Raw genomic sequence first — 56,154 nt, forward strand, 5'->3', positions numbered from 1 at the left:
GAGTTTCATGGACTTTCTTACTCAGGTTGGCTTTGAACTGTGATCCTCAGATCTCAGCCTCCGGGGTAGCCAGGATGACGGGCGTGCGTCTGGCCCCAAGAGACAGCCTTTGCCCTTTTTCGGGTAGGTGGGCTTTTTCGGTCTGCAGGGGGGAGCCCGAGGCCGGGTGCGGCCCCCGGTGGTCCGGGCAGCCCTGGACTGTCCATCAGGACGGAGGTGGTGCTGGGGCTCCGGCCGGGTCGGTCCCGGGGCGCCCTCTCCGGGTCGCCCCCACCTGCAGCCCCTACGGCGGCCCAGGACCCTCCTTGCGGGAGCTGCCCACCCACTAAATTGCGAGGGGGAGGACCCCCGCGCCCCGGGCTCCGCCCCGCCCCGCCGGGGACGCGGCCCCCTCCCCGCGGCCGGGCGGGGCGGTGGGGACCGGAGGCCGGCGCGAGGCCGAGCCGCAGCGCGGAGCTGGCGGTCCGTCCGTGCGTCCGTGCGTCCCGCCCGCGCCGCGGGAGGAGGACGAGCTTGACCCCCGACGGGCGTCAGCGCGGGGCCGGCGGGGCCGGGCGGCCGGGACGCGCGGGGCGGCATGGACGGCGCGGCCGCCGCCTTCGCGCCCGACCAGCCGGGGCCGGGGCCGGGGCCGCCCGCGCCCGCGCCGGGGCCCGGCGACTGCGCCCAGGCGCGCACCAACTTCTCGGTGAGCCACCTCCTGGACCTGGAGGAGGCGGCGGGGCGGCTGGCGGCGCAGCCCGCGGCCCGGGCCCGCGCGAGGGCGGGCGCCGCGCGGGAGCCGTCCGGGGGCAGCAGCGGCAGCGAGGCGGCGCCGCAGGACGGTGAGTGCGGCGGGCCGGGGCGCGCGGGACCGGAGCCCGGAGCCGGCGCGGGGAGCGCGGCGGGGCCGGCGGGGCCGGGGGCGGCGCGGGGACCACGCGGCCCCGGGCGGGGCACCTACCGGGCGCCGCCCCAGGGCACCGGACGCCGGCAGGCTTCCCGGCTGCGCGGTGATGGGCGGACCGCGCCGTCGGAGCTCTCGGCCCGGCTCCTGGGCAGGCCCACCCCTGTGACCGCGGGGGAAGCGGCCACCCTTGGGCCCAGGGCAGCCCCGGCCTCTCCATTCCCGCATAGCTTGGAAGAAGGTCTAATGCAAGTGTTGGCATGTTACAGCCGGGGAAACTGAGGCTTTCGGAGGGACAAAGGGACTGAACCACACAGTCGACTTCAAACTCGGTCCTCCTCCCTCCCCATGCACCCCCCCCCCCCCCCGCAGCCACTACCGGGCTGGGCTCTTGGAGGGAGGCTGCTGGGGGGGGCACCCCTCGTCTGCCCAGGGAGCCCTCCTAGGTGCCTCCCCCAGGCCTCTCGTCCCTGCAGAGGTTAAAGGTCATCAGGAAGGGGCTTTTAAAACAAACAATCCACCCAAGTGGCTGTTTAAAAAAAAAAACCTCACAGGATCACAGAGTCCTGAGGCCTGGGTAGGAAGGCGTGGGGGGTGGGGAGAAGACGCAGCAGCCGGGAGGACCAGGGCCGCTGCTCACCCAAGTCCTGGGAGCTGGTGTGGTCTGAAGCCACCACCCTGTCCCCTGCAGTGGGGACTAGGAAGAAGTGCCACCCGATTATTTTATGCTCCCCAAAACATCTGTGGTGAGAAAGGAAGGGTGGGCAGTTCCCTATCCCCAGGGAACCCACTTTCTGCACCTCAGGGTCCCAGGCTGGCTGGGAGTCTCAGCTTCTCAGGACAGATGGAGGTGATGGCAGCTCAGTCACCTGACTGGTTTTAGTCAGGCGCTGGTGGCCCACGACAGTAATCCTAACTACTCAGGAGGCTGAGATCCGAGGATCAAGGTTTGAAGCCAGCTGGGGCAGGAAAGCTTGTGAAACTCTTATTTCTAACCACACACACACACACACACACACACACACACACACACACACACAGCCAGAAGTGGAGCTATGACTCAAGTGATAGAGCTCTAGGGTTGTGTGGCAAATCTAAGCAAGAGTACAAGGCCCTGAGTTCAAGCCCCAGTATGGACAAAAACTATAATCACAAATCTAGACCCCTAAGACTGGATCCTGTGAGTGCCGGGGACACCTGCCCTCACTGCACCAGCCTGCATCTGCCATGCTCAGGGAAGGCACACTCCCTTACCCCGTACCCACCTTCCCCGAGGCACAGGTGCCAGGCTGCCCTGTCCACCTCTGGTGATAATCGCCTGGCTCATGTACCCTGGGAGGTGTGGGTTGAAGGCCCCAATGGAAAGGTTCAGCGCAGCCAGGGGCTGAGGACCAGGTCCCTCCCGCCTGGGTAAGGGAGGCCCTGGTTTACCTCTGATGAGTGAGATCGAGGTGGGGAGAGAGGAAGATGCTGCAGGGGGAGGGACAGAAAGAAAAAGAGACAAGAGGGGGCTCAGGCTGGTGACCCTGGCCTGGGTTCCATTGCCAATACCACACACACTCACACACACGTGTGCCTGTACACACATGTAGCCAGATCCTGCGGTACCAGAACTCGGGTCACAAGGGTGCTATCTCCCCATCTTGGGTTTCTGACAGTGAGGTCCCACACACACTTGGAAGTGGGTTTTCCGGTGACTTCTGGGCCTTTCCGAGGTACAACAAGAGAGACTGGCAGAGAGATGAGCGGCCTTCTGGTAGAAAAAGAAAAGTTGCTGGAGAAACAAATGAAGTAGCAAAGGGATGCTTTTCCAGTCTGCCAGTGTAGCTAGTTCAGAAAACCAGGGTCACTCCGTGGCTTTTGTTTTACCATCTTGCTCCTCCATCCAGTCCCACCCTCCTGCCAAAGGCTTCCCAGTATCCGCTCCCGCCCCCTCCTCTGGCCCTGGCCGCTGTGGCTTCACCGGTGACTCAAAACAAACTGAGGGTCTCGGGTTCCTCCCAAATCAAACGCCAAGAGCTGTGCCTGGGCGCTGAAATACGCCAACCGCGATAGGAAAATAAACCCTTGTCCGCTGCCTTTTTCAGTGACTTACAACAAAAGAAACCACATTAATAATCCAGAGTTTCTTTAAAGCATTCCCTCCTGTGGGCAGGGCGGAAACCGGAACGTGGACACACTGTGCAAATAAACACAGCCCCTGGAGCCAGGCAGGGGTGAGGCCCCCAGCCAGGGAAGCCCTTGTGCATGGCACAGGGTTGGAACCTGCTTGGGAAAAGCCCAGGATGCACTTCAGGAGGTCATGGTAGTTCCTAAAGAGATTTCCCCCCTTCCTCCTCGCTCCCTCCCTCGCTCCCTCCCTCGCTCCCTCCCTCGCTCCTCCTTCCTTCCTTCCTTCCTTCCTTCCTTCCTTCCTTCCTTCCTTCCTTCCTTCCTTCCTTCCTTCCCCTGCTAAGAGTACAAATCAAATCAGTGGCATTGAACGTGTTCACATTGTTACATAAGCATTACCGCCATCACCCATCTCCTGAAAAGAGGATCACGTCCTCCCAAACCTGTCTCCTGTCTCCCCACCCAGCATTCCCCCTTCTACTTCCTGTCTGTGAACTGACTAATCGTGGTCATTCATAGATGTGAAATTATACTCTGGTTTTTTGGGTCTGGCATATTTTATGTAGCATAATGTCTAAGGTTTGTCGATGGAGCATGCGTCCACATTTCTTTCCTTTTGAAGGTTGTGTAATGTTCCATTGCGTTGATGTAACGTACCTGTGTTCATTTACCTACTTAGTGGTAGGTACTTGAGTTGTTACCAATTATAAACAACATTGCTGTCAGCATGTATGGCTGTCAGCACTGTGTGCAAATAACTGCTTTTAATTCTTTGGAATATGTTTCCAGAAGTGGAATTACTGGATCATATAATAATTCACTTTCTTTCTTTTTCTTCCTTCCTTCCTTTCTTTCTTGCTTTCTTTCTTTTTTTCTTTCTTTCTTCCTTTCTTTTTCTTTCTTCCTTTCTTTCCTTCCTCTCTCTCTCTCTTTCTTTTTTGCAGAAATAGGGATTGAATTAGGGCCTCATGGTTGGCTATGCTAGCAGGCACTCAACCACTTGAGCTATGCTTCAGCCCCCTTTTGACTCTGTGTGTGTGTGTGTGTGTGTGTGTGTGTGTGTGTGTGTGTGTGTGTGTGTGTGTGTGTGTGTGTGTGTACATGATAGTATGTGTGCATGCTTGAACTTGGGATCTCTCAATCTTTCTTAACTTTTCCCAGCACAGCTGGTGCTCTACCACTTAAGAGTTTCTCACATTTATCTGCTTAGGCTGGCTTTGAGCTTTGATTCTCAGATCTCAGGCCCCTGGGTAGCTAAGATGATAGGTGTGAGCCATCAGCGCAGCACCACCTTGATTATTTATTTTGCCAGCACTGGGTCTGGAACTCAGTCCCTTAGCTTTTGCCCTTAAGGCTGGTATTCTGCCACTTGAGTCATGCTCCCGTTTATGGCTTTTTGCTGGTTAAATGGAGTAAGAGTCTCATGGACTTTTCTGCCTGAGTGGCTTTGAACTGCTATCTGCAATCCTCAGATCTCAGCCTCTTGAGTAGCTAGGATTACAGGCATAAGCTACAATCACTTGGCTACTTAATTAATTAACTGAACTCAGGGCCTGGGTGCTGTCCCTTCAGGGCTAGTGCTCTAGACCTTTCAACCACAGCGCCACTCCTGGTTTTCTGGTGGTTAGAGATAAGAGTCTCATACACTCTCCTGCCTGGGCTGGCTTTGAACCTCGATCCTCAGATCTCAGCCCCCTCAGTAGCTAGGACTATAGGTATGAATCACTGACAATGGCCTTGTTTATTTTTGACATAGGGTCTCAGTTTTGCCCAGGCTGTCCTGGACTGAGATCTTCCTGTTTGTGCTTCCCTGTATCCCTAGGGGTAACAGGCACAGAGCCCAGACACGGCACTTCCCCTATAGCTGGGATGCTGGGCAGCCTCAATCTCCTGATCTCCACCTCTCAACTAACTAGGATTATAGGCGTGAGCCTCAGCACTGGACCCTGAGCCTCAGCACTCGGCTCTGGCTGCAGGTTTTAACTGGATTTCTCATAACTGAGTTTGAAACAGGGCATCAACAAAAGCTGGCCTTTAGGACAGGAGCGGGGCTCTGATGGAGATGGTGTAACAAACAAGAGGGTCTCCAGAACCAGGCATTGAAAGGTGCCTGACTCCCTTTCCCTCCACCTTCTGCTCTTCTGTCTTTAGGAGCAGCAGTGCCAACACCTGTGTGTGCTCACCTGGAGACCTAAAAAGAACCTCAGTATGGCCATTCACTGACTTCCCTCCTGGCCAGCTCTGAGTGGGTGTGGCCTGCCGAGACCGCGGGGCATAGAGTAGAAGCTCATAAAGGGTCTCTGCGACTGGGCGTTGTTGGTGGCTCACGCCTGTCATCCTAGCTACTCAGAAGGCTGAGAGCTGAAGACCGAGGTTCAAAGCCAGCCTGGGCAGGAAAGTCCATGAGACTCTTTATCTCCAGTGAACCACCAGAAAACTGGAAGTGGTGCTGTGGCTCAAGTGGTAGAGCACTTGCCTTGAGCTGAAGAGCTCAGGGACAGCGTCCAGCCCAGAGTTCAAACCCCATGACTGACAAAAAAAAAAAAAAAAAAAAGGGTCTCTTGCTTCTAAGGTGCAAGCCGTAACCCCTCAGCCAGGCAGCACTGGATTTCTGCCCTGTTGTTCAGAAGCTTAGAGAGGTAAAGCAACTTGCCTGAGGCCCCACAGCTGGGAGCCAGGACGGCCTTTCTCTCCCGTGCAGCCCAGGGTCCCCACAGCCGAGTTGGGGGAAGTGGGAGCAGGCCTCCCCTCCCTGGTGGTTGGGGAACACCCTGCGGGGCTTGGGAATGAGGGAGGGTAGAGAGGCAGGGCATGGGCCTTCTACATCTCCAGGGTTTCTGAGACAAGAAGGTAGGGGCTTTGGTGGCTTTGTCCTGTGCAGGGCCCTGAGGTCAGGCTGGACAAGACAGAATTTGGCAGAGTTTCACGGAGTCCCAGACCTAGGACAAGGGCAGACTCTGGCTAGAAGCAGACTCAGGCGGGTGAGTTAAGAAGAGTTAGCTTGCTGGGTACCAGTGGCTCACATCTGTAATCCCAGCCACTCAGAAGTCTGAGATCTGAGGACTGTGGTTCAAAGCCAGCCCAAGCAGGAAAGTCTTTTACTTACCTACAGGGAAAAACTGGAAGTGGAACTGTGGTTCAAGTGGTGAGAGCCAGCCTTGAGTGACAAAGCTCAGGGACAGTGCCTAGGCCCTGAGTTTAAACCCTAGTCCTGACACACACACACACACTCATCACGAAGTGCCTAGGCCCTAAGTTTAAACCCTAGTCCCAGCGCGCGCACACACACACACACACACACACACACACACACACACACACACACACACACACACACACACACACACACACACACACACACACACACACACACACACACACACACACACACACACACACACACACACACACACACACACACACACACACACACCCCTATCATGAAGCTCCAGCCTGGCCTAGAAGATCACACCGAGGCTCTTGGAGACCAGGGCGGCCAGGACAGCCAGGGAGTGGCCAAGTGGACACACCCGGCCATGTGCAGGAGATAGCGGGGCCAACTTCCAGGCTGTGCTGAGCCCTGGCTCAGAGACAGGGCATCACCAGCTTTCAGCAGGTAAGGGAGGTGACGGGGGGCGGGGGAGGAGGCACTCATGGGGGGGGGGGGGACAGAACTACTTCCACGTCCCAGGATGTGGCAGACGGTGGCAGGCACAGCAGGGAGAGCCGTCCGGGTCACCCCGGGCGCCGCTTCCATTCAAGCCGACCTAGGAGCTGGGCGGGCACGGGCGCCAGTGTGTGCGCTGCCAGGTCCCACGGTTCCACATCTGGGAAGCTGTTCCTTCCCAGCCGGGCTCCTGGGGCCTCCGCGCTGACAGGACCCGGCCCACACGAGGCCCTTTACGGGTAATGATAGCTTTTATTGTATCCTAAAAATGAGGCAGGCTCTGGAAGACATTATTTTGGGTCTTTCTTTGTGATGGATTTGTGTTTCTGGGGCTGGGAGGGGGGAGATGGCAGCCGGCACCTTCCAGTTTTGGGGGTACGATGGGAGGGTCTTGGAGGGAGGTATGACTTGTTGAGAAGCCAAGAAGCCCAGAAGGCTGGGCTTGGGCAGGGGACTGCCGGGCGAGGGCTGTCATCTTTGGTGGTCCTGGGTGTGAAGCAGGGAGGGCTGGGGCGGTTCCACCCAGGATGGAACCAGAGCTTCCGTGGCTGGGGTTGTGGGAGGGGCCACATCTGTGATGTCACTGCTCAAGAGGAGCAAGCAGGACCCCAGACTAGGAGTCACGAAATCGGGGCTCTCCCCTTGCTTGCCCAGCCCGCCTTGCTAGGCCTGCGTTCCTCGTGTGTAAATGAAGGGTGGACTATTTATTTCTGCTTTGTTTTATTTATTTTGTATTGGTCCTGGGGCTTGAACTCGGGGCATTTTCACTCAAGCCTGGCATTCTACCACTGCACACAGGTCCACTTCCCACTTTTGGCTGGTTCATTGGAGATAAGAGTCTCTCAGATTTGTCTGACCTGCTTGGCTTCAAACCTTGATCCTCAGATCTTTGGGTTACAGGTGTGAACCATGGCGCCCGGCTCTGCCATGGTTTTGAGGCCCTGGGAGTCGCAGTTAGCCCTGTGAAGCTGGCTGAAATGCTGGTTTCTAGGCCCGAGGATTCCATCCCTCAGGGCCCACAGCTGGACAACACGTCTAATGCCCACGGGGTGTTTTCTTTGTTCTGCTGAAGCTTCTCCCAGAGCTGATGCTGCACCTCCTTGCTCTCAGTTTACCCAAGTAGGAAACCATCCTGTGGGGAGGGACCCGGCAGATGCCCCGTGGAAATAAGGCTGGGAAGATCTGGAGAATCCAGAAGGACTGAGCGTACAGGAGAGGCGGGGGCCAAGCCCCAAGGCCCGGGAAGCCTGGCCGGGCTGGAAGCCGCTCTGTGGGGTGCAGGGGAAGGTGTGGGCCTTCGCTGTGTGCGGCACTCAGACTGTGCCCATGGGGTAAGGGGCATCTTGAGGGGCGAGTCTGACTCCAGCATCACAGAGCCAGGGAGGAGCTGGGCCAGCCAGAAGCCTCACTGTGGAGCGAAGGATCTCTGCCACTCTGGAAAGATCTTCTGGCCTCCTGCCCACCCTTCCTGCCTATCCTACCCCCACTTTGCCCATCACACCTCCCAGCTCCCCTGGAGAGGCCACTTTGGGGGTGTGTGTTGGACATCCACTGTCCCCCCCCCACCCCCAGGAGACAGCCATCTCTCCCCAGATTATCCTCAGCACCCCCTCCCCCCACCTCCCTGCCTGGGCTCTCAGCTGCGGTCCCCTCCCCCCTTCCCCCACCTCCCCCGTGGCTAGCCTTCCTTTTTTGCTGTGGGCACAGACATGCACACCCCAGAGATGGCGTTATTAAAAATGACATTTAACCAGAGCTGGAATTACCACGCCGATGGTTGCGAACGTCAGAATCAAAGCGGGCGCCGCCGGGCGGGCGGGCCTGGCAGGGGCCTCGTGGGCTCCCTGCCGCCATATAAAACCCCCACAGCACGCAGACCGCGTCTTGAAAGCCGGCGCACCTCGTCTCATTAGACTAACAAATAACACGTAACACAAAACAGCTGTCCACAGAGGCCCCTAATGCTCTCAAGATGGGCCGTGGGCAGCCCGGCGTGCAGGGCGCAGGTTTGGGGGCCCCTCTGCGCGCCAAGGCCCTGGCCGGCTCCCGTGGGCCCCAGGATCTCCTTCTCCTTTTCTTTCTCTGCCTCAGTGTTTCCTCTGAGGTCTGAATGCAAAGGACGTGTCCCTGGATTGGGGCTCTGCAGCTCTCCACTGTAAGCATGGCACAGGCCTGGCTGGTCCCAGACCAGCCATGTGACATTGGCATGTCCCTCTTCTGTGTTCCCCATGCAGGGAGGAGGATCGGCCCCCGCAGGGAGTTTGCGAGGTGTGGGAAGGAGTGGTCGCAGAATGCTTGGCAGGTAGAAATACTGTGAAAGAGGGTTTTCACAGAGAGGTTTAGTGACTGGCTCCAAGTCTCACAGCCAGTGGAGAAGCCAGGCTTCTTCTTGGACCCAGAGTCCAGGACACACTTATTTGTTTTTGCGTGTGTGTGTGCGCGCGCGCGCGCGCGCACGCACATGCAAATGCACCCATGCTGCTGGTGGTGGGGGCTTGAATTCAAGGCCCTTAGCTTTTTACACTCAAGGCTGGCTCTCTACCACTTGAGCCACAGTTCCACTTCTGGCTTTTCGCTGACTTAGAACTTCAGTTCTCAAATCTCAGCCTCCTGAGGAGCTAGCATGACAGGCATCAGCTACCAGTGCCCGGCTACAATATACTTTTTTTTGTCGGTCCTGGGGGCTGAACTCTGGGCCTGGGCGCTGTCCCTCAGCTCTTCAGCTCAAGGTGAGCGCTCTACCATTTGAGCCACAGAACCACTTCTGGCTTTTTTTCTGCTGATGCTGGGCTGAGGAATCAAACCCAGGGCCTCATGCATGCGAGACAAGCACTCTACCCACTGAGCCACCTTCCCAGCCCTACAATATACTTTGATTGACCCTGCAGCCCAAGGCTCAGAGGTGATGAGCCACAGTCCTGCCCTTGGAGGACTCCCAGCCAAGAGGTGCTTATATGAGAGAGGGGGACCTCTCCCTGCCCACGTGGAGGCTGGCGGCTCTGCAAAGCCCCGTCTGTGACCCCACTCCTTGGAAGCCGGAGAGGCCTCAAGCTGCAGACTTTCCAGGTCAGAGCTCCGCAGGCCTGGTGCCTCCTGGGACCCAAAGTCTGGTCTCACAGTTCAAACCTGGAGGAGGAAGGGCTACATTCCAGACCGCAGTGAAAACCAGAGAACGCATCTCGAAGACATCTTACCTTCTTTTTTTTTTTTCCCGGTCCTGGGGCTTGAACTCTGGGCTGGGCGCTGTCCCTCAGCTCTTCAGCTCAAGGCGAGCGCTCTACCACTTGAGCCACAGCGCCACTTCTGGTTTTCTGGTGGTTTATTGGCGATAAGAGTGCCCGGGCTGGCTTTGAATCACAAATCTCAGATCTCAGCCTCCTGAGAAGATAGAATGACAGGCGTGAGCCACTGGTGCCTGGCTTTCTTGCCTTATTCTAAGAGACTAACATTTTACTCCATGTTCCCCCTTCCTACCAAGACAGGCTCCATTCTCTACCTCTAAGAAAGCTGGTGGGACTCATTCATCCATCCATCCATTCATTCACCTAGTGCTCCCATATAGGATCTTATGAGTGAGGTACAGCATTATCCTATCATAGCTGAGAAAACAGAAGCTCAGAAAGTTGACACCATCCCCTGGGTCACCCTGGGAAGACTCAGTGATCCCACAGAGCCAGAATCTGGGCTCCTTTTTTCTTGCATCCACCTGAGTTGACCTTGATCCAATCAGGGAGGGGACTCTGGGTCCTTCTGTGTTTGTGGGGCAGGGATGGGGTGAGCCAGGGAGTCCCCCACCTCAGGAAACTGTGTTTCCTAGCGACATGATGTTTTAATTGGAAGGCCAGATCCTCCAGCAGAGTCAGCTCTCTGGCCACCATAGCCAAGCCAGGAGACTGTCAGGGCTCCAAGCGGGAAATTGCCGGAGACAAGAAGTAAAAATGGACTCTCTTGTTTCACAGGGAAGGAAAAAAGAAAAGGCAGGCTCTAATGTCAGCCGAAAGCAGGCTTGTTTAAAGAATCCTGTGGCAGGGGTTGGAAATTTCATGTCTGGATGGAATTGGGAGATAAAAAGCCACTTTTTCTTTTCTTTTCTTTTCCTTTTCTTGTGTTGGTACTGGGGCTTGAACTTGGGGCCCAGGTATTGTCTTTTAGCCTCATTTTTTTTTTTTTTTTTTTGCTGAAAGCTCTACCACTTTGAGCCACACACCTCCACTTCTGTTTTTGTTGTTGTTGCTTTGTTTTACTGGCTAAGTACAGATAAGAGTCTCTTGGGCTTTTCTGCCCAGGCTGGTTTTGAACTGGAATCCTCCAATCTCAGTCTCCTGAGTAGCTGGGATGACAGGCCTGAGCCACCGGTGGTGCCCAGCTAAGGGGACCACTTTCTAGTCTCTCTGTCAAGGTGTGGAAAGTGGGGAGTGGCATCATGGGTCCCTGCAGGACGCAGGAACAGGTAGGGCTAGAGTGAAGGAGCTGTCCTGGTTACTCTGAGGGCCTATGACCCCTAGCTTGCCAGCCTCCTAGAGGAAACGGAACTGCAGAATGGAGCTGGAACAGGAGGTCCTGGGGTCATCAGCCTCTCCCCAGGAGCCCTTGCTATAAGCAAGGGTCTCCCAGCATGTGGGGAGCCAGTGGCTGGTGTGGGGACCAAAGTTGTGTCCTTGTAGTCCCGAGCTTCCTGGGATATCCTTGTCTCACTCACCGCTACCCGGCCAACTGGGCTGGTCTACCTCAGTTCTGAGGTCTGAACTACTTCAGGAAGCCCAGATCTTGAGTTGGGAGTGGGGAGGCCTAGGAGCCGACTCCAGCCAGAGGCAGGGCAGGCTCACCCACCCCTGTCTGCGAGACCCACTGCACCTATCTGGGAGGGCAGCGGAGGAGCATGTACACAGAGGCCCTGAGCAACCATGGCTGGTGATGAATTTACTACCTAACGCCAGGATCGAGTGTTACAAGTCTACAGTGACTCGCGTAGAAACATCATTAGCGCGAGGAGGAAGGTTGTCCTGGCCAGTCAGGCTGCAGATCCTGTATCCATCCCCTACTTGATATAGACAGTCATTTTTTTTTTTTTTTTTTTTTTTGTCATGGGGCTTGAACTCAGGGCCTGGGTGCTGTCCCTGAGCCTCTTTATGCTGTACCATGTTGCCACCCTCAGATCTCAGCCTCCTGAGTAGCTAGGATTACAGGAGTGAGCCACCAGCACCCGGCTATATAGACAGTCTATGGATCCGTTTTCTAGATTGGGAAGTTGAGACTTGAGCTAGTTTCTTTTCTTTTCTTTTCTTTTTTTTGCCAGTCCTGGGGACTTGAACTCAGGGCCTGTGCATTGTGCCTGAGCTTCTTTTGCTCAAGTCTAGCACTCTACCACTTGAGCCACAGCTCCACTTCTGGCTTTTTCTGTGTATGTGGTGCTGAGGAATCGAACCCAGGGCCTCATGCATGCCAGGCGAGCGCTCCACCACTGAGCCGCCTTCCAGGCCTCAGTATCTCATTTTGCCCCTCCTGTATCTCCTCTTTTCCCCCTTTCTGCTTGGTTGGAACCTCAGGCTGAGCTCCTTCTGCCCTCTCCTCGCCTCCTTCAGAGGAGGCTGAGCGAGAAGGTTCCCCACACTGGAGCAGGGGTTGATAGAATGAAACCAGGGCTGTTCCTGGCTCAGGCAGGCAGGCAGCAGGCAAAATCCTTGGGCAGGGACCGAGGGCCCTCCCAGCTGTCCCAACGCAGCCAGAAAGAACTGAGAGTCAGCCCCAGACAGTTCCCTTGGGTCCTCTGGGGTGGGAGGGCCAACCGTTCTGGGGGTGGGACGTGATGGGTGTGGTCTGGCTGGGCTATGAGATTCTGGCCTCCACCTCTGTCTTGCTTGCTGAGTGATCTGGGGAAACCATTTCTCTCCCCGAGCCTCCCATTCCGCCTTGGCAAAGTGGGTGTGGGTGTGGGCTTGGGCGCTGCCCCTGGGGCCTTTGGCTGTTGGGAGGAGAGGATGAGGAGGTGGGTGGGGGCCCCACTAGGGGTGGTGGCTTGCCTTATTGCTGGGAGGAGGGGAGACTTCCTTCCCAGATGGAGAACTACTCTGTAGTGGCTCCTAGGAGCAGAGAGTGGATCAGAATTCCATGTCCCACAGAGCTGGTGCTGGGGCTTTGCTGGTATTGAAAGGGGGACAAGCTGCCAGGCCCAGGAGGTTCACGGCCTGTCAGCTACACAGGAGGCTAGGATCTGAGGATTATAGTTCAAGGCCAGCCAGTGCAGGAAGGTCTGTTAGACTCTTAACTACAATTAACCAGCAAAACTGGAAGTGGAGCTGTGGCTCAAGTGGCAGAGTGCTAGCCTTAAGCAAAAAAGCTTAGGGCTCTGGTGCGCGTGCATACGCACACACACATGTGCACACGTGCGCGCGCACACACACAGCTGTCTGCCTCAGTGTTCCCAGCCCTCAGGATCCAGCTGCTCTGCACCTGCTCTGCACCTGCCCTGATGATTGCCTGGTGGCCCAAATCCCCCAGGACAGACACCCCTGTCCACAGCCCAGCCTGGCTGCGGCTGGACCCACCGCCGCCGCCCCCGTGCAGAAAGGAGGCAGCACGCTTTATTTCCCAAGTAACCATGTCTAATTTCGTGACCAACACCATCACTAAAACACAGCACAACTATTTTTATAATGTGGTGTTTGAGGTTAAAAATTCAAATTAGAGATTAATTGCAACTTCTAGGAGATCTGTGGATAACACGCCTGACTTTCACATGTGCAGACTCCGGGGCCTGGTGCAGACTAGGTCGGCACATGCGCGCTCAGCTCCAGCCTGCCAGACTCCAGGCCTGGGACGCCCAGGCCCGAGCATGCGCACACGCTCCCAGACAGCCAGGCATAGCTTCTGCGCTGTCCTGCACTGTCCTCCTTTACCCAGGACCTCAGTGTCAAAGCAGGATTCCCCCAATGCCAAGCGGTGCTGGGGTCTGCTGATCAGGAGCCTCCTAGGTCCTGCCAGAGGAGGGAAAGGCACAGAGCTGGGGGGCACCGAGGAAAGGGGTGAACATCTGGGCTTGGGTGCCAGCTCTCAGCTTCTCCATAAACCTCCACCCGCCCTCCACCCCAAACTAGAACCAGATGGACTCTGAGTGAAGGGGGGGGTGAGGTCTGAGGGCGGGTGGGCCAGACGGGATGGGGGGGTGGGAGCCCTGGCCAGAGAGGACCAGCTCTACTCCGGAGAGCCGGGGTGAGGCCACCCGACCCCCACAGGACTCACAGGCCTGGGGGAGTCGCTGGCAGCTTTCTTGCTGTGTGACCGCTCACTACCTTCTTCACCGCCCATCAGTGGTGGTGTGGGGGAGTGGGCTGCCCTCCACATCTAGAGTTTTCCTTTCTGATTTCCCACGGGGACAGGCATACCCCTGATTTGGAGCTGTGGCCCTCACTTGCCAGAGGTGTCTCTGGAAGGGGAGGTCCGGGGCTCTGCCAGGGAATCAGTGTCCTCTCCCCCCTCTCCCCAAGGGGCTATGACCTCCCGGCCTCAACTGCTTCTTCTGGAAAGTGGGGTGATGATGATGCCTGCCCCGCAGGCGTGGTTTCTGTTATTGTGACTATCGTTGCTGTTGTTTGGAGCTCCATTGCACTTCCCTCGTGGGCTGAGGACAAAGCCATATCCTTGGCAACTGCAGATCCCCAAGGACCCGCAACTTCTCAGTACTTAGGTCCATATTAAGGAAAAACTCCGTCTCTCCACCCCAGCCCGCCCTGGGGCGGAGCTGTTTACCCCACTGTCAGGGCTGAGATTTTGGGGGGTCTACACCCCTCTCGACAAGCCTCTGCCCTTCCTCAGGGGACAGCTCGGGTATCTCCAACCCACACAGCCTTTGGCACAGCAGACGGACAAGAGCGTGGGTGGAGGGCAGGGGAGGGAGGGCAGGGGAGGGAGGGCAGGGGGGGGATAGTTGGGTTGGGCTTGGCCTTCCGGGTTCCATCAAGCCGCTGGCTTCACCTTCCCCTCCACTCGCTGTAACAGGGCCTGCCGAGGCACCCTGAACGTGAAGGGTGAAGTCGCCCTCCTCCTGAGAGCCCCTTCCTTCACGACAGCAGCGAATCAGCTCCCACTAAGGGCTCCCACACCAGGCGCCCCCCCCCCCATGAAAGGAGGTCCACATTCCCGCATTTCAGTGAGAAGCCCTCCAGATTCCCCCTCCCGCTCCCCCTTTCCTGGGCAGGCACTGGGAGACATCCTCCTCTCAGCCTTAGGGAGCTTGCCATTATAAGTGGGGTGTCATCACCGCAAAGCTACCCATCCAGCACCCACTCAGCAGAGGTGGGGTTCAAGTCCACTCCACAGTGCCCCTAATTGGGGTCTCCCAAGGCAGGCTTGTTAGGGGAGCCCCCACCCCTCAAGCAGCCTGCAAAATGCCACCTGTTGGCCTAGCTGGGCTAGCGACCCACAGGCCCATGTGGCAGGGGCGGGGCTGGGAGCAGAGGAGAGGGCGAGTCTGTGCTGCTCTTGCTGCATTTTTTTTTTTTTTTGGGTCCAGTCGTGGGGCCTGAACTCTGGGCCTGGTCACTGTTCCTCAGCTCTTCAGCTCAAGGCTAGTGCTCTACCACTTGAGACACAGCGCCACTTCCGGCTTTTTTCTTTTTGCTTCTGTGGTGCTGAGGAATCGAACCCAGGGCCTCAGGCATGCAAGGCAAGACCTTCCCAGTCCTTCACTGCAGATTTGAGGTGTGAAGTCCCAGCAAAAGTCTCACTGTACTCTTGATTGGGTCCCTGCCCAGCTCTGAACCAATCACAGTGACAGAGAGAATCTGGTTGCGGATTGGCTGAAATGGGTGTGGGGTGTGGCTTCTCTGGACCTTTGCAGGGACCCTGGCTGGCCTCAGGGGGCCTCCTGGCCCTGATATTGCTCACAGCTGGGAGGGAAGGATCTCCTGAACGGCCCTGAATCACAGTTAGTGCTTCACACGCAGCCTCTCGATATGTGGAGCTTCCAGATTTGGTCTCATGAGGCCTGGCATGTACTGAGGTTTCGGGGTAGCTGGTGTTCTAGCACAGGGAGACACCCCTGTGGCCTGTCACTCCAGGCTCAGACTTCCTGCCCCCTTTTTCTTCCAGTTCTGCTCTGAGCTGCTAGAGCAGTCCAGACTTCAGTATGAAGTGCACTTGGTTTGCTTTGAATCCTGCTGGTTCCCCTCAATGGCTGGATGGCTTTGGCCAGTCGGTCCTCCAGGCTGATCACCAAGCGGCCAGCCCAGGCTCCTCTTAGGAATAATGAGAGTCTGGATGTGGAACTCTTCTGGGGGGCGGGGCAGGCCAGGCCAGGCTCCAATGAAAAGGCTGGGAAGCGAGATGCCCCGCCCACCTGCAGACTTCTCCCTTCTGGACCCTGCTGAGCCTACTTACCTCTATAGCCACCCTGCAGAGGAAAAACAGGCTCATTTGGAGTGAGGAGCCCACAGCTATAGAGCTGGAGCTCAGCTATCTGATACCCCAAGACTGTGGCCTTGGCATCTCCAGCAAGAGGCCCTCAACCGGGCTACAGAGTCATACAGGTGCAGTTTGTGAGGATTGTCTTGTGGCTGAGTCTCACTCCTTTCATATTGGATGGGGGCTGGAAATCAAGACCTGGATGCTCTCCCTTGGCTTTTTTGCTCTAGCCTGGAGTGCTACCTCTTGAGCCACACCTCCACTTCTGGCTTTTTGGTGGTTAATTGGAGATAAGAGTCTTATGGACTTTCCTGTCCTGGCTGGCTTCAAACCTCACTGAGTAGCTAGGATGACAGGCGTGAGCCACTGGTACCTGGCTACGAGCTCTGTTGTTCTGTTGTTCAGACAAAAGGCAGACAGAGAGACAGATGGAAGTGGTTTCCTCCTGGGTTTTCTGTCACTGGCTCCAGATCCCTCTTGACCAGACTGCAGCTTGGCTTCTTCTACATGGAGCCCTCTGAGGAGGAAAGCAAAGGGTCTGAGAAGCCGACCCTCTCCTTGGGTGGCTTGAGTTCCAATTCCAGGCCCCTACATCCTTGCTGGAAGGCGGGGGGTGGGGGGGGAGAGGGCTCCACCAGCTTGGAACCTTTAATGCAGGACGTGGCTGGAAAGTAAAAAGGCCTCTCTCCCTGCCCATTTGGATGTCTGACATGTTCACTGTGGCCATAGGAAAGATTATTACCTGCAGGCCCCAAGCCTTTGAAAGTGGTTTTGTTCTAAAATCCAGAGTTTCTGACAGGCCCAGTTAACAGGCAGTCCATGTGAATTCAAGGGGTATTAATAGGAAAGTTCTACACAGGCCTTTGTGTAAGCAGCTGGGGGCAGGGAGGCTTTCCTACCCGTGTAAGGGTGGGTGAGAGCCTTTGATGTGGCACACCTCCCAGTAAAGCCCCCTCCACAGAGAGGAGGGGACAGAGGGCCATGCCATGGACAAATTCCAAGCAAGGACCAGTGTTTAGCTCAGGGCAGTGGAAGGCTGGGGCCTCCACCTGGTGCTGCTGCGGGACAGCCCAAATCTACGATTGTTTACTCCAGCCTAGTGGGAGGGGTATTCCTAGAGATACCAAGAACCCCTCCCCAAAACAGAATTAGTCCTACTTGACAGAACACAGAAAGACACTTGTGCCATTCACAGGCTAACACATGCCTGTAATCCCAGCACTAGGAAGGCCAAGGCAGGAAGAGTGTGAGTTTGAGGCCAGTCTGGACTATATAGTGAGACCTTGTGTCCCCCGCCCCCCCCCCCCAAAAAAAATCAAGTGATGGAGGAGGAAGCAAGCAAGCAAGCAAGAAGCCAGGCACCCGGGACTCACACCTGTAATCTTCCCTATTCAGGAGGCCGAGGTCCAGAGGATCATGGAGAATAGTCCATAAGACTCCTCCACTTAACCAGCTAGAAAACAGGGGGAAGGTGTGGCTCGACTCCAGTGAGCCAGGACAAGGCCCCGAGTTCAAGCCCACCCACCCCCAGAATCAAAGAATCGAGGGTGGCCCGGAGTGCCCTGCTGCTGGGTTGGATGTGGGGGGGAGGTGAGGGATCCCCAAACAACCATCTTTCCTGTGGCTGGAGGCCCCACATCCCCAGGCTGCCCTGCAGAGCCTCCCGTCCCCAGGGGTAAAGACTCGGAGGGTCCCCAGGAAAGAGCCGGAGGGGGGCGCCCCACGTGGGCGACCGCAATGCTTCCAACTTGACCTTGGGCCCCAGAGGCGGGGGGGGGGGGGGGGGCGGCACCAGCCTCAGTTTCCCCGCCTGGCAGCGCCCGGCCTCGGTGGGGGTCGGCCTGCGCCCGGGCAGCCGGTGGCGAGGGCGGGCGACTCCCCGGGGCTGGGCGCGCCGGGCCATTAACGCGAGCGCGTCTGGGCCGCGGGTCTGCGGCGAGGCCGGCGCCAGCGGCCGCCGGGAACCAGATGTGCGGCGGCGCCGCTCTGGCCGCCCCGGCGGGCGCGCTCGCACGCACGGGCTGGCGCGCACATGGCGGGGCGGGGCCGGCGGGGCGGCTGGCACCCCGCACCCCCGGTGACCCGCGCCCCTGCGCCCCGCACCCGTCCCTCACCCCATGCGCCCCCGCCCTCTGAGCCCCGCACCCGTCCCTCACCCCATGCGCCCCCGCCCTCTGAGCCCCGCACCCCGTCCCTCACCCCATGCGTTCTGCACCCTTGCATCCCGCACCCCCTGCGCCCCGCACCCCGATACCGCTCACCCATGCGTCCCTCAGCCTTGCACCCCAAGCGCCCTCACCCCATGCGTTCCATACCCTTGCACCCCCACCTTCTGAGTCCTGCACCCCCACCCCCTCACCTCATGCGCCCCGCACCCCCTGTGTCTCATCCTGGACGGCCCCAGCCCAGGCATGCACGGGGCCAGGGACCCCTGCCCTGTGGAGACGCAGCCCCTACCCCATACACTGGGGACCAGTTTGATTTTTAAGATTGTGCATGAGGCCTTTTCGTAGCAGTGAGTCAGAACTTCCCCCAAGTCGGGTGTGGGGCCGCCTGGCTCCGGGCGGAACCGCGGGGTGGGGGCCGTCACCCTCCAGAGTGCCAGGGTCCAGCTTCACAGCACCCCCGCCTGCGCCCCAGGCGCCCTGCTCTTCATGCCCCGGGGCCCCCAGGACCCCCTGGCCCAAGCCCACCAGGGTGTGTGGGAGACCCTAGATGAGATGGAGGGGGCCCAGCCCCTTGGAGGCCAGCGCACGTGGGGGTCACCCATTAGGAGGCTTTGCCTGTCCAAGGGAAATCAGCCTGCCTCGTCCTCACACAGGTGACCGCGGTGTGGGGGCATCAGCCCAGCCAGGACCACTCCCCCACGTGCTGTGGGGCGGGAAAGCGGGGCTGTCTGCAGAGCCCTTCCCCACGGGAGCGCCGGGACTGGCGGCTGGGGAGACCGGGGAGAGGCTGCACTGACAGCGCCACTTAGTCAGGAGCATAAGGAGGCTGCCGCTTCTCCACAGTGCAATTTTCCACTACACAGAAACACTGAGGGGTGGGAAGGTGGCTCAGTGGTAGAGCGCTTGTCTCACATGCATGAGGCCCTGGGTTCGATTCCCCAGCACCACAAAAGCAGAAAAAGCCGGAAGCGGCCCTGTGGCTCAAGTGGTAGAGTGCTAGCCTTGAGCTGAAGAGCTGACAGCGCCCAAGCTCAGGCCCCATGACTAGCAAAAAAAAAAGAGACACACTCTGGTTTAAAGAGGTTTGCTTACATGGGATCTGGACCATTCATTGGTCTTGGCACCATGTTCCAGACAGTTTTAAGAATTTTACTTGCATTCTTTCTTCCTTCTCCTCCTCCCCCCTCCTCCTCCTTCTCCTTCTCTTTCCTTCCTCTTCTCCTCCTCCTTCTCCTCCTGCTCCTGCTGCTACTGCAACTGGGACTTGAACTCAGGGACTCATGCTTGCTCAGCCTACTTACTAGACTAACGCTTTACCTCCAGCTTGGCTTTTGCTGATTATTTTGGGGATGGAGTCACACAGACTTTATCTTCCAGGTTGGCTTTGAACCAGGGTCCTCAGATCTCAGCTTCCTAAATCACTAGGATTACAGGTGTGAGCCACAGCACTTGGCTACATTCATTCATTTAATTCTATCAGCCTATGATAAGGCGGACCTTGTTTTTGCCCCAGCTGCTATCAGGGAAAGCTAGGTATAGAGAGCCACTAACTTCCTCAGGGTTGCTCAGTGGAGAAGCTGCAGTTCAGGAAGCCACCTCCCTAGGCCTGGGGAATCCCCTTTCAGACTTATGTGGGTCTACCTGTTCAATCAAGTGGGGCTGTGGAAAGTGCTGGGGGGGATGAGCTATGTAGGATGAACTTCTTGGGAAACATGCAGGTTTAGAAATCCCAGATTAAGTGAGGCAGCTATTAGCCTTGCATGGCTAAAGAGGCAGTCAAAAGTGGGTGTGAGCTGGGCCCTGGTGGCTCACACCTGTAATGGCTGAGATCTGAGGATCGCGGTTCAAAGCCAGCCGGGGCAGGAGAGACCGTGAGACTCCTATCTCCAATAAACCACCAGAAAACAGGAAGTGGCGCTGTAGCTCAAGTGGTAGAGCGCTCGCCTTGAGCTGAAGAGCTGAGGGACAGCGCCCAGGCCCAGAGTTCAAGCCCCACGACCGACAAAAAAAAAAAAGAAATCCCAGATTAAGTGAGGCAGCTATTAGCCTTGCGTGGCTAAAGAGGCAGTCAAAAGTGGGTGTGAGCTGGGCCCTGGTGGCTCACACCTGTAATCCTAGCTACTCAGGAGGCTGAGATCTGAGGATTGTGGTTCAAAGAGTGGGCAGGAGGGAAGTCCCTGAGACCCTTATCACCAAAAGGCTGGAAGTGGAACTATGGCTCAAGTATTGAGCACCAGCCTTGAGTGAAAAGGCTGAAGGACAGAGATCAGCCCTGAGTTCAAGCTCTAGCAGCTCCCCAAAAAATTAAAGAGGGGCTGGGAAGGTGGCTCAGTGGTAGAGTGCATGAAGCCCTAGGTTCGAATCCTCAGTACCACATACACAGAAAAAACTGGAAGTGGCGCTGTGGCTCAAGTGGTAGAGTGCTAGCACAGAGAGGCTCAGGGACAGCGCCCAGGCCTGGAGTTCAAGGCCCAGGATTGGCAAAAAGAAAGAAAAAAAAGAGCAGTCTTGAATTCAAGTCTAGGACCAACACACACACACACACACACACACACACACACACACACACACACACACACACACACACACACACACACACACACACACACACACGAAACATCTTTGTGGCCAGCCCTCTCCCTGATTTCCCAGCTGGCTACGGCCTGGGAGAGACCCAGACACCCTAAAAACGGAAAACTGGTCCAAAGCAGCAACCTCACTGGTCTGGAAATGGTTGCGAGAGGCAGACCCCTGCCCCTCATTACCTCGGGGTTCTACAATGAATCTGGCACTTGGCCATCGGCCTTTGATTTCAACCAGACGGACAGGCGTGAACCCTTTCTCAAGCGGGATTTGGAGAAGCTCTGTTTCCCCGGCCACCCCCCCCCCCCCCCCGGTGACTCTGCTCCCCACTAACCCTGCACCCTGTTGTCTGGATCTTGGGGCTGGGGGTCTCAGGACTGGAGTCGGGGCTGACCACAATGTGGCCAGAGGCTCCTGGAACCTTGAGCCCTGGTCTTGGTGCAGGAGGGACGTGCTCAGGGGGGACCTGGGCGCCTGGGGCTGTGGCCTTCCGGGCTGCCCTTGAGGGACCTTTGTCCCCACTTGGGTGCCTGTCAGCCAGGCACCAGTGGCTCATGCCTATAATCCTAGCTATTTGGGAGGCTGAAATCTGAGGACCCAGTCCAAGCAAGAAAGTCTTTATCTCCAATTAACCACTAGAATACCGGAAGTGGTGCTGTGGTTCAAGTGGTAGAGCGCTCGCCTATGTCCTAGCAATGTTCCCTGAGAGGGGCTCTGGCTTCCCCCACCATGGGGAGCCCCGCCCCGCCTGTAACCCTCTGGTTTTGTTCCCTGCTGTCACCCCTTCCAGCTCTACCCAGCCTTGAGCGCTGGTGATCTGCAGGGGGCGGGGGGCGGGGGGGGGGGGCGGGCAGGGAAGGAGAGTTTCTTTGATTCCCTCTCCACCCCAGATTTCTTTCTGTTCCCTTCTTCTGTTCCATGTAACTTTATTGAGATGTAATTCACAGGCTTCAAGCGTGTAGGGAAATGATTTCTAGTCTGTCCAGGGTGTTCGGTGTGTGAGCACCACCTCAATAGTTATTAATGCGTTTACTTATTGTTAATTATGGGGCTTGAACTCAGGGCCTGGATGCTGTCCCTGAACCTTTTTGTGCTCAGAGCTAACCCTCTACCATTTGAACCACAACTCTACTTCTGAGTTTTGAGTTGTTAATTGGAGATATTTTTCCCCCCTGGGCTGCCTTTGAACCGCCATCTTCAGATCTCAGCCTCCTGAGTAGCTAGGATTACAGGCGTGAGCCACCAGTGGCCAGCTTCCAATAGTTACTTATTTTTGGAAATACTGGGGTTTGAACTCAGGCCCCCACACTTGCTGGGCAGATGCTTCCTATATAGGCCACTCTGCCAGCCCTTTCTTCAGTGATTTTTCAGATAGGTTCTTTGTATGTGTGTGTGTGTTTCTCCTTTGTGGCAAGGAGGACTGAGATATTGCTATTTCTGCCTCCTGACTAGCTGGGATTGCTATACAGGTATATGCCACTAAGCCTGGCTTGTTCTTTGAGACAGGGTCTTGGTAATGTTTTTGCTCCAGCTGGTCTCCAATACTAATCCTCCTATCCCTGTTTCCTAAGTAGCTGGGATCATCGATCTATAAACATATGCACACCCCCAAGAAGAGGCCCCCACATTGTGGCCCTGAAGGTCCAGTAAGCATTAGTAAAAAGGAGCAGTGGGCTGGGGAAGAGTGCTCAAATGAGGCAGCAGCATGTGCAAAGGCTCGAGGTGGGCAGGGGTGACTATTCCCTGCTAAAGACACGCTGGCCTCTTCCTTGGGGGCTCCTGGGCATCTAGTGGCCCATGGAAATGTGTGCAATATCCCATGCCTTTAAGAATGAGGCCCCTGGGGCTGGGAAGGTGGCTCAGTGGTAGAGCGCTTGCCTTGCATGCATGAGGCCCTGGGTTCGATTCCTCAGCACCACATAAGCAGAAAAAAAGAAAAAAGCCAGAAGTGGCGCTGTGGCTCAAGTGGTAGAGCGCTAGCCTTGAGCTGAAGAGCTGAGGGATAGCGCCCAGGCTCGGAGTTCAGGTCCCACGACTGGACCCAAAAACAAAAACAAAAAGAATGAGGCCCCTGACCTCACAGAGACTGGGGCACCGCATGGGGCTCTGGGGAACACAGGAGCCCCAGCTCCTGCCAGCCTCCAAGACCACCCCAAACTGGCTGAAGCGTCTTCCACACTGGGCTCCTGACTCTGTCCCAGGCAGCAGTGGCCCCTGAACCTGGGATCTTAACCTGCTGGGCTGCCCCCGCCCCCCAGCCCCCGTCTGGTCTTTCCCCATTGGGGGAGAGGGGGTTCAGATGCCCAGGGTGTCACCACGCGCAGGTGCCCACTGCTGCTCGGGCTGTGACTGCCGTGGCCAGCCCCCTCCCCACCCCACCCATCGCAAGGAGGAACTTGCTCTGGACAGCAGGGCAGACACCCGAGTCCTCATTCATTCATTCATTCAATGGTTTGGTTTACCTGTGCCAAGGAGACAGAAAAGCCGTTCTAGCCACTGCAGGGCCTGGCCACGCTTGCCCTGCTATGGGTCAGAGCTCTAACCTGGAGCGCACAGGACTCTGGGAGTTTGAGGGGGGGGAGGACTTTCTGGGGGAGGTGACCCAGAACCCTGTGTGCGCATGCGTGCGCCATGCCACTGCTAGTGACTGACTCAAGAGGCCAATCCTGCATGCCCAGGACCAGGCCGCACTGCCTGCGCCTGCCCAGTCCTGCCTTCCAGCCGTGTCCCCAGCCATAAATACTCCTGCAGCCTCTGACAAAGCCCAGTGTTAATTTGTGAAATCCTCAGCCGGGTCCCAGGGAGCAGGGGTTGGCCTCGATCAACTGCACCTGGGGGGGGGGGAGGGAGAGACTGCTTATTTGGTTAGAATTAATGCTAATTAATAAAAGCTATTTATTTGGGTTGGATCTGGCCCTGGCCCCTGGGGTCAGGAGCAAACTGACTCTATTTGAAGCAAAAACAAACAGCGTTTCTCCACAGCTTGAGAAAGACGGGCTGGAAGAGGCTGAGTTTATTTGTCTTCAGAAGAATTTACAGTTAATTCCCTCCAGACTATTTAGACCCTTAATTACTCGAAATAAGAGAAACCAGGGGTGGGGGGGTGTGAGGGGGACTCGATCATTTGTCCTGGAGTAGAGCTTTTAAATGTCTTTAGCTTGCAGTTGGCCAAATAAATGGTGAGTGTGAAATAATTTCATGGCAGAAAATTACACACTGGCCGTTTTGACAGGAGGATGAAATTGGGGCTGGTGTCATGGGGGTGTACGGGAGAGAGTGCCTGCAGCAAGCGTCTTCCCTCTGAATGCATTCCCTTCCTCGCCAGGTCTCCTGGGGTCTCAATGTCTGGTTCAAATAGAAGAGGTTTCAGACTCTTGTTTGTTGGTAGTGGTGGTGGGGCTTGAACTCAGGACCTCATACTGTCACGTGGGTTTTTTTACTCAAGGCTGGCACCCTACCACTTCAGCCACTTCCGGCTTTTTACTGATTAATTAGAGATAAGAATCTCACAGACTTTCCTGCCTGGGCTGGCCTCCAACTATGATCCTCTTATCTCAGCCTCCTGAGTAGCTAGCATTACAGGCGTGAGCCACCAATGCCCAGCATTGGACTTTGGTGGTTGTTTTTTGTTTGTTGTTGTTGTTTGCCAGTCCTGGGGCTCAAATTCAGGGCCTGGGCACTGTCCCTGAGCTTCTCTGGCTCAAGGTTAGCACTCTACTATTTGAACCACAGCGCCACTTCTGGCTTTTTCTGTGTATGTGGTACTAAGGAATGGAACTCAGGGCTTCATACATGCGGGCAATCACTCGACCACTAAGCCACCTTCCCAGCCCTGGACTTTGTTTTTAATCTCCAAGAAAGGAGGAGCCTTTATTGAACAAAAAAGAGACTTTGAGGCTCAGGCTTGCTTGGACAGAGCAGGCCAAAGAAGCTCAAGGACAGCACCCAGGCCCTGAGTTCAAGCCCCAGGACTGGCATGTGCGCACATGCACGTGAGCATGCACACACACGCTGACATAGCATCTTCCTCTGGAAGGGGCTGGCCAGGGAGTGTCTGTGAACACCCTTCGGTGTTGGAGTTCAGGGTCTTGGGTGTGGGGGGAACAGCGGCCAACCCCACAGCCAGGGAGGCTTCCTCCCCTGCGTGGGGACGGGGGGGGGGGGGGTGGGGAGGAGAGTGCAAAATGGCTTTCAACACCCCAGGGTTTGGAATTGCTCAGAAATTTCCCGAAAAACTCTCCTTTTTTGGCTGAAATGCCTACTGCATTGGGCGTGTGCCCAAGCAGCACTGCCTGAAGGAGAGCAGGTCTGGAGTGGCTGGACTTCTAGAAGCTTCCATCTCTGCTTTCTGGCTCTTGATCCCCTCCCCCCCACAGCCCCCAGTTTTTGGTGCCCAGCACTGGATTCTTCTGTGCTGGGAAGGGACCCGGGGCTCCATCCTCCATCCTCCATCTCCCAGCCTCCAGCCTCCATCTTCACTTCATGCTCATCCATCTCGCACTGCCCCGGGGGAAGGTCCACCCTGCAGGCCCCGCGAGCCCTGCCCAGCCCTCCCTGCCCAGCCCTCCCGCCTCTGCCGTGTTTGCAAGAATTTCCCAAAGGCTCACCACACTAAACCAGGGGTGCCGGCCTCGGTCCTCCCGCCTCCCTGCTGTTATTCTGGAGCATATAACCTGTGATAGGGGCCTGCCCTGCGTGTTGGAGGATCATTAGCAGCACCCCGACCTCTACTGTGAAACCATAGCACCCCCTCCCTGACTCTGGGCTGGGATTGTAGCTCCATGGCTGGGTGAGGGCCTCGAGTTCCATCCTCAGCACCTTAAAATAAATAAGCAAAAGCAATCAAGCAGTACCCATTGCCGGGCCTGAGGTGGTCTAGAAGTTCCGGAAGTTGTTGGGACAAAAGCCAGCACTAAGCTGGGCCCTGGTGGCTCATGCCAGTCATCTTTGCTGCTCAGGAGCCTGAGATCTGGAGGATCACGGTTCCAAACTGGCCTGGGTAGACAAATCCATGAGACTCGATTTCCAAGAAACCAGCAAAATGCTGGGCTGGAGGCACGGTTCAGGTGGTAGAGAACCAACTGTGAGCAAGAAAGTCCACTGAGGATCAGGTCCTGAGTTCAACTTCTAGGCACCAGTTAAAAAAGAAAAGAACAAATATCAGAACAAGGAGGGAGGGAGGGAGATGTCTTTTGGAGAAATATTCCTGAGAATGCATTGCTGAACCAAGGTGGAAGGAAATCGAATATCAGGGAAGAAAAACAGGCCAGCGGAGGCCCTGGTGTGCACAGCACGAATCCTGCCAGGCAGGCTTTTAGATTTGCACTTGTGATCTGGTGAACCATGGGGTGTGGGGCTTGGTGCTTTGCTGTGATATGCAGGTTTATCACTCTGCCTTTTAAGTAAGAAAAGCAGGTACATGGGGGGGGGGGGGCATGTTCCATGGGGATTGGGGGAATCAGGGAAGACTTCCCAGAGGAGGGGCAATGAAGAGTGGAGGCAGCGAGGAGGGTGACATATCTGCAGTTTTGCCCCTGGGCATTTATTTGTTTAGGCAGCCCTGGGGTTTCTTTTGTTTGTTTTTGTCAGTCCTGGGGCTTGAACTCTGGGCCTGGGTGCTGTCCCTTGCTCTTCAGCTCAACGCTAGCGCTCAGCACCACTTTTTCTGTTTATGTGCTGCTGAGGAATCAAACCCAGGGCCTCATACATGCAAGGCAAGCGCTCTACCACTGAGCCACCTTCCCAGCCCTGAACTCGGGGTTTGATCTCAGGGTCTTGTATTTGCTGGGCAGGCATACTTGCTGTGGAGCCATACCTCCTGCCTCCTTTTTTGTGCTGTGTGTGTGTGTGTGTGTGTGTGTGTGCACACGCGCTGGCACTAGGGCTTGGTGATACCCCCAAGGCCTGGGTACCACCCCTATTCTTTTTCCCAAGGCTGGCACTCTACCACTTGAGCCACAGCTCCACTTCTAGCTTTTTGTGGTTAATTGCAGATGACAGTCTCTTGGACTTTTCCTGGCTGGGCTGGCTTCAAGCCATGATCCTCAGGTCTCAGCCTCCTGAGTGGCTAGGATGACAGAGCTACACCAGTCAGGCTCTGTGCTGGATATTTTTGAGATCAGATCTCACTTGGCAGCCAGGCACCTGCCTGCACCACAATCCACCTATTTCAGGCTCCCCATAGTAGGTAGGATACAGGCTTGTGCTACCACACTGGGATCTCAGTAAAGATGGCAGTCTCACAAGCTTTTCCTGCCTAGCTGCCCTTGAACTTTAATCCCTCCTCCCCCACCATCTCAGCCTTACTTGTAGCTGAGATTACAGGTATGAGTCACTGGATACATTTCATGTGTCCATGGTGCCCTGGGAGGCAGGGCAGGCCCAGGTGATGTCCCTGGAAAAGCGGGCACCATGCCTTTGCCAGGGCTCTGTGGGGTTCTGCTTCCCAGACCTGAGCTCTGCCCCACCGGCCGCAGGCCGAGCCCCGGCGGCTCCCTGGCCACTGCTCTCAGGCTCTTGGCTATGACCCTCAGCCCCAGCTCAAGCACCCTCCTCTGGAAAGGGCCCCTTCTTGCCCTGTGTCCCTCTGAGCCCTGGCCAGCCCCTGGCATAGCACAGAACCCAAAGCACTGCAACATCAGACTCGGCCTGGTGATGAATTCAGAATGACTGTCCTGTCCCCAGCAGGGCGCTGGCACCGGGGCACCATGCACGCCAAAGGCTGTCCTGTGTGGCGCTGCCCTGGGACTGCACTGAAGCCTCGACCTTGGGCCAAACCCTGTGTCCTGAGCTTCTGTGTGCACCTCTGCACATGAGGGCGGCAGCGCCATCTAGTGGACACCTGTGAGCACGACTGCTCAGCATGGTGATGATTGTTACTATTCAAGAGAATTTACCAGGCACCAGTAATACAGTGTATATGCCTCAAAGCATGGATGGATGTGTGCGTGGGTGCCCGTGGTTCACGCCTGGATACTCAGGAGGCTGAGATCAGAAGATTGCTGTTTGAAGCCAGCCTAGGCAGGAAACTCTGTGATACTAACTATCAAAAAAGTTAGACAATGGAGCTGTGGCTTTGGTTGTAGAGTGTCGAGTTCAAGCCCTGGTACAGGCCCACCCCCCAAAAATGGATGGAAGGGTAAGTGCATAGTTGGATGGACAGAGGGACAGATGGATGGGTGGACCAGGCCATGAGGGAGGGGACGAGTATAGGGGTGTTGCAGGTCTGGCTCCAAATGCGTCTGCAGCAGAAGACACAGGAAAGCCACGGTGGAATCAGCTGAGTGGCAGTGAACAGTGATCCTGCAGACACCAGGGCCGCCAGCCGCCCCACTAACCCCTATGCCTCTCCGCAGGTGAGTGTCTCAGCCCCAGCCGCGGCAGCTCGGCCAAACGGAAGAAAAAGCAGCGGCGGAACCGCACGACGTTCAACAGCAGCCAGCTGCAGGCGCTGGAGCGTGTGTTCGAGCGCACACACTACCCCGACGCCTTCGTGCGTGAGGAGCTGGCCCGGCGCGTCAACCTCAGCGAGGCCCGCGTCCAGGTGAGCGCCGCCCATCCAGGGTCACCTGTGGGAGCCTGTGCCCTGCCAGGCCGCCGCCATTCACCCAGGTTGTGAAGAGCAGGAGGGCTGAAGTTCGAAGCCCAGCCTGGCTACAAACTAGCTGTGTGATCTGGGGCAGGTTACTTTACCTTTCTGTGCTCAGGTTCCTGCCTGCAGTAAACACCCGGTCCTTCACAGGGAGGTTTTTAGTTTTGGTTTTTGCCAGTACTAGGACTTGAATGCAAGGCCTGGGTGCTGTCCCTTAGCTTTTTCATTTAAGGCTGGTTAGTTCTCCACTACAGAGACATTCTTTCCACTTCTACCTTTTTACTGGTTCATTGGAGGTAAGAGTTTCATGGACTTTCCTGCCCAGGCTGGCTTCGAACCTTGCTCCTCAGCCTCTTGAGTAGTTAGGATTACAGGTGTGAGGTCCTGGTCAGAGCACATGGCTCAAGCCTGTCTGTAATCCTAGCTACCTGAGAGTTGGAGAACCAGGAATCATTTTTCAAAACCAGCCAGGGGCAGAACAGTTTGAAAGACTCCATCTCAACCATGGCTGGTTAGGCAGCACACGCCTGTTATCCCTAGTTAGGTGGTGAAGCACAAATAGAATCACAACCCAGGCTCCCCTGGGCAAAAAGCAAGACCTTACCTCAAAAATGACCAACGCAAAAACCAGGCTGGAGGCATGGCTCAGGTTGGTAGTGCGCTGACCTTGCAAACACGAGGCCTTGAGTTCGATCCCCAGTTCCACCAGAAGTATTTTTGTGAAATGCCCCAGTGTCTAGCACAAAGACTTTTCATAAGCAGTGTTCTCTGGTTTTAGGCCCAGGGTTAGTGCAGGGCCGGGACCCCCCTCTTCCCGCCCCCCTGCAGTCTGGCTGAGCCCGGCTCACCACACCTGCCCTTCTAGGTCTGGTTCCAGAACCGCAGGGCCAAGTTCCGCCGGAATGAACGTGCCATGCTGGCCAACCGCTCTGCCTCGCTGCTCAAATCCTACAGCCAGGAGGCCGCCATCGAGCAGCCCGTGGCGCCCCGGCCCACCGGCCTGAGTCCCGATTACCTCTCCTGGCCAGCGTCGTCCCCCTACAGGTGAGCGGGGAGCACGCGCGATGGAGAGGCGAGGCCCTCCGGGAGCTGGACCCGGGTGGACAGGGGCGGGGCCTGGGGCGGGTCTGGGGCCAGTGCTGGGAGGGGCCGGGGCTACAGGGGCGGGGTCTGGGGCAGGGGCGGGGTCTGGGGCAGGGGCGGGGCCTGTACTGGGCGGGGCCTGGGGGAACTGGGGCAGGGGCGGGGCCAGTGCTGGGAGGAGCCAGGGTCAGGGGCGGGGCCAGTGCTGGGAGGGGCCAGGGTACATGGGCGGGGTCTGGGGCAGGGGCGGAGCCAGTGCTGGGCGGGGCCTGGGGTGGAGGGTGTCAGCACCCACAGGGATGTTCCCAGGGCCCTCATCCGCCCTCCAGGCGAGAGCCTCACATTCTAGCTGAGAAGGCACCCAAGTGGCCAGGCAGAAAGGAAGGCGGTGATGCAGAGAAGATGGGGGGAGCCCCCAAATCACAACCCCAGGGGTGCAGTGCCCCCCTCCAGCGCTGCAGGAAGCAGTGTGGTGGGCTTGTGAGAACTCAGTCATTCTTGCAAGCATCTCCCGGCCCTGCTCTTACCTGGACAGGTGTGTTCATCCCACCTGCGTCCCGCAGGCAGGCTAGGAGCACGGGAGGGCGGCAGGCTCTGTTCTCAGGAGGACCGCAGTCCAGCCAGGAAAGCCAGCAAATAAAAGGGGGAGGGGATGCCCAGCGCTGGCGGCTCACGCCTGTAATCCTGGCTACCCAAGAGCCTAGGATCTGAGGACCAGTGCGAAGTCAGCCCGCAGGCAGAGAAGTCGATGACGTTTTTATCTCCAGCCAGCCACCAAAGGGCCAAAAATGGAGCTGTGGCTCCAGGGGTTGAGCATCAGTCTTGACCACAATAGCAAAAGGAGAACAAGAGGCCCTGAATTCAAGCCTCAGTGCCAGCACAGAAAGAGGGAGGGGTCCTTTGAGCCAGCATCACTCCGGTTGCTTCTGATCCCGTCCCCCGCTGGGGGCTCAAGGGGGATATGGGACCATCAGAGACAGCCAGGCAGCCATAGTCCTGTTTCTATCATCCCCAGCTCTGTGCCGCCCTACAGCCCTGGGGGCTCGGGCCCGGGCACCCCGGGGGCCAGCATGGCTAGCAGCATCGCCAGCCTACGTCTCAAAGCCAAGGAATTCAGCCTGCACCACAGCCAGGTGCCCACGGTGAACTGACAGCCAGCTTGCCGGGACCAGCGCTGCCTCCCCAGCCTGAGGACGGCAGAGAAGAGGGGGAGATATGCACCGGAAGTGGCTTGTTCCAGCCCCTGTGCCCAGAACAGGCTGTCCAGGCTCTCCTGGCCCTTGTCACCAGCCCAGCCTCCTGAGGCTTGTGAGGCCCGGACATCTAGGCAATGAGATGGTTGTCTGTGACCCCTGGAGGGTCTGGACCGGAAGATGGCACAGGAGCCCACCGAGGACCCCACTCACTTTGTGTGTTAAAGCCACGAAGCTGTTGTCTTGAAGAAATAAAACCTTAAAAAAAAAAAGCCTCAGAGAGAGCTGGGCACCGGTGGCTCACGCCTGTCATCCTAGCGACTCAGGAGGTTGAGATCTGAGGATCGTGGTCTGAAGCCAGCCTGGGCAGGGAAGCCCACGAGACTCTTATCTCCAGTTAATTACAGAAAAAGCCAGAAGTAGAGCTATGGCTCAAGTGGTAGAGCACTAGCCTTGAGCATAAAAGCTCAGGGACGGCGCCCAGGCTTTGAGTTCCAGCCCCAGGACTGGCACCAAAACAATAATTATAAATAAAAAAATAAAAAAAATCTCACAGGCTGTGGTGATAGAAATGGAGATGGGCTAGGACTCGGGGGAGGGGGGCGGGGGTCTAACCAGCCTTTAGGAGCTCCTTGGGCCCTGGGCCTGGCTCACTGACAGCCTGGAGGGCCTGCTGCCCCCCCCCGACCTGTGTAGGTTTTCCAGTAGAATCCCCTGTGAGCCCCCCAAGCCTGGAGTGGGGAGCGGGCAGGCGTCAGGATGTGTGACTGCATTCCCGGACACCGAGAGGCGGGTGGGGCTGCAGCGGACTCCAGCCCCTGCTGAGGGATGGCCCACCAGCGAAGTCCCAGGCCTTTCTGCTGCATTTGACCTTTCTGCTGGTGCCATGAAGAACTCAAGTGTAGTGCAGAGATGGGAGTCACGTGTGGGAGCTTCTTAGTTAGGGCCTAGGAATGCCAACTTTAGAACCAGCCAGGGGTCCTGTTCCCACGGCGGCCCTGGTTCAGCCTTGGGGCTGCCAGGCTGTCAATGTAACTTCCTCCCCCTTCCCTCCCCCCCCCCCCCATGCTCTTGAGAAAATAAACCGGCTAATTGTTCACATATGTGGTCACCGTCTCTACCAGACAGAAAATATCCAAACATGGCCATTGGGGTGGGAGCTCCGGCTGCAGGCTGTGTGGGCAGCTTCCTGGGTACCTGGCCCGGGGTGTTGCTTTTCCATCGGGTCAAGGTACCCACGGCCTCTGCTCAGGCCTGGAGAGCTTGGACTCTTCTGTCTGCTGCCATGGGCTCATTTGGCCAAGGGAGCCTGGGAAAGGGCCTGGTGTGTCCGCCTTTATTCTTACAGCAAACCGGTCTCAAGACACGCTCGGGAAAGTTAAAACTAGAGAAACAAGCCGGGCACTGGTGGCTCACACCTGTAGTCCTAGCTATGTAGAGCTGAGGATTTGGGTTCGAAGCCAGCCCAGGCAGAAAAGTCTGTGAGATTCCTATGTCCAATTAATTGCCAAAAAAAAGCTGGGAGTGGAAGCTGTGGTTCAAATGGTAGAGCACCAGCCTTGAGCAAGAGTCAAGTGACAGGTGAGGCCCTGAGTTTAAGCCCCAGCACTGGCATCAAAAAAACACAACACGGGGCTGGGAAGGTGGCTCAGTGGTAGAGCGCTTGCCTTGCATGCTTGAGGCCCTGGGTTCGATTCCCCAGTACCACATAAGCAAAAAGAAAAAAGCCGGAAGTGGTGCTGTGGCTCAAGTGGTAGAGCGCTAGCCTTGAGCTGAAGAGCTCAGGGAAAGCGCCCAAGCCCAGAGTTTAGGCCCTATAACCAACCAAAAACAAAACAAACAATAAAACAAAACAAAACCCCTAAATCTCCTGCAGACAATAGTGACTCACACTCAGGAGGCTAAGATCTGTAGGATGGAGGTGTAAAGTCGGACAAGGCAGAAAACTCCATCTCCATAAGAATAATCAGGAGTAGCTCAAGTGGTATTGTGTGAGCCCTGTAAGCAAGGCAAGCCACCTCCAAGGCTCTAAGTTCAAATTCCAACCTTTTTAAAAAAAGGGGGGGGGGCTGGGAAGGTGGCTCAGGGGTAGAGCGCTTGCCTTGCATGCCTGAGGCCCTGGGTTCGACTCCTCAGCACCACATAAGCAAAACGAAAAAAGCCAGAAGTGGCGCTGTGGCTCAAGTGGTAGAGCGCTAGCCTTGAGCTGAAGAGCTGAGGGACAGCGCCCAGGCCCAGAGTTCAGGCCCCACGACCCGGACCCAAAAAAACAAAAACAAAAACAAACCACCCACAATGGTGCTTCTCATTCCTGTACTTCGGCTACCCACCCCTAGGGGGCGATGCAGAGTCACTATCTCACCCATGCTGAATTCCTGGGATCACCACAGACCACCCTGGCCGGTTCCCTTCCTCCCACCGTGGTCTCCCAGCCTGATCCAGACTTCTTTTGAAAGACAACGAAGCAAGCACACCCCAAGCCACCTGCAGAGATCACAGTGTGAAAATGGCTCTGGTGTTTGGCAAATGTCCCAACAGCTGGCAGAAAGGTGCAGATTCTGGCTGTTGGTTCAAATACTCTGAGAAACCGGCTACGAGGAGAAGCGCAGTGTGCAGAGGTCTAGCACAGGTGCTAACATGTAAGGAACCGCTGGGCAGTTTCCTTTTGGTATGCCAGTATTAGGGCTTGAACTCAGGGCCAGGGCACTTTCCTTTTGGCTTTCTCCACTCAAAGTTGATATCCTACCACTAAAGCCACAGCTCCAGTTCCAGCATTTTGCTGGCCAATTGGAAATAAGAAACTCATGGACTTTCCTGTGTCGGTTGGCTTCAAAGTGTGATCCTGGGATCTCAGCCTCCTGAGTAGTACCTAGGAAGGTGCTGGGCTTACAGGAGTGTTTTCTCCCAGGGACCCTGTGAGATCACAGGATCCATTCTAACATCCCCATCGCTCAGGGCCAGCGTCAAGCCCCCTGGAGAACCGGGCATCACAGACCATAGCCCCTGCTCCCTAACAGGAGCTCCAAGGGCTGAAGTTACCTCCCCAGTAGGTGAGTGAGGGGTGATGCACCTGGGGGCGGTGAGGGAGGGGACTCCATCATCCCAGCTTGTGAGGTTGCCATGGCAACGGATGCCTGCGCCAGGTACCAGTCAGGTTCTGAGCAGGGTGCAAGCCACCCTCCCCCCACCCCCCCACTAAGCTTCATCTTCACCAGGAGAGAAGAGTCAAAAGTACATGAACACAGACCGAGTTTGCCCCTGGGTGGTCCCAGCTCTAAGCTGCTTCCACCCCCCAGGCCTTCATCCACCTCAGCCCAGAGATCCCTGCAAGTCCCCTCCTCTTCCTCTCAGATCTTACCTTTCTCGTGTAAAAAGCACAATTACGTCTCCCTTACGGATTCTCAAAGGGATTCAGTGGGGAAAATGTAAACACTATATCCAACCCAGTGTTCTGCAAAAAGCACTGGAAATAAGCTTCTTGGATTTTGTTGTTGTTTTGTTCCTCACACACATACCCCGCGCTCCAAATTGGCTTCTGCAGACTAAGAACATAGGCATCCTGCTGCCACCAGGGGGCAGTGCTGCCCACTGCCAGCTCTACACACAGCCCAGCCAGACTTTCTAGTTTGCAGAGGCCACGTGTTCTGGGGACAGAGCGGCACTGGGGCTAAGAGAGGAACAGGGGTTTCAGAGCCCAGGAGTGCCAGGTCACAGCACAGATCCTGCACTTCGAGCCTCCGTGTCCCTCTTACAGGCTCCCCAAAACTGCTGCTTTTGTGAACTGTGACCCCTCTCTACATCACCTTTCTAATAACAAGAGAAGAAAAAACGTTTTTTTAAAGGCCCATTGAGTTCAAAGCAGTCTGGAACAGTTGTTCTGAAAACGTCAACACAGTGAAGTGCTCTTAGCTCCCCGTGGCTCCACATCTCAAACCCCAAAACAAACAAACAAAAAAGAAACTGCTTTTGTGGCTGAGGATGGTGGCTCATGCTTATAACCCTAGCTTCTCCCAAACATAGAGATCTGGAGGGTCGCAGTTCCAGGCCCATCCAGGCAAAGTCTGTGACATTCTCATCTCCACAAATAAGCTGGGCGTGGTAGTTCACGCCTGTCATCCAAGCTATGCAGGAAGCTGTAGATGGGAGGATTGTAGGGTGAGGCCAGTCTCATTCAAGAATGTGAAATATTGTTAGCAATAAAAAGCGAAGGGGTGTAGTTTAAGTGGTAGAGCACCTGCCTAAGCAAGTATGAGGCCCAGAGTTCAAACCTCAGAGGAACAAAATCCCCCAAAAGTGTTTTTGGCTAAAAGCATCAACTCCTTAGTTTGGCCCCATAAATTAACTAACACCAGGGAAGCCTGGCCTCCCTGCCTTCGTTTTGGATCTGCCTCCTTCTTGGAGTCTTTCCACCTCTGCAGTCCCCATGGGCTCCAGGAAGCACAGCACCGGTAGATAACATCTTTATAACCAGGAACAGAAACCACTTCAGGGGGAGGGGGCAGCAGGGCCTGGCAGGATGACCACTTCTGAGGGAGGACAGTCACCTGTGAGGAGGAGGAAGAGGCTGCCCCTGCTGCGGCCTGAGGGGACTCTGTGTGCGATCCCCTCTGAACCCCAAGAACTAGGACAGTGATCTGCTGGATCACACTTTGCAAATCTCCCTTTCCCCACCTCCAATCTGCCTGAAGCCTGTGCCTAGAGCCTGAGGAGAGGCTCACTTTGCTTCTTCTGGTGACATGGGGGCACGCACCCGGCCCCATAGTTTGACCTCTGGCCCAGACTCCGGGCTACATCCCTGGCTCTAAAAATGAATCTGCCATGGCCGCCGCTCGTGGCTCACACCCGCCGTCCTAGCGACTCAGGAGACTAAGCTCTGAGGATCCCTGGTTTGAAGTCAGCTTGGGCAGAAAAGACTATCGTCTTGAATTAACCAGCGAAAAGCTAGCTGTAGAGCTGTGGCCCAAGTAGTAGAGTCAGCTTTGGGCAAAAAAAAAGCCAAGCAAGAGCTGGAGGCCCTGAGTTCAAGTCCCAGGACTGGCAGAGGAAAACACACATATACACACACAGACAAAAATCTGCTAACAGCAGCCATGGGTGTTGGAGGCCCGGTGAGGAGGGAAGCCTGGCGGGGGATGGAACAGGATCGGGGCATTCGGGGGTCTGCCCAGCAGCAGTGCCCGTCCGGAACGCCCCCTGCTGGAGGCCACTGTGCTGCTGCAGCCTGTGGTGGTGCAAACTTAGAAGCTGCATCAGCAAGTCACCCCCAAAGGCCCAGCGGACGGGAGGAAGGCAAGGCCCAGGAGGCAGAGGTAATCAGATACTGTGATTTAATGATTCAGCATGGGGGGGGTCCTCAGGACACCCCCAAGCATGCACCCTCCCCCACGGGGGGCAGACATGGCCATTTCTCACCTCTGCTGCTTTTTTTTTTTTTCTCTGTCAGTCATGAGGCTTGAACTCTGGGCCTGGGCACTGTCCCTCAGCTCTTCAGCTCAAGGCGAGCGCTTTACCACTTGAGCCATAGCACCACTTCCAGCTTTCTTGTGTCTCATTGGAGATAAGAGTCTCATGGACTTTCCAGCCTAGAGCTGGCTTTGAACCGTGGTCCTCAGATCTCAGCCTCCTGAGTAGCTAGGATGAGAGGTGTGAGCTACCGGCGGCCGGCTCTGCTGCTTATTTTAGTGGCTGGTTCCTCACAGCCCTTGGGTCCTGGCTGACAGTCAGTCCTTCCCTCCCACATGGAGCCCAAGAAGAGGACCTGGAGGATTGTGGACCAAAGGACCAGAAAGACCCATGGGGAGCACAAGCCACAGGTCCGCCCATCTCAGGAGCCTCCTCCATAAAAGAGCCCGCAAACTCCCTTGCTGACCCCGTCCCATCTCCAGAGGTGGGACTAACACAGGGGCTGGGCTTGGTGATGCATACCTGTAATCCCAGCTCTCGGGAGGCTGAGGCAGGAGGGTGAGTTTGAAGCCAGCCTGGGCTGCACAGCTAGATCCTGCCTCAAAATAACAAACCAAATAACAACCAGAACCACATGGTCTCTTGACAGAGTGGGCCAGAATCTCTGGTGGGCCTGAGACGTGTGGATTAAATAAGAGTTGAGTTAAAGAACCCTAAACAGAGTCTTCCCGCCCTTGCTTTTCTGTGAAGGGCAGACAGGAAATGACGACTTCGGTGCAGTTATTGGAGCTGAAGGGTTTATTTTGTGAGTGTGGTACTGGGCTTAAACTCAGGGCCTGGGTACTGTCCTTTAGTTGCTTTACTCAGCTCAAGGCTGGTGCTCTATGACTTGATCCATAGTTCTACTTCCAGCCTTTTGCTGGTTCATTAGAAATAAGTTTCTGGGACTCTCCTGCCTGGGATGCTCCTCGAATTTCAGCCTCCTGAGTGGCTGGGATTACAGGCGTGAGCCACCAGTGCTGGTCCAGTAGAAGGGTTTTCTATTCATCTTGAGAAATGGTCTCTTAAGTACTTTCCAGTCAGCCACTTGACTTCAGTCTCCAAAGGGCTCAGAAATACATATACATGCTGTCTGAACACGTGTGTGTACAGACACACACACACACACATGTACACACACAGGCACACACATAGTGGTCAGCCAGGAAACCAGGCCAGGCCTGAGCCATCCCAAGAGCTCCTTGGTGTCTGGAAGCGACTCTGAGCCCTCAGGGACAGCTCCGTCTGCTGGGTGGGAGGGGCGGCTGGGGTCACAGGCGGTGGGCTGCCTCCCAGAGGATCTGCAGGGCCATGGAGACGCAGGGCAGCTGGGCCAGCGTGTAGGCCACAGAGCGGATGGGCGCCCGCAGCTTGCCCAGGTAGGCGATGGTGTGCACCACGCGGCCCATGAAGAAGCCTAGGAAGTGCAGCCAGGCGGCCAGGGGTGACGGCCCCAGGAAACAGTAGACCAGGCCCAGGAAGAGGAAGGGGTAGATAGTCTCCATGTCGTTCCGGTGAGCTCTAGGGGGACAGAGAGGGGTGCGGTCAGTTGGATCAACTCTCCTGATGCTGTGAGGATGGCTAGGGCTCTGGCCTGGGGGACCCCCAACCTACGGGGAGGGCACCACTTATTCAGGTCTAGGAAAAGGAGGTGCTTGAGAGCAGAGAACGGTGAACGCTTGGTTCTGCATGCAGGCACCTGTGACCATGGAGCACCAGCAGCGGGCTTTGCATTTGTGCCAGTTCTGGGGCTTGAACTTAGGACTCTTTTCTTTCTTTTTTGGTGGGTCACAGGGCTTGAACTCTGGGCCTGGGCGCTGTCCCTCAGCTCTTCAGCTCAAGGCAAGCGCTCTGCCACTTGATCCACAGCACTGCTTCCGGTTTTCTAGTGGTTTATTGGCGATGAGAATCTCATGAGCCGGGCGCTGGTGGCTCACACCTGTCATCCTAGCTACTCAGGAGGCTGAGATCTGAGGATCTCAGTTCAAAGCCAGCCCAGGCAGGAAACTTTGTGAGACTCTTATCTCCAATGAACCACCAGAAAACTGGAAGTGGCGCTGTGGCTCAAGTGGTAGAGCGCTAGCCTTGAGCTGAAGAGCTGAGGGACAGTGCCCAGACCCAGAGTTCAATAAACAAATAAATTAATAAATAAAAATAAAAAGAGTCTCACAGACTTTCCTTTCTTTCCCCAGGCTGTCTCTGAATTGCAATTCTCAGATCTCAGCCTCCTGAGTAGCTGGGATTACGGCGTGAGCCACCGGTGCCTGGCTGGCCTTGGGTTTTCTTACCATGGTGGAGGGACAGCTGGGGTGACTCCAGTGTGCGGGAGTTCTTCAGGAGTGGCTTTGCAGAGATCTGACCTGACGCAGCAGGCTGAGCCTCCGCGTCCCTCTGCCCCAAAGTCTAAGCAACGGAGGGCTGATCAACCAGCCTCCACCTGCTGGGGCCGGCCAGGGCCCAGCCTGCCAAGCCTTTCCCTCCTGCCCCTTGTTTTATTTAAAGATGCCAAGTGTGTGTGTGGGAGAGGGGGCAGCTGAGTATAAGCTTGTTGTAAATAAATGACCAAGAAAGCAAGCTAGTTGTTGAAATTCTCCCACAATTTCCATGAGCCTGGGGACAGTCTGTGCTCTGCGAAACCAGACACTGAGCCACGGCCTACGCCACGGATGGCCGCCTTTGATAATGAAATAAACAAACCCAGCCTGAGCCTCGGCCCTCCCCCAAGGACAGGCCTCTCAGCCAGGCTGCGGACAGTTCACTAGCAATGCATGGCCAGTGAGGGACTTTGTCTGCCCGCCACAGGTAAGGTGTGTGTGTATGTGTGTGTGTGTGCACGCACACACACACATGACAATCCTGGGGCTTAAATTCAGAACCAGAACACTACCCCTTGACCTTTTGGGTCAAGGCTAGTGCTCTACCACTTGAGCCACAGCTCCACTCCTGGCTTTCTTCTGTAAGTTTATTTTATTTTTTTAGTTAGTTAGTTATTTGTCCTTGGTGGGACTTGAACTCTGGGCTGGGCGCCGTCCCTCAGCTCTTCAGCTCAAGCTCTACCACTTGAGCCACAGCGCCACTTCCGGCTTTTTCTGCTTATGTGGTGCTGAGGAATTGAACCCAGGGCCTTGTGCATGCGAGGCAAGCGCTCTACCACTGAGCCACCTTCCCAACCCCCCCACTCCTGGCTTTCTGGTGGTTCATTGGAGATAAAGAGTCTCACGGGCTTTCCTGCCCGGGCTGGCTTTGATTTGAACCATGGTCCTCAGATCTCAGGCCCCTGTGTAGGTAGGATTAAAGGTGTGAGCCACTGGTGCCCAGCTGACAAGGTGAGTCTTAAGCAAGGGTCTCAGCATGCAACAAGAGTGAAAGAGTGGGCAGAGCAGAGTAGGGCGTAAAGCACCTGAGCCCCAGTTCTGTGAGGCTCTGCAGCGTGATTGGGGCATTGGCAATCAGGGAAGGGGGCGTTAGTACCAGACTGAATGGTGAGGAGCCAGACAAATAAAGGAAGAGCTTTCCACTGAGCAGCTCACCCATGCAAAGGTCCTGGGGTAGAAACACCAGAATTGTGAGCCACGTGCTCCAGTGTTCAGGCGTTGTGGTGCAGGTGAAGAAGACAGAAGTCGACCCCCGCCCCTCCCCCCCACAGTGGGGTCCAGGTCTCTTTTGGGGTCTGCAGCTGGCCACTCTTGTTTCTCTAAGACCAAGATGATAGATCATCCTTGTCTTTGGTCCTGAACTTTGACCCCATGGCCCAGTCATGGGGCCTCAGCTGGCTGCAGGGAGGCCTGAGGCTTCTCCAGTTCAAGGCCTGCGTGGATCCTGGGGTACAGACCTCAAGGAAGGTAAAGGGGAATCCAAGGTGATTCCTCAAATAGCTAGTTCCGTTCGTGACTCCTCTGGAGTCACTGAAGGAGAAGAAGGCCACGGTTCCAAGGCAGCGTGGGCAGAGAAGCCCACGGGAGACTTGGCTCCAACTAACCACATTAAAAAAAAAAAAAGCCAGGTGCTGCTGGCTCACATCCGTAATCCTGTTCAGGAGGCTGAGATCTGAGGATCAAGGTTCAAAGCCAGCTTAGGCAGAAAGTCTGTGAGACTCTTATCCCCAATCAACCACCAGAAAACCAGAAGTGGAGCGGAGACTCAAAGTGGTCGATCGCTAGCCTTGAGCAAAAAAGCTCAGGGACAGGGCCTAGGCCTGAAGGTCAAGTCCCATGACTAGCAAAACTAAAACTAAAACTAAGCAAATCTATTGTCACAAGCCCTATGTGAATCAGCAGCCGGGCACCGGAGGCTCACAGCTGTATCCTGCCACCTCCTTTGCAGAAAGGTCTGCAAGACTCTATCTCCAAACTAACCAGCAAAAAGCCAGACTGGGGGCGTGGCTCACATGGGAGAGCACCAGCTGTGAGTTGAGTGTGAGGCCCTGACTCAAGCCTTGGTACTAACATATATATGTTAGTACCCAATAAAGCTCAGAGAATCGCAGAACAGGCTGCACGGCCAATTACAGAGCAGGGAAGGGAAAGAAGTTGGGGACACCGGGGTGCTGAGAAGGAATGAGGGGGCTGGGCAGGGTCTGGGGGTGGAGGCTGGTCCCTCCCCAGCTCCAGCAGCTTCTTAGAAGATGCCATAGGAGGCTGGCCAACTGGAGGCCGGGGCTCTGCTATGGACTTCCTGCCCGTGTGTGTGTGTGTGTGTGTGTGTGTGCGCGCGTGTGTGTGTGTGTGTGTGTGTGTGTGTGTGTGTGTGTCCCTGGTGCCAGGCATGGGAAGCCCCAGGGAAATCAGGATGTTGCCAAAACAAAACACCTTCCCCTCTCTCTGACCCCACTTCCAGGATTTAAAAGAAAAAAAATAATACAGACCCGGATGGGGTCACGTCCTCGGGAGACGCTTGGGTGCAATGTGTCATTCCAATGAAAAGTGTGTTTAAGGGAGAAGCCACCCAGAGCCAGCTCCCACTAGACCGGACTTGCATGGCTTCCTGCCTCACCCGGCCTGCCCCGGGCCTTCCAGAGACATTGTGACACTGGAAACATCAAGTGACAGCAGGGGGGAAATGCCACCGGTGCCACCCCAGGCCCAGGGCCGCGCTAACGCCCGCCCGGCCGGCTTGGCCCACTTCTGCGGCCCCTCAGCTCTCTAGCCAGCTGGGCCGTGCCCTTGAGCTCAAGGAAGGCCAGCTGCCCTGAGGCACAGGCAGAGGGTAGGGTAAAATCACCCAGTAGAGGCCCCGGTCCTGTGAGTAGCCAGGCCTGACCCTCGGACCTCTCTCGCAGTGATCTGACACAGCTCACTGGCATGAGCTGGGAGATTCTGACCCATTGCTTGCTTCTTCCTCTATGGACCTCAGCGCCCTCCTCAGGGTGGTATTGGGATAGCACCAGGGGAGTTCTTAAATTCACTCCCCCTAGTGTGGTGGCTCACGCCTGTCATCCTAGCTACTCAGGAGGCTGAGATCTGAGGATCACAGTTCAAAGCCAGCCTGGGCAGGAAAGTCCATGAGATTCTTATCTCCAATTAACCAGCAACAACCTGGAAGTGGGAACTGTTGTTTAAATGGTAAGAGCACCAGCCTTGAACAAAATAGCCAAGCAAGAGTGTGAAGCCCTGCCGGGCGCTGGTGGCTCACACCAGTAATCCTAGTTACTTGGGAGGCTGAGATCTGAGGATCGAGGTTCAGAGCCAGCCTGGGCAGGAAACTCCTAGAGACTCTTATCTCCAAAAAACCCCAGAAAGCCGGGCGCTGGTGGCTCACGCCTGTAATCCTAGCTACTCAGGAGGCTGAGATCTGAGGATCGCGGTTCAAACCCAGCCCGGGCAGGAAAGACCGTGAGACTCATATCTCCAATAAACCACCAGAAAACCGGAAGTGGCGCTGTAGCTCAAGTGGTAGAGCGCTCGCCTTGAGCTGAAGAGCTGAGGGACAGCGCCCAGGCCCAGAGTTCAAGCCCCACGACCGACAAAAAAAAAAAAAAAAAGAACAAAAACCCCAGAAAGCCAGAAGTGGTGCTGTGGCTCAAGTGGTAGAGCATTTGCCTTGAGCTGAAGAGCTAAGGGACAGCACCCAGGCCCAGAGTTCAAGCCCTACGACTGACCAAAAAAAGTGTGAAGCCCTGAGTTCAAGTCCAGTACCTGCATCAAAAAAACAAAAACAAAACCCAAATAAACAAACAAACCCTTCCCTTTCATGCTAGCACCAGGCCAGGCCTGGTCCAGCTGTGAGTGCCAATTTCACTGAGAGTGGTTGAACTCAGCTGCCCAGACCAAATAAGCCAGAGGTTTGGGGTCCCCGGCTCAAGAGCCCTGAGGCCCTGGAAAAGTGTTTTGCCAGCTCTGGGATGGAGTTCATCACCTACAAAATGATCCTGCGGGGTGAGATGATGCCCCAGGGACCAGCATTTTGGGGACCCAAATCTATTTGGACAAAGCAGCTTCCTCAGGCTGAGGCTATGGGCTCCAAACAGAAATTTTTCAAAGGAGGAGTGAGGATTCCTTCCTGGGGCTGTGTGGGGAGGGGTTTCACCCCTCGTGAAACTTCCCACACAGACTTTGGTCACAACACCCAATGCACAGGAAGAAGGTAGCTTGGCTCAGTCGCAAGTGCGCGCGCACGTGTGCATGTGCGTGTGCGTGTGTGTGTGTGTGTGTGTGTGTGTGTGTGTGTCTGCAGGTACTGAGGCTTGATCTCAGGGCCTAGGTGCTGCCTCTTAGTGTTTTTTGCTTAAGGCTAGAGTTCTACCACTCAGGCCACAGCTCTACTTCCAGATTTTTCATTATTTGGTGGTTAACTGGAGATCAGAGTCTCAGGGACTTTCCTGTGCGGGTGGGTCTGTGTTGAACTGCAGTCCTCAACTCTGCGCCTTCTGAATGGCTAGGATTACAGATGTGACCACCGGTTCCCGCCCTTCTTGCAGTTCTGTGCCCTCAACTTTCCATGCTGTTCTGTGAAGTCAGGTGACAGAAGAGCCCAGGAGGCTGGGTACACCCCCACCCCTGTACCTACTAAGTGCCCCGTGAGTCCTCCCTGCGTGGACATCAACAGTGTTCGGTGAGATCTTTGTAAAATGAAGCACATTGAGAGGAGACGGGTTACTGGGGTGAGAAATGATATACTGTGGCTGGAAATATCTCAGCCCCACACCGGTCTATTGTCTCTTGTGGGCCTGGAAGGAGCCAAAATGCACTGTTGGTGGCTGCAGTGGAGGGGTTGGGGCGGCTACGTCTCCTGCCCACCATCTTCCAGAAACCAGGGCCAGGGCGGAGGCAGCCACAGACGTTACCTCTGGGGGGAGGGAGTTGGGAAAGGCTTTCTGTTTGCAAAAGCACAGTGATCGCTTGGCACATAGGAGCTGCTCCCACATAGAAGGCGCATAGTAGGTATTTGCGCGTAGTAGGTGCTTGTTAAATGTACTATCTGGGGCCATGGGTTGTGGAGGAGTGCAGCTCAAGCTAAGCCACATATACTGAGGGTAGGTTAGAAGGGGCTGACGCCGGGCGCTGGTGGCTCACGCCTGTAATCCTAGCTACTCAGGAGGCTGAGATCTGAGGATCACAGTTCAAAGCCAGCCCAGGCAGGAGAGACTGTGAGACTCCTATCTCCAATAAACCACCAGAAAACCGGAAGTGGCGCAGTGGCTCAAGTGGTAGAGCGCTCGCCTTGAGCTGAAGAGCTGAGGGACAGCGCCCAGGCCCAGAGTTCAAGCCCCACGACCGACAAAAAAAAAAAAAAAAAAAGAAGAAGGGGCTGGAAGCCATGTGCCAATGGTTTATGTCTGTTGTTCTAGCTACCCAGGAGGCTAAGATCTGAGGATCCTGGTTTGAAGCCAGCCTGAGCAGACAAGTCTGAGTGCCTCCAATTAACCGGCAAATAAAAAGCCAGAGATGGAGCTGTGGCTCAAATGGTAGAGTGCCAGCCTTGAGCAAACACACAGACACGTGTATGTGTGCACACACACACACACACACACAGAGAAAAGGTTGGATTGCATGAAGCTTCACTCCCTATGACACATCACTGTAACTTTTTCAACCCGCAAGTTTGTATATTATTGTGAATGGTTAAGACAAACATAAGGAAAACCCCACAGCCTTCCTTTTCAGAAGAGATTTTTCTGTTATTAAAGCGACAGTGTCCCACCCTTGTCTGCCAGTGACGCACACACAGGACGTGTTGAGAACTGTGTGGCAGGTTTGCCTCATGCCTCACCCCTGCACAGCTTCCCATCCTCCACCCCCAAACCTGACAACTGTCCCTGAGAGCACCCCCTCCTCCTACTGCCGGCTGGAAAACCACAGCAGGAACAGCCGAGACTGGCAGACGGAGCCCAGTTATGGAAAGAACAAGCAGGGGTCGGGGACCGGCCCAAGCATTGGGGGCGTGGCTCACATAGCGGCCAATGAGGCCCTGGGTTCAAACCCCAGTATTGCCCTTCCAATCACATTCGTATTTAGCCTCTGAAGAACTCTGCACAGCCAGTAAAATCTTTCTGTGTATGTTGAGGGTGGAATTGGGGCTTCATACTGTTAGAAAAGTGTCTGCCACAGAGCCATATAACCAGTTCTCAGCTATTTTTTTAAGACGTGTGTGTGTGTGTGTGTGTGTGTGTGTGTGTGTGTGTGTGTGTGTGTTCCAGTCCTAGGGCTTGAACTCTGGACTTGGGTGTATTGTGCTCAATGCTAGCATTTTAACACTTAAGCCACAGCTCCACTTCCAACTTTTTGGTGGTTCATTGGAGATAAGAGTGTGATCACAGATGCTTCTGCTCAGGCTGGCTTCAATCCTCGATCTTCAGATTCCAGCCTCCTGAGTAGCTGGGATGACAGGTGAGAGCTACCAGCAGCCAGCTAAGAAAAACTGTTTTTGATTGTCTGCAGGATGTTGGACATATGAAAAGATGTTTGACTTCCCTCAGAATAAATAATAAAAGAAACACAAGCCAGCAGCCCGGTGCCAGTGGCTCCCACCTGTCATCCCAGCTACTCAGGAGGCTGAGATCTGAGGATCATGGTTCAAAGTCAGCCCAGGCAGGAAAGTCTGTGAGACTCTTATTTCCAATAAACCACTTAGAAAACTGGAAGTGGCGCTGTGGCTTAAGTGGTAGAGCGCTCGCCTTGAGCTGAAGAGCTGAGGGACAGTGCCCAGGCCCAGAGTTCAAGCCCCATGACTGACAAAAAAACAAAAACAAAAACAAAACCACAAGCCAGGTACGGTGATAGACTCAGGAGGCTGAAGCAGCCTGGGCTCCATCAGTAATAAACAATAAATTTCAGACCACCAGCTTGGGCTACATAATCTAAAAAAATAAAATAAAAATCTGGGCACTGGTGCCTCAAGTCTGTAATCCAAGCTACTTCAGAGGCCAGGATCTGAGGCAGGAAAGCCCGTGAGACCCTGACCTCCAATTAATCAGTAAAAAGCTGGAAGTGGAGTTGTGGCTAAAGTGGTAGAATACTAACCTTGAGTGGAAAAAGCTCAGGAACATCAACCAGGCCCTGAGTTCAAGTCCCAGTGCTGACACCAAAAATAAAAAAACAACAAAGGATGGAGAGGAGAAAGAAATCTAAAGCTCTGCTGGCAATGATGCGCCAGAAATATGACCACACGCTGAGCTGGCCAGGATGTGGACAAACAGTTCAGCGTCTCCTGGTGGGGATAGACTTGTGCGTGGGGGTTGGGGTGATAGTTCTGCATCCTGTGCACACGTACACGATGGATGGCAGCGGTGCCGCTGTGGTCTATCCACAACGGAGAGGCCCCGAGCGCAGCTGGGGCCGACCGCTCATCAGAGCAACAGGGGAAATTCAACAGCCCCAGTGCCCTGTGGCCGGGATGAAGTGTCTACTCCAGCAGCAATGGGTGTGGGTGAACCCTTCTCTGTCTGGATGCACAGGGCCTTGTGGGGGTGGGGGTGGGGAGCAGGAGGCCCAAGACACTGGTCCCAGCAAGGGCCCTGCACCCTTGTCCTGGCTACAACTTGGAGTTGGAGGCAGGAGGGAGACCGGCTTTTCACCCAATTCCCTTTGCCAACTTTGTGATTCTGAGTCACGAGCACATTGTGCTTTTCCAAGACCAACGCAATGAATAAATTAAAACAATCTGAGGAATTGGGCCTTGAGACCCTCGGCTGTTCCCTGTCCCTACCCCCTAGAATCCCTCCATGTTCAGAAGACAGGGCCAGTTTCTGGTCAAGAGCAATCTTGCAGTACTTGCCTGAGGCACCGTTCTACATCCGGGTCACTGCGGCAGAACAGAGGGCCTCCGTGTCTCAGGGCGTCCTCGGGGTTGGCAAAAGCCTGAAACACATCAGCCAGGGGTTACTGTTGGTGAGAGGGGCCCTGAGGTGCAGGCTCTATTTGAAGATTACAGTTCACAGTGGCTGGTCCCCAGCCTCTCCCCAATTTAGCCCATGTTGATGAGCCTCCTCAACTCTGCCTGGTGCTGATCTCACAGTGCAAATGCTCAGTCCCGCTGGCTCTGAGGAAGTGCCTGGTTTGAGGTGGGAATTGCCTGGGAATTGCTCAGTAGTTTGCCAGGGAGAGCTCCTGCCAGGGCTGTGCACCAGGAAGCCCCGAGGGCCCCCTGGGGACAGAGGTCAGGGCAGCCCTGCCCGCATAGAGATGAGAACCCCCAGGCCACAATTCCTCCCCAACAATCATCCTGGCTTCTGCCTCAGCACAGGGGCTGCCTTTAGAGTCCACAGGGCTTCTGGCCTGAGGCTGAACCTGAGTCTAGTTGTTGGCTGGGCTGGGTGGGCAGCTGCAGGGGAAGGGGCCACGCCTCTGTTGAGGGGGCTTATGGAGGGGGACGGGGAACTCCCACTTACCCAAGGTCGCACCCAAGTCTGGAGGGTGGAAAAGCCAGAGATCTGCCCCGCGGGTTCCCAGCCTCTCCCCCTGCCCCCACTGCTACTGAGTGTGGGAGCAGAAGCGGGAGGAGGCGTGGCTGACGCCAGGAGCCCCCCAGGGATCAAGAACAAAGCCAGGTGCTGGGGGCTTACACCCGTAATCCTAGCTACTCAGGAGACTGGGATTCTGAGTGAGGATCACAGTTCAAAACCAGCTGGGGCAGGTAAGGCCACAAGACTCTTATCTTCAATTAACCACTGAAAAAGTAAAAGCGGAGCTGTGGCCCAAGTGGTAGAGCACCAGCCTTGAGCAGAAAAAGCAACAGGATAGCACCCAGGCACCGGCACAGGCTGTGGGCTCAGGAACTGGACAACTTGGGTTCAAAACACACTGTGGGACCTGTATAAATTCCCCTCTGCAAACCCACGGGAACCTGGCTCCTTTCTTTCCACTCCTGCTCCCGGCTCAGGACTGAGCTAGGGACCCCTGCTCTGTACCCACAAACCAGGTCAGGCCAAAGTGGGAGATTCGGAAGTGGTCTCCAGGCATGCTGTCCTGGGCACTGCCCAACCCAAAATCTTGCCCATACCTGGCTGAGCCAGGCTTGCACGCAAGAGCCCCACCCCAGGGCCCACGTGCAGTTTATGGATGGGGGCTCCTCTATTCAAATCACCGGGAGGGCAGGTGGCCTGGGGCCTCTCTGCCTCCAGCGTGCTCGGCAGACAGCCTGGAGTGTGGCCCGGGGGCTGTGCATCCACTCTGGCTCAGTCTTGGCCTCTTTACTGTTGTTTAGGTTCAGAGCCTGGAGTGGGGAGAGGGTCTCCTCTCCCTCCTCCCGCCCCCCCCCCCCCCCCGTTCCGCCCCCCACAGGGGCCTGTACCCAGCCCTGGCCCCTGAGGCTGTCTGGCTTTCGGAGCAGCTTCTGCTGGGAGCTGGGAATTTCCACTGGGAGATTTCCTCCGCTTTCTTCTCCACCCAGATCTTGAATCTCCCTGCTGGGACTGGGCAGATCAGTGCTCAAGTTCTGTGCTTCCCAGAAGCCCTGCAGGACCACCCAAATCTGCAGGCATCAGAGACGTAACCTGGAGGCCCGGACAGTGAGTGCCAGGCTAGGCTCTTAGACCCAAGGTGCTTGGAGCTTGGTCCCAAGCCAGTGAGGAAGCTCCAAGCCGCTGGAGCCTTGTTTCCTGCGGTTCCCTGACTTTCTGCAGAGCCCCTGCTTCCCCCGCACTGGGGGGCCGGGAAGCACCACCTACCTTCTTCCTCAGCCTCACTTGGCCGGTGATGACGGCCACCACGTACATCTTGATGACCAGCAGCGTGCTGCACAGCATGAAGGCGGGGAGCACGGGGTCCGCGGCCACCATCACCGCCATGGCCAGGCAGCTAGTGTCAACCCCAGCTCTGCGCAGCGGGACTGTGGGTGTGACTGGGCAGGAGAGGGAAGGAGGAGGAGGAGAGGCGGGCCCAGCCTTGACTGCAGTCCACACCCGCCTCCTCCCCGCCCACCAGGGCTTGCCAGGCCCGCCCCCCCCCAATCCTGGAACAACTGGAACCCATCATCTTCTGCCCCCACGTGCTTTGTGGAGAAATGATCTCGGGGGGGGGGGGCTCCCCACTCAGACCTGGCTCCAAACAGCAGCTCCCCCTCTCAAATTCTTCAGGGGTGAGGGGCTTTTCCTACTGCCCAGGACTCTCAGATATTTATAACATCATCGGGGCCACCCAAAATGATCAATACAAGTAGAGAAGCTGAGGGAGGCTTTTGAGAACCTACTAGAACCCACCAGAATCTCTCAGAACCACGTGTGTCTTTCCCATCATGTATCAGAGGATTTCTACAAAGGCTGGACATTTGGTTCCTGAGGTCAGACTGCTCAGCCCCTGTCCCCTCTTCGGTCGTGGGGCTGGGGTGGGGTTCACAGCTGCGCCTCACCTCTGCAGTGTCGCAGGCTGGGCAGCTGGCAGGGGCTTGAACTCGGGGCCTGGGCACTGTCCAGGAGCTTCTTTTGCTCAAGGTTAGCGCTCTACCACTTGAGCCACAGCGCTACTTCCAGCTTTTTCTGTGTATGTGGTGCTGAGGAATCGATCCCAGGGCTTCATGCTTCTGAGGCAAGCACTCTAAGCCACCTCTAAGCCACCTTCCCAGTCCATTTCTGGAAATTTCTTAGAGCCACACCTTGTCCCACTGTCTTCTTTGGAGTCTCTTTACAGCTCTGGAGATGCCTTCTTGGCGAGTGGTTTGATGGTTTCCTACCGGACCTTCTGTCATCGCAGTACACGTGGGCAAGGGGGTGACTGGCTGTCTTCGAACCACTTTCTGGGGCTCTTGGTAGGACTGGGGGTGTAGGCAGAGGCCTGGTATGAGGGTCTCAGTCTTCCGCACCTGTGCCAGCCTCCACCAAAACCATTCCTGGAACAGCACCTGCTCAGAGGGACGGCAGCATCTGCCCAGCCTGACACGGTTCCTGAGATCAAAGTGAGACAAAGTTGGCCCTCAGCAGCTGCTGTGTGGTCCTACACGAGGAGTTGCCCTCTCTGGTTGTTTCTTAGCCCTGGAGGAATCAGGTGCTCCTGGCTGAAAGGAGCCAGGACACTGCCAAGTTGTCCTTATTAATGGCTTGGCACACCATGGGGACTCCGTCAGGGTGAGACTCAGCTTCTTCCTCAAACAATCATCATGAGCCAGGCACTGGTAGCTCATACCTGTAATTCTAGCTATTTAGGAAGCTGAGATCTGAGGATCACGGTTCAAAGCTAGTCCAAGGCAGAAAAGCCCATGAGATTCTGATCTCCAATTAACCAGCAAAAAGAAGCCGGAAGTGGAGCTATGCGTGGCTCAAGTGGTAGAGCACTAGCCTTGAGTGAAAAAGATAAGGGACAGTGCCCAGGCCCTGAGTTCAAGCCCTAGGCAACCCCCCTCCCCAAGGCATTATGGTCCCCACATGGCTGGATTATTAGGAAGGAGGACCCTAGAGAACCCTGGTCTCCTGCTGGGGGCAGTGTGTGGGGATGGGGGCGGGACTTCCTACTCATTTGCAATCTGCTTTATAGACATCCAATGGACCGGTGTCAAGACCCAGCACTTGTGGGATGGCCTAGAGCATACTCGATCTCTGTCGGGTGCAGGAGGAGGTGTGTATACATACTCCTTGCTGCTGTAAAAGAAAGACAATGTCTGTCTCTTGCCCCAGCTTTGGGGAACTGCTGAATCTGGGTAATAAGCTGGGTTGGGCCGTGGGGGGGGGAAGGGCTCACCACCCAGCCTGAGGGAGGAGCCTCTGGTTTCACCTCCAGCACTGCCAAATAAGTAAGTAAATAATCCAGGTGTATGGTGGTTCTCACCTGTAATCCTTGCTGAGATCTGGGGATTATGCTTCAAAGCCAGCCCAGGCAGAAAAGCCATCGCAGTTCTTATTTCCAAGTAACCAGCAAAAGGCCCGATGCGGAGCCGTAGTTCAAGTAGTAGAGTGCCAGCCTTGAGCTCCAGGACCAGTATCAATAAACAAACAAATATGCTTAGCTATGAAATTGGGGTTGCAAGGCTGGATCACTTGCTACATTTGTGGAGCTGAGGTAGCTCAAAGAGGGGGGAAGGGGCTGCCGGACCCCTCTACTTTGTACAGAGAAAGCGCACCACTGAGGCTGGAAATCCTGTGTGCAAAGGGCAAATTCTTATCATCTATTCTATGGAGCCAAAGGCCAGAGGGTATCTTTTCCTTGGCCCTGCCAACGTGACGTGGAGCCCAAGGCCTGGCCAAGATATCCCTTTGATCTTTAGCTGGAAGTTGCTGTGGGTGGAAGCTGCCCAGATGTTTGGGTGGTGGTGGTGGTGGAGATCATTCCTTCTCCCAGCTTTGCTGGGGGTTTTGCTTTTCATTTTCCTATTTACTTTATGATTAAAACAATGTTTCACAGATGTCAAGTAGGGGGTCATAGAAAAGAGAGAGAAACAGGAAATGGGAGTTCAAGACTGGGAATGAAGGCCGCTCTCTCTGTAGCTGGTGAATGAATACAGATGGCCGTGTCAGTCTGGCAACTCCTAATTTTTAGACAATGGTTTAGAGTAGGTATGAAGGCGACACCCCAAAACCCAGGGAGCCCTCAGGGTGTGCCTTTGCCAGCTGCGTCTTTTCAGTCTTTCCGTCTCTACCTATTTATAGAGTTCCAGATTTTTGCCATTAAAACACACACACACAAAGAAAACAGTATGATGGGAGGAGAGCTTATCTACTTTTTCCTAGTTTACTTCCTAGTTTTAACTTTTGTTTTTGTCCTTCTAACATTTGTTTAAAAAAAAAAAAAAAAGTGGGCCCTAGTGGCGCTGGCTAGGAATCTCCAGGGAGGATGAGGCAGAAGGACTGGGGAATTTGAGACCAGCCTGGCTACACCTCGGCCACACCTCGGCCAGGTGCTGGTGGCTCCTGCCTGTAATCCTAGCTGCTTAGGAGGCTGAGATCTGAGGAACAATGTTCCAAGTCAGTCTGGGTAGGAAAGTCTGAGAGTCTCAGCTCCAATTAACCAGCAAAAAGCCAGAAGTGGAGGTGTGGCTCAAGTGGTAAAGTGTTAACATTGAGCAAAAATAAGCTAAGGGTTAGTATCCAAGGCCCTCAGTTCAAGCCCCAGTGCGTGTGTGCGCATACACGGGCGCACACACACACACACACACACACACACACACACACACTGGGTAGACGGTCCATCTTTAGTAGCTGCTCCAGGGCAAAGGGAATCTCTAATTTCGGAGGTGACCTGGGAGATTCAGTTGACAGGCTGATCAGGAAAGAGGACGAGTCATTTACTTTTATGGGGAGATCTATGTTGGGTGGGTTTTTTTGTTTTTTGTTTTTTAGTTTATTTATTTTTTTTAGAGGTCCAGGGCCCTGTAAGTTAGGAGAGCAGTGAGCCTTTTGATTCGGGGGACCCCACCGACACTGGTTTCCACAAAGCCTTTGGGACATAACTCCTGGCTCTGGTGTGCCGGGAGTTTCCACACCAACTCTCAGGTCCTTGAGAGCCACGCACGGCAGGCTGCCTCATAAAGAGGAGCGTCACGTGCGGGGAACGTTTCAGCAAGGTTGTATTTTAGTATGACAGGGTAAAAACAAAGAAAGAAAGAGAGAAACCGAGCTAAAGACTCGATTTTGACTGAATGATGATCACATCTGTAATCCTAGCTACTCTGGAGGCCGAGATCTGAGGGTTGTAGTTTGAAGGCAGCCCAGGCAGAAAAGTCCACGAAATACCTACCTCCAATTAAACTACCCCAAAGCCAGAAGTGGAGGTATAACTCAAGTGGAAAAGGGACAGCGTCCAGGCCCTGAGTTCAAGCCCCAGTACTGGCACATATAGAAGAAAAGAATCCTGTTCCGTGGGAAGTGGCTGCGTGGCTTATTCCCACTCTCGCCCGGGCAGCTGGCTCCCGAGCCTGCGCTATTGCTGCTGGGATTTCTGCAGCCCACCATTAGGAAATAAATGCACAGTGAGGGCAGCAAAAACCGGCCTGAGCTGAAGCAACTTTTGAAGTCAGACTTGACCTGTAGTCATGGCTGTGCCAACCGCCCTTGCTTACGAAGCAGCATTTGAAATGGGGGGGGGGAGTGGCAGGCCCGGAGCAGGCATAGCCGTGCAGCCTCTCTGGGCAGGGGCTCACAGGAGGAGGGAGCCCCTGTTTGCTCCCCCACAATGAGCAGTTCAGGGAAGGACTGCAACTTCTGCCTGCCGGCTCTCCTCTCCCTCCTCCCTCTGGGACACTGTACAGGAGCTGTGTGTGCCCCGTTTGACCGGGACTCTAGGGAGGTTGCCAATCAAAAGGACAAAAACACGGGGGCTGGGAAGGTGGCTCAGTGGTGGAATGCTGCCTTGCATGCGTGAGGCCCTGAGTTCGATTCCTCAGCATCACATTAAGCAGAAAAAGCTGGAAGTGGCGCTGTGGCTCCAGTGGTAGAGCCCTATCCTTGAGCTGAAGAGCTGAGGGACAGCGCCCAGGCCCAGAGTTCAGACCCATGACTGACAAAACAACAATAAAGAAACAAAAATGAACCTCCATCTTTTTGATCATGTGACCCAGGGCAGCCAATTTCAAAGTTTCTGGCACTGGCCATGGTGATGGGTCCAAGTAGGGTCAAACCAAGAGATCTGGACCAATCAGAGACCTTCCCTGGGGCTCTACGCTATATTGACAGGGAGCTGCTTTTTGGGTGTGAGATGTGGCTATGAATGGTAGCTAGAAGCCTTGGGCTGACTTGTCTCTGCCCCACATGAACTAAGCCAGAAGAGAAGCAGACCCCAGCCTCTGATTCACCGAGGCCTCCATGTCTAGAAGTTTCCTTTTTCTCAAACAGAACAGTCAAATCACATCCTCCCTTTGTCCCAGACCTTCGCAGTGGCGCCCAGCTCACTCAGGGTAAAAGGCAAGGTCTGGAGAATGGCTCACGACCCAAGCCCATCTGGTTCCCATTTTCTCTCTGTGCTCTTCTATCTTCTACCACAATACCTTTCTCAAGACAGGCCAGGCAGCGTGCACGCAGGCTGGGCCTTCCCTGAAGCTGTTCCCTTGACCTGGCATTCCCCCCTCCCCTCCTGGCAGAGGACCTGCTTTATCTCCTTCAAATCTTCACTCAGGTCTGACTTCAAGGAGACATGCCGGCCCCTTATTAGTTCCGTGGTTGCGCAGTTCTGCGGGCGCCATCGCCCTGCTCTACCTTGACCTTTATCCACAGCATCATCTCCCAGGGACATTCCCCGTGACCTCCCAGTCCCCCTCCTCCCCCCCCCCCCAGGCTCCCGGGCCCAGGGCAAGGGTCTCGATGCACCCACAGGGTGCTGAGTGTGTAGCCACCACCACAATCGACTGAATTTAATTCAATTAAGCTCAGTTTGCATGGTGTCTGTTAAAACCCAGAGAATCTGGATGGAGATAAATGAGAATTGGACTCCACCCCCAGGAATTTAGTTCCAGGTCAGGACCCCTCCACCTGCTTCCTGGAACGCACCGGGAGCTCTGTTGCTGGACAGGGCCACAGAGGGGGGGTCCCTGAGTGGGGCAGGCTGAAGCCGACATGGGCTGTGCCCCACGGACCCTGGCCCCGACAGCCGTTAGGATGACAGAGATGGCACGCGTGAAATTTAGTTTGCATATGGAGAAGATACACATGCGCACAGAGCAATGAAGACATGAACGACACGACGATGCTGGCTTTGATGGACAAATATCCATGGTTGGGGCCAGAAGCTGCCAGTCAATGCGTCTGCCTGATGGGGCTTGCTCTCCCTGCTCCACCCCCCACCCCCAGCCCAGCCTGGTTCCCGACACCCACCCCAAGTGGCCTTCATAGGTGATGTCATCTCTCTGCACACACGTGTGCACACGCGCGCGCACACATGTACACCAGTACCGGGGCTTGAACTCAGGGTCTTGTATTCTCATTTGGATTTTTCATTCAAGGCTGGCTGTCTACCATTTAAACCACACTTCCACTTCTGGGTTGTTTTTTGTTGTTGTTCTTGTCGGTTATGGGGCTTGAACTCTGGGCCTGGGCGCTGTCCCTCAGCTCTTCAGCTCAAGGCTAGCGCTCTACTGCTTGAGCCACAGCTCTACTTCCAGTTTTCTGGTGGTTTACTGGAGTTAAGAGTCTCACGGACTTCTCTATCTGGTCTGGCTTTGAACCTTGATCCTCAGATCTCAGCCTCCTGAGTAGCTAGGATTACAGGCGTGAGCCATCAGCACCGGCTCTTAAATACAGCAACCAGCGGCTGCTGACAGGGAGACCATCACAGGGTACCTGCCACAGGCTGCCTGGATGTTGTCCCTACCATCCAGAACACTAGCCACCGCCCTGTTCAGATGGCAGGAGTGAGTAAGAGACCCACTGCAGAGCCATGAGGCTGGGCCAGGGAGCAGGCTGTGCTAGCTTGGTTCTGCAGCTGGCCTTGGGTACAGGCCGGAGCTCTGTCCAGCTGTGGGGCTGTGGGCTTCTGCCAAGGGCATCTGGTCCATGGTATCACTGAAAAGATGGCGTGTAGATGCTCAGGTCTCCTCCATGCTCTGGCTTTCTGGTTTCCTGAGTCCAGGAAATCGAGGGCACCCTCACTCTCTTCAGGGTGAAGGAAAGCAGGGTTGTTTCAGTGTGGGGCCAAAGGTTAATAAAAGCTGACTATCTGTGCAATGGACTGTTATTCGGCCAGCAAAGGGAAGGACATACTGACTGGACTATTACTCAGCTATCAAAAAGGACATCCTGATCCCACTATGACACAGATGAGCTACGGGAAGAAGCCAGACACAAAAGGCCTCATGCATTGCATACTTCTGTTATAATGATACATCCCGAAAAAAACAAACAAACCTGTCTGTATGGAAAACCACAGGGATAGAGAATGAACTGGTGGTTTCCAGGGTACCGGCGGAATGACACCGGCTGCTTCAAGAATGCTGAGTTCTTCTGAGAGGCAATAAGAGGGCAGGCAACACCATGACAGTGTTGGTGACAGTGAGTTGCCATTTTATGTATTTAGGGGTGCTAGGAGTGGAACTCAGGCAAGCACTCTGAGCCATGCCCTCAGAATGGTGAGCTGCTGCTCCTCCTCCTCCTTCTCTCCCTCCTCCTTCTCGCCTTCCTCCTTCTTTTCGGCAGTACTGAGATTGTTTAGTTGTCAGTTATTGTTCAGGGAGGGTCTCACTTTATGCCTGGGCCAGCCTGGACTGTGATTTTCCTACTTATGCTTCCCTTGGTTGCTGGGATGAGAGGTGTGAAGCCCAAGACCCAGCCATCTGTTGAGATGGTGTCTCCCAAACTTCCTGCTTGGGCTGGCCTCGGACCTCCATCCTCCCTTCCCCTCTCCCAAGTTGCTAAGATTGCAGGCTTGAGCCTTTGCACTGGGCTGCCCTGTACATATTGAAACAGTTTGTGAAAAGAGAAATCTCTCTTCATGGCTGCATGGGGGGGAGAGGGTCACACGGAGCCTGGCCAGAGGATTCCTCATGAAATGTCACCGCGTTCCTGCAGGCGAGCCTCTTCTCCAGACACAAACACGCCCGACCGACCTACCAACCGCAGCTGCTCCTGACGGCCGCCATCTGCTGCCAGGGCCTCTGATGCTCAGAGCTGGGGCGGGAGGGAGCACTTTCCGGATGGGGCTCCTCTGGGCAGGACCAGGCTGCTGGGGCTGGGGGTGGGAGGT

General features: G+C 55.6%; 2 protein-coding genes across 2 annotated transcripts; one reads left to right on the forward strand and one right to left on the reverse strand.

Moving 5' to 3' along the window:
• The first annotated feature begins 577 nt into the window (after window positions 1–577).
• Window positions 578–30,997, forward strand: Prrx2 (paired related homeobox 2). The gene is made up of 4 exons (XM_042681189.1): window positions 578–824; window positions 28,171–28,358; window positions 29,272–29,450; window positions 30,505–30,997. The coding sequence occupies exons 1-4, from the start codon at window positions 578–580 to the stop codon at window positions 30,638–30,640; spliced, it is 750 nt and encodes a 249-aa protein (XP_042537123.1). The 3' UTR covers window positions 30,641–30,997.
• A 6,105-nt stretch (window positions 30,998–37,102) lies between these two features.
• Ptges (prostaglandin E synthase) lies at window positions 37,103–48,395 on the reverse strand. The gene is made up of 3 exons (XM_042681140.1): window positions 48,228–48,395; window positions 46,337–46,419; window positions 37,103–37,645 (listed from the first exon to the last, which is right to left on the reverse strand). The coding sequence occupies exons 1-3, from the start codon at window positions 48,345–48,347 to the stop codon at window positions 37,396–37,398; spliced, it is 453 nt and encodes a 150-aa protein (XP_042537074.1). The 5' UTR covers window positions 48,348–48,395; the 3' UTR covers window positions 37,103–37,395.
• Between the last annotated feature and the right edge of the window lie 7,759 nt (window positions 48,396–56,154).

Source organism: Dipodomys spectabilis, unplaced genomic scaffold (assembly GCF_019054845.1).
Source record: "Dipodomys spectabilis isolate Male_0828 unplaced genomic scaffold, ASM1905484v1 ptg000067l, whole genome shotgun sequence".
Lineage (NCBI taxonomy): Eukaryota > Metazoa > Chordata > Mammalia > Rodentia > Heteromyidae > Dipodomys > Dipodomys spectabilis.

Excerpts from the sequence above, each read along its gene's own strand:
- Ptges (XM_042681140.1), bottom strand. The coding sequence starts at position 48,347 with ATGGCGGTGATGGTGGCCGCGGACCCCGTGCTCCCCGCCTTCATGCTG. Across the intron at positions 46,420-48,227 it reads AAGTGAGGCTGAGGAAGAAG|GCTTTTGCCAACCCCGAGGA; the intron begins GTAGGTGGTGCT and ends GATGTGTTTCAG. Across the intron at positions 37,646-46,336 it reads GATGTAGAACGGTGCCTCAG|AGCTCACCGGAACGACATGG; the intron begins GCAAGTACTGCA and ends CTGTCCCCCTAG.
- Prrx2 (XM_042681189.1), top strand. The coding sequence starts at position 578 with ATGGACGGCGCGGCCGCCGCCTTCGCGCCCGACCAGCCGGGGCCGGGG. Across the intron at positions 825-28,170 it reads CGAGGCGGCGCCGCAGGACG|GTGAGTGTCTCAGCCCCAGC; the intron begins GTGAGTGCGGCG and ends GCCTCTCCGCAG. Across the intron at positions 28,359-29,271 it reads TCAGCGAGGCCCGCGTCCAG|GTCTGGTTCCAGAACCGCAG; the intron begins GTGAGCGCCGCC and ends CTGCCCTTCTAG.